The following is a 60,431-nucleotide window of genomic DNA, read 5'->3' on the forward strand; positions in this document are numbered from 1 at the left end:
TGGAGGGAGCCTAAAAGGCCATTAACTTGGTCTAAACAAGCTTCCAAAGAACATGGCATCCATGACAGAGAAAAATAAAAGAACGAAAGGACAGTTGAAGTACCGAGGAAGAAATCCTAAGAAACTGTTAAAAAATAATATGAAGTGACATGAAAAAATAGCAAATAAAGTTTCAAAACATATAATAGAGAACTGAAATGCATAAATATGTCACAATATGTATTTATATACTGCATAAGAGGTCCCTAGGACCATAAGAAATGCAAAAAAAAATTCAGTTACCAACCCCTCGAATTGCCCCCCTTAAAAATCAAATCGCCCCCCTGTGGGGCATGTGCCCCGTGTTGGGAACCACTGGCCTAGGCCAGTGTAGCCTGGAGCTGGGATTGTCACCAAGAGGAGAAAGTGGTGCAGAGCAGGGAGGAGGTGGGCCTGTGACTCTAAAGGCAGAGCTGACCACTTCCACCTGGACATGGAGTTTCGGCCTCTCGGGCTGGGAAAACCCTGACCGGCCGTCTGTTTATCCCGGAAGCTGAGTCAGGCTGACCCTATCTCCTAAAAAACTCTGCTGTTTTTAGAAGTCCATTAGTCAAGCCAGCCCACCCGCCTTCCTTTCCTCTGGGAATTTCTTTGGGGGAGGAGACAGAGGGGTGAGACTGGCCCTTTCCTGGAGGGCCAAACCTGAAATCAGAGTTTTCACCCATTTATGGACTTGAAGCCCCTCCCCCACCCGAAGATTACTCATTTCTCCAGTGTGACCTAAGAGCCCCGCGGAGGGGACTGGGCGGAATTGAGAAGGTGGGATTAGCTCTGGAGAGTTTGGAGACTGGACAGAGAAGGGAAGAGATGACTGATAAGCCTGGGGAATTCCTTTGCGAAACAGCAGGGGAGGGGGGGGGAGGATTTTAGAGCCAAAGAAGGTAGAATGTGTGTGTGTGTGTGTGTGTGTGTGTGTGTGTGTGTGTGTAAGAGAGAAAGAGAGAGAGAGAGAGAGAGAGAGAGGAAGAGAGGGAGGGTCGATGGGAGGAAGGAAGGAGGGAAGGAGGGAAGGAAAGAAGGAGAAAGAAAGGAAGAAAGAAAGTGATCTGTATCCCAGATAGAAGCTGCCTGCAGGCAGAATGAAATTCCTCTAAATTTCTTTCTTTTTGTCAAAGGCCATTTGGATATTTATAACATCATTTAAAGGCCATACAAAATTATCAACTTAAAAATTAGCCTGCTACATTTGGTCAAACTCACTCCTAAAGCCGTGGCAGGGCCAGACCAAAGGATTTCGAGGGCCTCATATGGCCCACAGGCTGTTCCCCACTCCTGCAAAGGCAGCAGCTCCAGGGAGGCAGATAAGGACCCTCAGCTGGAGTAAGTCCTTAAAATTATATTTATTTATTTATTTATTTATTTATTTATTTATTTCAGAGAGTAAGAGAAAGGGAGAGGGAGATAGAAACAATGACGAGAGAGGAATCATTGATTGGCTGCCTCCTGCTGGGGATCGAGCCCACAACCCTTGACAGGAATCAAACCCAGGACCCTTCCGTCTGCAGACTGACACTCTATCCACTGAGCCAAACCGGCTAGGGCTGGAGTAAGTTCTCAGACTTCAGTGTGATCAGAGCCACTTGCCAAGCTTGTTGAAATGCTGATTCCCGGGCCGCAGTGGGCTGTGCTCAAGCTCCCCAGGGATCTCAGGGAGGAAGTTCTGAGAGGCAGGGAGAAGCCGGGAGTTGGAGGGCTGGCTCATCCTCTGGGGGCTGGGTGACATTTCTAATGTTCTTATAAAACCCGCGAAAGCCCTTCAGGATGTGCAGCTGTGGAGCTGCAGAGCCAGAGGGTCTTGAAAAGCCTTTTAGTGCAGCCCCAGCCCCTCATGGTGTAGATGGGCAAACCGTGTCTCGGGAAGGTTCGACTACGCGAAGGACCATTTTTCTCCAACCTTCTCTTTCCTAAGAGAGAGCCCCTTGGTCTTCCTCAGAAGAAAGCCAACCCCAACCAGGCAAAGTGCCTCCCCAGCTCAGCAACACCCACCTCCCCTACTAGCAAACTTCCATTAGCGACTTATCAGCTACGGAAGTAACTGCTTTCCTATTCAATAAAGTCCTAGACTCTACAGCTGAGAAACTTCTGCGATCATGTAGTTCCATAGTTCCACATTCCAGCCCGAGCAGGGATTCCTTCTCACAATTCCTGAATCTCTATCTCCAATTCCCATCTCCTCCTCCAATTGCAGACGCCCTAGACATCTTATCACCACTGGAGGACTAAGTGCTCCCAGCCCCACCCCCACCCCCACCCCCATTCTACCTGCAACCCTTCCTGGTCTCAGCTAATGGCCACTTCATCCTTCAAGTCCTTCAGGCCAAGGATCACGAAGTTGACCTCCCACCCCCTAGCTCTTCTCGAAATCGAAAGTCAGCTCGTGCCACGCCCCTTGTTCAAAACTGGCTCCCCATTTCGTTCAGAATCAAAGCCAGAGCCTGTATATGGTCCAATGGGAGCCACTCCCCACCCCTCATCTCTCTTGACCCTCTCCCTCTCCGTGCACTCTGCTCAGGCCTCACTGGCTGTTCTAGAACTTGCCAGACCTGCTCCCACCCAAAAGCCTATGCTTGGCTGTTCCCACGTTGGAACACTGTTCCTCCAAATTTCTGCATGGTTAGCTTCCTCCCTGCACAGGGCTTTGCACAATGAGCCTTCCTCTGATCATTCCTATTTGAAATTGTTTTCCCTGTCCCCTCCATTCCAGTGCCCCATCCCCATTCTCCTAACACTTATTGCCTGTTGATATAGTATATACTTTTTAAAGAAGATATTAAATTGCTTCTTGACTACTCATGATAATAAATGCTACACAAGCTTCTTTCCCATCAATAACTGTGTCTGGTACCACAATTCAACTTAGATAGGATGTGCCAACAATCATTAATGACCAAATAAACTTTAATGGCGAACGCCAGGTCACACAACACAGTATCTGTCCATGCGACCACACCAAGGTATCTGAAGGCAACGGCTGTCTTGCCCAAGCATGTTGTAAATACATTTCAAATGGAAGCTAGCATCACCCTGAAGGAATTCTAACTTCACGCTGATGACTTCAGAGTAGACAAACTTTACACAGCACATTTATAAAAAGACACATTTATCAGCATCATGATCAGGCTATTACATTTAGCAATCAACAGCGCAGGTACCAAAAACAAAACAAAACAAAACATCTACACGAAAACCCTTAGCTGGAATGCTTTCCGCTTTCCTCAGAACAGAAATGAAAATAACCTGTTACACAATTAGTCACAAATACAGTCCTGGTGGTTTTTGCCCTTTCACATGAGTGTTGCCTAAACCATGTTTTCTTGGTAGCGGCGAGGCCCTGCTGCCACTGAGCTGGGCTGAGCTCACAAATCGCTGTGACCTGTGGCTGCCCTGGCCCTTCTCCGGCTCTCCTCTCCTCTAAGCGTTGTTTCCTGGCAGTAATTCAAACCTTCTGCCACTGCCACAGCTCCCGCTCCTGCTGGAACCGCCCAGCCACCTTGGTTTCGTGGTTTGGCAAAGTACGGCCTCCACCACCATAGGGGTCAGAGCTTCTGACTCCAAGGTTTCCTCCTTTCATGGGTCCAACATTTGAAGATGGGAGCTGTAATTGCCCAAATCATTGTAGCCTCTGCCACCTCCAAAACCACTTCCATCGCTACCAAATCCATTACAGCCATCCCCACTGCCACACCCCCATATCCACCACCACCCGGCTGCCACCTCTGAAGTTTCCTCCACGGCCAAGGTTGTCATTCCCACCAAAACCACCTCCGCGGGAGGGGAGACGTCCACCGGCAGAAGGTGATATACTATGTGGTTTACTTTTTTATGGCTTTACCTTCCTCCACTAGAATGGAAGCCCGTGAGGGTGGAGATTATTGTCCGTTTGTTCACAAGTGAATCCTCAGAGACTAGAACGGTGTACATGGTAGGCGCTCGGTAAAGAATTGCTTACGGAAGGAAGGAATGAATGAATGAACACATCATGTAGGTGACTGCCCTACAAGCAGAATCCTGGCTCTCAGGAGCCCCTACCCAGGTCTTGGTCCTGCTCTCTGAGCCTTGAGCCTACAAGTCTATTTCCTCTTTTCAGAAGATCACTCATAACATCTATTATGTGGTTTCCCCTCAGTCTCCTCTTTTGTTTAAAAATGCCAGGCTCTTCAGCTAATCCTCTGTCCTGGTTGCAACTGGGTCTTCAGTCCTCACCACATGCTCAGCGGCCGGTCAGGTGTCAGCTTCTGACTCAAGAGCTGACCCAGAAGCTCCAGCAGGATGTACGCACTGTGCCTGGAGGGAAAGGTGTTCCCCACACAGCAGAGTCAGGGTCCCCAGAGCCCCTTCACGTGGGCCCACCAGGAGGGCCCAAGGCCGCCCTCTGAAGGGGTGGTCCTGACCTGGGGACAGGCTAACATGCCAGGGGGTGTCCCTCCTTCCACACAGAGGAGACTCGGTTCTCCGAAGGGGCTTCCACTCAGGGACAGCCTGGATGGACTTGCCAGGCAAAGGCTGAGGACGGGAGAAGATTCTGACCAAGACATTTCTTGTCTTGGTTTCCGGGGGGCCCTTTCCTGTCTCCCCACACTGGCCCTTGTCTTTGTCTGGGTTATTCACATTCCGGAAGCGCTCATGTGGCACTAAATATTCCTAGGACTCCAGCTTTCTCCCCTGGGGCCCAGCGTCATCTCTCGGAGCCTGCTTCTGGAATGTTTTTGGTATGAAGCTTCGTGACAGGTGAGGAGAAGGGCCGTGCAGCGTGGGATCCACAGCCTGAGTCTAGGTCTCTTCAGGGCTGGGGTAATGGGTATTCTCTATCCACCCAGACTCTCCTTCCCTGGCAGGCTTCCCCCACATCACCCCCTCTGCCGGTGCGCCCTCCCAGCCCCTGGTTTAGAAGGGGTTAAGCAAACAGGTCACTAGGAGGACAGCTATCTCAGGATCTTTAAGTTCCTTCTCCCCTGAAATGCCAGCTTCCCCCCTGCTGAGACAGTGCTAATGGGATGAGGCAGCAGGGACTATGGCCTCCTTCTCCCCCATTTCCTTTATGTGGCTGCCCTTCCTGCCAGTCCCTCCCCTCACTTTAGCTTCTCCTTGTTCCCACTCACCCTCTTCTTTCCCAGCTTCCTTTGGGGCTTGTAGAGATAAGGGGAAGACATTTTTGTAGGAGGAACTACTATATACCTCCTGCCTGGGAAAGAGCCTGGCGTGTAATAAATGCTCAATAAATATTTGTAGTTCAATTCACTTATATTCTTGCTCTCAACTCTCCAACCCAATCCAGATAAAATGTACCCCCACCCCATCCCACTAAGATTTGGCATCCCAACGACCTGGATTTGAGGTCTGGTTTTCCCACTTGCTAAGTAGGCAAGTTATTTAATGTTTTTGAGTCTTAATTTCCTCTTCTGTCACATGAGAATGATGAAAATTGTATGCCGGGAGCCGGTCCATCCTTGCTGTTTCAAGGGACCTGGCATATATGGCATACTGTTCTTAATAAGGTGTTTGCTCACCTTCTTGGCACTATGTGTTTTAACCAAGGTCACCTCTCTGAGAAAGGTTGTTTCCCCAGGTAGGGATTTTCCCCCTGAAGTTAGGGAGGGAATAAAACCCCTTAACTAAGTGCCAGGAGGGTAATTAATCACTTTAACTATGAACAATCATGCTTAAGCTACATAATCTTTACTCCCTGGAATGGAGATAAGAAACGCCCTAACCTTTGGAATAGAGATTGATAGGATTGGAATCAACTGGTTATAATTATAGATGTAACAAGACAACTGGACACAGAACCTAGACTCAGAACCTAGAGACAGAACCTAGCGAGAGAACATGGCAAAAAATCCTGGTCAGAAACTGGCCACAGAACCTAGAGACAGAACCTAGCGAGAGAACCTGGCTGAAGAACCTAGAGACAGAACCTGGCTACAGAACCTGGATAGAACATGGCAAGAGAACCTGACTGGAACCTGGTGACTGAACCTGGCTGGAGAACCTGGAGAACCTGGCTGGAGAACCTAGCAAGAGAACATGGACACAGAACCTGGCTGGAGATCCTGACCAGAACTTCGCTGGAGATCCTAACCAGAACTTGGCTAGAGATCCTGGCTAGGCTACTGATCAACTGAACGCTGTCTCCGTGTCATTCCTTCTTCGCCGACTCCGTCCACACCTTTGGGGACCCCTGGACCTGCTGGGGTTGGACCCCAGCAATTGTATAAAATGAAATAACACAACCCAGGGCTTGATGCATAAGCACTGGTAGCCCCTATTATTTTTTTGAAATATATTTTTGTTGATTTCAGAGAGGAAGAGAGTGGGAGAGAGATAGAAACATCAATGGTGAGAGAGAATCATTGATCGGCTGCCTCCTGCATGCCCCTCAAAGGGGGATAAAGCCTGCAATCCGGGTATGTGCCCTGACCTGGAATCGAACCGTGTCCTCTTGGTTCATAGGTCAATGCTCAACCACTGAGCCATGCCAGCTGGGCTATAACCCCTATTATTATCTCCTAAGTTTCAGTTCTTTTTCCCATCATTCAAAGTCCCCTTCCACATTCTCTGAACTCACAATTTCTCTGTTGAATTTTACTTATTTTTAAAAATCATTCTTATTTTTCAATTACAGGTGACATATCTATATATATAAAAGGCTAATATGCAAAGTGTCCCCTTGGGAATTCAATCAGGAGACTGGGAGTTCGATCACTCACTATGATGTGTGCTGACCACCAGGGAATGGTGTGGAATGAAGGAAGGCCTCAGCTGGCAGCAGAAGGTCCTGATCAGCCCTGATCACCGGCCTGGCCTAGGGACCCTACCCATGCATGAATTTTGTGCACTGGGCCTCTATTAATATTATATTAGATTCAGGTGTGCACTACAGTGATTAGACATTATACAACTTACTAAGTGATTATGCTGATAAATTTCATACTCATCTGACACTATACATAGTTATTAGAATATTATTTTTTAAAATACATTTTTATTGATTTCAGAGAGGAAGGGAGAGGAAGAGAGAGAGATAGAAACATCAATGATGAGAGAGAATCATTGATCAGCTGCCTGCTGCACTCCCCACACTGGGGATTGAGCCCACAACCAAGGGAATGTTGAGAAATCAACTGACAGTCTAATGGGAGCTCCCCTGTAGGTAATTAACTGGTTTTGCTGCTTTCAAGATTCGCTCTTTGTCTTTAAACTTTTGCATTTTAATTACGATGTATCTTGGTGTGGGCCTCTTTGGGTACATCTTGGACTCTCTGTGCTTCCTGGACTTGTATGTCTATTTCCTTCACCAGGTTAGGGGAGTTTTCTGTCATTATTTTTTCAAACAGGTTTTTAGTTTCTTGCTCCCTCTCTCTTCTTCCAGCACCCCCATGATGCAAATGCTGGTATACTTGAAGTTGTCCCAGAGGCTCCTTACACTGTCCTCATTATTTTTTGGTGGTGGGGGGGGGTTCTTTTTTCTTTTTGGGTAGTTTTTGCTTCCTTACATTCCAAATTGCTGATTTCATTCTTGGCTTCATCTACTCTAATGTTGATTCCCTGTAAATTATTCTCTATTTCAGTTCATGTATCCTTCATTTCTGACTGGTTCTTGTTTATGGTTTCCATGTCCTTTTCTATGCTGTTGAAGTACTCACTAAGTTCATTGAGCATCCTTATAATCAGTGTTTTGAACTCTGCATCTAGTAGCTTGCTATCTTCATTTTGTTTAGCTCTTTTTCTGGAGTTTTGTTCTGTTCTTTCATCTGGGACATGTTTCTTTTCTCCTCATTTTAGCTGCCTCCCTGTTTTTGTTTCTAGGTATTAGGTAGAGCTGCAATGTCTCCCAGACTTAGTAAAGTGGTTTAATGTAATAGGTGTCTTGTAGGGTCCAGTGTGCAGCCTCCCTGGGCACTCCAGGTATATCCCTCCCCCCCACCCCATGTGAGCTGTGTAAACCCTCCTATTGTAGTTGAGTTTTGATTAATGTTGGCACATTAGGGGGAGGGATTTACCCCCAGGCCAATCAGCTGCAAAGACTGGCTGTGACTACTGACCACCAACCTCTAAAAAGAATCAACTGTGCAGGGGCCACTCCACAGAGCACAGAGCTGGATTTACTTGAGCAGTGCTCTGGTGCCTGCTGAGTCTGACTCTTAAGTGTGTCACTTGTGGAGATGATTGGGTGATGCTCCGAAGCTGCCCACCAGGGGCACTAGCTTTTGGGCCTCCTGGAATGTGCAAGCCAAGGTTAGCTGCTGCCTGTGTTCTGACTGAGGCCCCCTTAGAGGTGCCCAGGTGAGGCTCAAGGCTGTGAACCAAGTCCGGCTGCTGCTAGTGTCAGGCCTGGGGCCACTTAGTGAGAGGTATAGGGAACACTGAGGCCAGATGCTGCTTGTTTGAGAGATTTTAGGAAAGTCTGAAGCATGAGCCAAGACAGGCCATTTGTATTGAAAAGCCACTGGTGGGCACCCAAGTTGGGTGGGGCAGGTTCTTTCGGATTCTCTGGGAATCACCAGGGCAGAGTGAACAGTGTGATCCAGGTTGATGGAGACTCAAATATGGTGCCCACCTGCTGGCTCTAAGGGGGTACTGGAGGAGGGGGGGAGTCTCTAGAAAGGAACAATGGCTTCTGCCAGCACTTTTGTCGGCAGAAAGATGCTCCCCTCCAGCTCCCCCCTGATGCCAGACAATTGAGTTCCCTCCTATATGTTACTGGTGCCTTTTGAGTTGCTGCCCTGGTGCTGGAGCTCAGAGGGAGTGAGTCTGAATAAGTCTGTGTGTAGGCCCTTTAAGAGAAACTGCCTGGGACTCCAGATGTCCTCTGTCTCACTCAGTTACAATCCCTGCTGGGTTTTATATTCAGAAGTGATGGGGACTTCTCTTCCTGGTACTGGAACCTGGGCTGGGGGGGCCTGATGTGGGGCTGGAACCCCTCACTCCTTAATTTTTATCCATCACACATGGGTGTGGGACCAGCCTGTTCTGTTCTCCACCCTCCTACCCAGTCTCAGTGTGGTTTCTTCTTTAATTCCCTGGTTGTCAGATTTGGAATCAGCCAGATTTTAGGCAGTTCTGAAAGATGGTTGTTCTGTAGTTTAGTTGTAATTTTGATGTGGTTGTGGGAGGAGGCAAATGTCATATTTACCTACACCATCTTGACCAGAAGTCCGAATTTTACTTATTTTTACACGTGCCACCTTGCTGTCCAATCTGCAGCCTCCTTGAGGCTAAGATCTTACGCATTGCACCAGAGATACAGCCATAACCTTTGTCTCCACAGAGCTTAGTAGAGAATAGGGCTGATTCCTAAGCTGAATGGATAAAGGAGACAGCCAACTCTGCAGCTGAACTCTATGCTTCTTGAGTGAAAAAACCCTCCCTTATATTTTCCCGGTGTTCACCGGAGTTTATAGCCCAGAGCTCCAGTCCTCAGTAGGACTTTGAAGATATCGACTGAAATACTCCAGTTGTAGTTTGAGCAATTTCTTGTTTGCTCTAGCATCTTGCCCCATACTTGCCTGGACACCTCATTTATTCCCCAGACCCAGCAACTTCGCAGAGAAGGGGAGGGAAGATCCCGAGGCCCCACCCCAGAAGAGCAGGTGTGCTGTGGAAAGGGAGCTGCAGCTGGCTGGGACTGGGATGCGTTGGGGGTAGGGAGTAGGGCGTAGGGAGGGAGCCTGCTTGAAGCAAGAGCCTTCCGGCTGCTTGCCTGCACTTTGTCCTTATTCTCCCTTTCATCCCGGTCCTCATGGAACCCTGGAGTTTCTCAAAGGAGCAGAGCGGGCTGGGAATGCTCTGCTGGGGGTTGAAGGACAGCCTTCAAGGGGGGGGCATTCCAAGCATTCTTTATTTCACTAGGGGTCAGGCGGTGGGGGCAGAGTGGAGAGCCCGCCCAACACTGAGCCAAGGGGATTTCTTTGGAGAGAGAATAAAGGCAGTGGGGGTGTCTTCAAGCAGCAGGGGACAGAACTGGGTGGGGGAGGGGTGGAAGAAGAGGCAGAGAAGGCTGGGGGCAGGGCTGGACAATCAGCCGAGCCCAGTTCTCCCTTTAGCACCAAGGACAGGAAGAGCAAATTGGGACCCTCAGCCCAGGGCCCCGCACCCGCGTGTTGAACAGGGCAGAACACGAATGCAGGTGTATCGAGGAGCTTTTGGGAGCTACAGCTGGGTGTTTGTTGTTGGCTTGTTTTTATTAAGCAGCTTCTCTATGTCTTAGCAGGAGTGTGTTAAGGCTCAAAGATCTGCGCCCCACCTCCTCAAACAGAACAACAGAGGCTGTTCCAGTCGCCGTTCTGGTTTTTAATGGAGTGGTTCTTTTCCTGGCCACAGAGAAGGGAAGAGGGACCACCAGGTAGACGGAATCAGGGCGTGGATGAGGGAGCCGGAGGAGGCCTCCTCTGGACAGTGCAACGGACCACGCGGATTTCTTAAAGGGCCCCCTCCCCCATGATCAGTAGGGAATCACTGCAAAAACACTTCTCTGTACACAAAAGTTACATGTACAGTGGACTTTCCAGAACACAGTATTCACAGTATAGAAAAACAGCAAAATGCACTTTTTTAAGAACATAAAACACAGAGCTTGAAAGCATAAATAGAGCAGCTTAGAGGCCGGAGAAGGTCACAGAGCCTTTGAGGTTCACGGTGGGGTCCTGAGGCATCTGGGCCCCTTGAGATGAAGTCCAGTAGGAGCCTGAGCCTTTTCAAGTCTTTCGGATTCATAGCAGCAACTCCAGGAGGCCTGGGCAAAGGCTTGGAGGACAGGAAAGGGGAGGGAGCCTTTGAGGAAACAGGTTGTGTGCTCTCTTACTGCTGGAGAAGTAAGGACGGGCACCCTGCAGGAGACTGTCCCGGGACGTCCCAGGCACATGAGCAGTTTCCATATTCCAGTTTCAGTGCCGGGTGGGGATGGAGGTGGGGACGGGGATGTGAGGAGTTTCCATCCCTACCGTGGCGAAGGCACCACGCACAGCAATTAAGGGCATGGGTACTGAAAAGAGTGCTCTCTCCATGGGGCTGCAGACACCGGACAGAGAACCTGGACTTGGCCACTGGCCTTCCCTCTACTTCTCTACCCGTTTCCCCTCCACTAGCTTCTTGGTTCCACAGGGCTGAGGACATGGAGCCCTCAATGCCTTTCACGTGCCCATTTCCCTCATATCCGGTCCTCCCGGGACTAAACTGCCAACCATCTCAGCCTTCTGGGCTGGAATGCTGGGCCTAGGAGGCCGGGGAGAAGGCGTCTCCCCTCAGGGTGTTGCCAGGTGCATCTTAGAGCCTGTCCGCTGGGGCAATGCCCCCCCTCCCTCAGCTGAGCTTTGAGCAGATGCCCAGGGCCTGTCGGTAGACCTCCGTCACCTCCTGGCAGTCCCTCAGGGAAAAGCAGCTTTCCCCCAGGGAGTCTTGCCTCCAGCGCCTCAGGCCCCTGCTTCCTGGGCCCTCCGAGAGGGGCTCCTCCAGCCCCGTGAGGTTGTCCACAGACACACAGCCCCGCATCAGGGGCTCGGGGAGCCGCTCGGGCAGGTCCAGCTGGTCAAAGGACTCGGAGGACAGGATGCTGTCCTCACTCACAGCTCCCGAGGGGCGGCTGGCCCTGGACGGAGGGCGAGGTGAGGCCAGTTCATTCAGGGAGCCGAAGGTGGCGGGGGTGGCGGTGCGGGAGAACTTGCCGTTGTGTTTGAGGATGCCCTTGCGATGATGGAGCATCCCGGGGGCCTGGGGCGGCTTCTGCTCCACGGAGTCCCTGCTCGTGAACACGTCCCCCGCATCCAAGAGCTCCCCGGAATCGCTGGGCTCAGGGGAGGAGTAGTACCCGGATTCCCGCTGCCGGGACTTCTTGAGGATGCCCTTCTTGGGGAGCAGGGGGGCAGCCTGCTCTGGGCCCGTGGGGGACGGGCTGAGCTCAGGGTCCTCCCCCCGACACTCCGAGGAGGCAGCGACCTTCTTCTTGAGAATGCCCTTCGGGAGTTTGAGGTTGCCCTTGCTGGGGCGAGGGGCGGTGTCGTCAGCCGGGTCCCCCTGGAGAGACTGGGCCATGTCGTTCTCTTTGCGGGACTTCTTGAGCGAATGCTGGCGCTCCAGGCTGGGGGCCACGCTGCCCCCTCCCGGCGCGTGCTGCTTGAAGAAGCTGCACACCTTGGCCCGGTTCTCCAGGAGGGGGCGGGAGGACCGCCGGAGCCAGTCGGCCACGGACGCCCGGCCAGAGTCACTGCCAGGGTGCCCTCTCTCGTGCAGAGCCTCCTGCTGCCCCACACGGGTGGCATAGCCCCAGTTGACCCACCAGTGGTTGGTTACATCCTCCAGGCTGGCCCGGAGGGCGGGGTTCACCATTAACAGCCACCGGATCAGGCCACAGGCGTCTGGAGGGCAAAGACAAGGGGCTTCAGATTGGCAGCCATGAGAACGGGCCCCACCGTCCCCTCTCACTGGCTTACCCCCATCTGTGCTAAGACACCACTCACTCCTCGGTAAGTTACGTTTACTGCCACCGAGGGCTCCACACACACGCCCCAGCCCGGCCACCTCCCAGCCTCTGGCTCCCCTGGATGGACTCTGCCAAGTTCCTTCTCATGCCACGCCCCTCAGGGCTCGGGCCCCTTCAGTAGCCTTGTTGTATGTGAGTGTGCATCCTCGTTCTCCCCAGAGATGCTACCCTCCGAGGAGGTGGACTGTGCTGAAGGGTAAACCAAGGTTCTTACAATGTAGGTAGAAAGGACAAAAAGATTTCAAAGGAAGCGAGACAACTATAGCAAAAGGGATCTAGGTTAGACCTTAGGAAGCCTCCCCAAATACAACAAAGCATGTCCATAAGGGCAGGAAGGTCACAGACACTGGAGGCAGAGAGGTAACAGCAGGAGGTGGTGGAGGGTCCTCTCATCTGCATTGGGGTGTCCTCCTCACTCTGCTGCCACTGTTTAAATCCCGCCTCAGGAATTAGCTCAGGACACCAGGGCCTGGATGCGAACACCCATACCTCCCACTCACCTGAGGGTTTAGGTGGCTCCCAGTAGGCCCCGTTGCTGATCTGTTTCACCAGTGTCTTATGGTCCTGCCCGTCAAAGGGCATGGTGCCATGCACCAGGATGTACAGGAGAACACCCAGGGACCAGCTGTCCACCTGAGAGAAGGGGGAGAGGGGAGATCAGCAAGGATGCTGGAGGGCCTCCAGCCCCCCCTGCACATCAGAGAGAGGCCAGTGCATCTGAGGGCCACCTCCCTCTAGTATCCGGGGTCAAAGGAGTGACGCTGCAGGAGGCACTGAGGCTCAGGGGAGAGGTGCTGTCAATCACCTCTCCTTGGCAGGGGCAGCCACAAACACAAGAGCAGTGGCGAGGCCATCCTTCCGGGACAGGAAGGGGTGGGTGGCTGGGTGCTGGGAAAGGTGATGGAAACCAGGAAGGTGAGCAGCACAGAACTAGACTGAGGGTCGAGATTTAAGTTCTCGTTCCAGTTTGGCCACTGCTGGCTAGAGACCTAGCAAGTCACTACTTTGGGGGAGGGGGAGTGTGTGAACAGACAATGTTGAATTTTATGTTCTGAGGAGCTAAAGTCACAGGAAATGGCGGAGGGCAGACACCCACCTCTGGGCCCGTGTAGGGCTTCCCGTTGACGATCTCGGGCGAGGCGTAGAGGGGGCTCCCGCAGAATGTCTGCAGGAACTTGCCTTGGTGGTAGAGGTTGGAGAGGCCAAAGTCAGCAATCTGCAGGGTGGGACAAACACACAGGGTCACGCCAAGGCCTGGGCTGGTCTGCCGCTTTCATGCCCCTCCCAGACCCTGGGGAAACCCAGGCCCCAGCAGAAGGAAAGGCTGCCCATGACTCCCACCCCACACTGGGCACTGTCAACCCAGCTCAGGCCCTGGAAGAAAGAGCCCTCGGAAGCTGTGTCAGTGAGCACTTCGGTAGAGGTGTGGGAGGGTTTCAGGACCCTCCCTGTTCCCAGGCTCCTCTGCTCATGCTGTATTCCACCCCCCAGGCATATGCATCCTCCGGATCCAGCAAGACCACCTCCCCTGGGAAGCCCTCCATTGCCCTGAGATCTTCTCCCACGAAGCCCTACAGTTTCCAACGGCCTGCTGTAGCCGCTGCCTAGCGGTTCTGTCTCCTCATGTTGCCACATCAATGCTCCCCGTGCTGACCTCCTCTGTCTCCATCCCTCCTGCAGCTCCTAGCACAGCTCCATGAATGGGTCTCAGTGGGAAGGTTGACCAGATGGAGGGGGAGACTCAACAGCTCATGCCAGTGTCCAGCCCTCAGCAGCATGCCACCTCAGCTCTGAGTACGCAAGGCTGGGCGGCCCTTCCTAGCAAAGGGCTTGTTTATGTCCACACCTGGGCAGGATCATGGGGTCAGCCCAGTATGGCTGAGAAGCACCGGTGAGGGCAGAACAAAGATCACGGTCGGAGTGATAGCCCAGGAGAGGGAACCTTCTCACAGGACTCCCTGAGCCATCGGGTACCGAGGCTTTGAGAGACCCCAAGTCCCCCTCTCGTTTCCCAGAAAGACCTTTCCCCACCCATCCTCTCAGACAGAGGCTGAGGTCAGAGCCCTTCTGCTCCCGACCCCTTAACCCCCAGCAGAGGGCCATGTGTGTCTAGGGTGGAGAGGGCCTGTTTATGAAACTCTGGCTCCTTCATTTATGGTTTTATTGGCCTCTTATCGAGCAGTTTCCAGTGAAGCCCATATAAGGCAGGTGACTGGTGCAGATGGAGAGTTCGTGCCAGTCCAGGGTTTATTGGCTCTGCTCCCCTTCCCCATCCCACACATCAAAGCAAGCTCCACCTGCTCCGGGAATTGGCTGGGAAGGGGAATGAAGTCAGCGCCAGGGCACCTCAAAGCACAGGTCATGAGCTACTGGAGAAGGGACTATGTCCTGAGTTCAAGAAGATTCTGAGGAAGTCTGAGTGCAGAGTCAGTGCCCTCCCAGGTACATGCAGGGGCCGGCCTGACATCTGCCCCTTCCAGCGCTGTGATCTGAGTTTTATCTCATCAGTGTGCCCTTCTCATTCCTAAATTAAACTGCTTAGACTCAGGGAACCAGACGCTGCAGGAAGCTGGCGCCGGAAGGCCTGGCCTTTGGGGAAAAGTGCCATAGGGCTACCTAACTGCAGCAGATTAAAGTGGGCATGTGTGCGCGCATGTGCGTGCATGCATGACAGCAGGGAGAACTAAGACCGTGGTCTGCTCCCTGCCCAGCCCAAGTGACCAAAAACCGCCCCTAGACCTAGACTCCTGTCAGTCTTGTGATGTCAAGAGCACTGGTTGGGGAGTCAGAAGGCCTTGGTTCTAGCCCAGGCTCAGCCTCTCGTTAGCCATAGAACCTTGTGCAAGTCACCCCTTATTTTGAGGCCTCGGTTTTCCATCCATAAAACGAACATGTAAGTCGGACCTTGTTCGACTCCTCCTGGAAGCCCCTAAGGGCACAGGGATACTTGGTGAGGACCGTGCAGAAAGGCTGGGGAGGAGTGGGAGCTGCCGGAAACAAGAAGTGGGCTCACCTTGATGTTGCCATTGGCATCGAGGAGGATGTTCTCCAGCTTGAGATCCCGGTGGACAACCCCATTCTGAAAGAGAGAGGAGGGGGTTCAGGGGGAGGTCAGCAGGGAGGGCAGTGCATGAGGGCCTGGTCTGGAAAGTGAGGCAAACACAAGGCAGTGTGTGTGTGGGGGGGGGGGGGGGACGGCAGGGGGCCACAAGTAGGCTGGGAATACCCATGGTTATCACAGGCCCTTCCACCTCTGGCCAAGGGACTCAAAGCCTCGCGTCCCTTAGGCCGAGAGCCCAGAATCGAGTCTTGCCTCTGCTTCGTCTCCCTGGGTGATCCTGGGTCAATCTGGGATCTCTCTGGCCCAAAGCAGCCCCGGAGCCCAGGGACCATCCCTCGGAGCAGGGCTGGGGGGGTAAGGGCCCACCTGGTGGCAATAGTGCACAGCGGAGACGATCTGCCGGAAGAAGTGACGGGCCTCGCGCTCGCTGAGCCGCTGCCGCTCACTGATGTAGTCATACAGGTCGCCCCGGCTGGCGTACTCCATGACGATCACTATCTTGCTGCTGTTCTCAAACACTGGGCAGAACAGGATGGGGCATCAGGACCCTCCCGAGCACACTGCTCCCCCTGGGGGCCACCGGCCTCTTCCTGGCCCTGGACCAGACACCTCCCTCCAGGACCTTCAACAGGGATGTCTGATGGGGCAGGAGGGTGGCAGGAAGAGCAGGAGAAGGGCCTCTGAAGCTCTCCACATCTTCCAGCAGCAGCTCGTTAGGGCCAAGGAAACTGGCTCACCCGCCCTCTCCTTGGAAGTTCTGGCTTTTGTGGGTTCTTGAAACCACCTTGCAAGTTTCCAAAGGGCAGAGCCATCGCTGGATGAGAATGGAAAGGCTGTCGAATTCAGAATTCGGTGCTTTTTGCTTTGGGACGTGGGGCAAAGCTCTTCTAGACCCATCAGTAAGAATGTCGGTTTGGGGTCTGAATCCTGGCCCCATCACTTACTAGCTGGGTGACCTTGGCAAGCTATTCAACCGGTGTGCCTCAGTTTCCTCATTTGAAGAGGGGGATGATAATGGCAACCTCTGAGGGCTGCGGTGAGAGCTAGATAAAAGCCGGTGACGGCCTGGGGCTGGCTGAGCAAGCTGGCGGAGGGGCTGACATAAACAAGCTCTCAATATGTGCCACCTACTGTTAGATGTACTAGCCGTGTCCTCCTAGATGTAATATGTATAATAATGCCCACACAATGCCTGCCTTGAGGATCAGAAAAGGGACAGAAGTATATGGAAGTGCTTTGTACATACAATGGAGAGCTGAGTATTCATCTCCCCCAACACCTTTGACTTCCCACCCAGAGTACTTCCAGGGCCTTTGTTGACTGGCTGGGCTCCTGGCAGTCAGCCTGCCCCATCTGGCTCATCAACACGTGTAGGAGGGGCCCTCTTGCCCCCTGAGGACTTGTTCTGGCTCGAGCCCCCTGGAAAGGTAGGGAACGAGCAGGTCACCAAACTGGCCCTTCAGCTGGATTATGTCAGAACACGCATGGCCCTGACATTGCATCTTTGTGTCAAACAGGTCCTAGGAGTTGGGCTTGCTGGGCCAGCCCCGGGCTGCTGCTGTCTAGCAGGTGAGAAGGAGCTGAGGGAGGTGGCTTCTCCCAGGAGGAGTCCCAGCTCCCAGGCACTTGGATACATGGCCGGGAGGACTAAGCTTTTTCCCAGGGGAACATGAGTGAGTGGCCCTGATGGGTGGTGGCCCAGCCTCCTGGGATGTGTCTAGCTGAGCCTCTCCCCCTGTGGTTCTCCATCTCTCTGCAGCCTTTGTGCCATGAAATTGGAGGTCAAGATCCAGCACATTCTGGACAGCAGCTAGGTCAGTCCACCCCACCACCCAGTTCATACCTCCTGCAGGCTGTGGCAGGATGGGGATGGATGGGGAGAGCCCTGCCACACACACAGTAACTATGATGGCCCTACATCTGCAGAACTGGAAGGTGAAGGGGAAGCCACATCCTGAGCTTCAAAGCTCAGTGCCCAGACCTGGCTGGCGATATGGGTGTGGGATATGCACCCATATGTGTACACACACACACACACACACACACAGCGATCACCAAGCTCAGCCGGGCTTAACCAATACTCCGCCATGCCCACTCTTCCCTGGGGGAATACACAGAGACACAATTGGCTTTCTCAGCTACTTGCCTGGGCTCCTGTGGGACAGGCTCAGGCCACAGGGCCATGTGAGTGGCTCTGTCCTTAGCTTTCCTATGATATAACCCAAGAGGGAAGACTTCTCTCCTATTTCCCACCAGGAATATTCAGATAGAGGGCAAAGCCATCGTCTCCCTCCCTCGGCTGCTATCCCTTGGTCCCATCTAAGTGATATTATGTAAAGTCTGGAAGCAGACAGATGTGTGTGGGAAGGTGTTCCCCCTCTTTCCCTCGCCCCCCCCCCACCTTGCTTACTTTGTTGTCTGGGTCACAGGGAACAGGGCAGCTGGAGTGGAAAGCCACCACTGTTGTCAGAGCGAGAGGAGGCTGGGAAAGATGATAAGGAGAGGTGGGAGCCAGCCCCGTGGCGGGAATGACTCCGAGCACAGGGCAAGCCCGAGGAGGCTGGCTCTTAGCACCCATGCACCCGAGACAGGTGCAGGCCTCTATGTTTCAGCCTCCCCGGTATCGCGGAGGCTCTCATTGGGTTGGGGAGGTAGCGTTCAAGTACAGAAACCCTAACAATAACCACAAAAAGCCTACAGTACACAGAGTTCCTCCCATGAGCTGAGCACACGGTGACATTTTATTTGGCCTTTGCAACTAACCCGTGACGTAGGTGGGATTATCCCGTTTTACAAATGAGGAACTGAGGCCCACCCTGAAACTAAATTGAATAGTTGCCCAAGCCACACCGCTGCATTTCAAATCCAGCTTTTGCCCAACTCCAAAGCCTGTCTCTTTTCTTTCTTTGTATCATCTGTTCTGACTGCTCCTACACACACACACACACACATACACACACACACACACTCCCAGGTTCAAACGCCCTGCCTCTGTACCTTCGTGGATGGCAATGATGTGGGGGTGGTTGAGTGACGACATGATCTCAATCTCTCGCCGAATGTGCTTCAGATCTTGCTCATCTTTGATTTTGTCTTTCCGGATCAACTTGATGGCCACCTGGGAACAGAGAATGTTGGAGAATGAAGAGAAAGGTCTGGCAGCTAACAGTGTCCCGGAGGACACTCTCCAAGTCCTGACTGTGGTTTACCTGCTGCTGCTGCTGCTGCTATGGCCAAGGCCACAGGATGCACCCAGGGATGCCACTCCGACCTCCACCGGGGAAGATGGCAGAGAGGCTGAGAGCACCTTCTCTAGGTGTGGTCCATGCAGCAGGAAGGAGTAAGGACCAGTGATGAGCAAGGAAGGTAACAACCATTCGGACTGCTGATGCTTTGTGATTTACGTGCATAGCAAATTTACCCTACTACACCATGAGGACAAGGATTTGCTCACCACTGGATCCCGGATGCCAAGCATAGTGCCGGGCACACAGCAGGCACTGCGCAACCATTTGTTGTGCTAGTAAATTAACCGGCCCTCCCCACAGCCCTGGGAGGTAGGCACAGAAAGTATCTTCATCCCCATTTATAGGCAAGGAGACTGGTACCCAGAGGGGTCAAGTGACCTGCTCCAAGTCATACTGTCACTAACTGGCACCGACTGGGATGAACCTGGACAGCATTATATTAAGTGAAGTGAGTCAGACACACAAGGCCAAATGCTGTACGAGCCTATCTGTATGAGGTGACCAGATGCAGAAAGTGCATAGGACAGGAAGTAGAACAGAGGTGACCAGGGGAAGGGACTGGTGGTGGGATGAGCAGTGAGGGTTTAGTGGGTACAGAGGCTTTCTGTCCGGAGTGATGAAACAATGTGAGGAATGCATGGTGGTGATGGTTGCACAACATTGTAAGTGTACTGCATGCCACTGAATTGGACACTGAAATGCTTAAAATGGTAAATTTTATGTTATCTATATTTTACCACAAAAAATTTATGAAAACAAGAAACGCCACACAGGTCTCTTCGGTCCAGGGAAGGAATGTCCCTCTCCCAGCAACCGCGTCCTCCGGGCTTTGCTATCTCGTCTGTAAAGGTGAACATACCATAAAAGGACGAATGCTCCAGATGGTTTTCGTGGCAGGTCAGCAAGGGTGGAGGGAGACGAGGGAGAATGAAGGAAGAGCTGCCAGATGCCCTTTCGGCAGAGCTCTGGAGACTAAGGGTCTCTGTCTCCATCCCACGCAGGGCCAAGGTGACAGAAAGGGGAGAAACACAGCTGTGTGTGTGTGTGTGTGTGTGCAGAAGACACGGCCTGGGGAGCCAGGAGACCGGGGTCGTCCTCCAGGCTCTGTCCCTGTCCCCATGGGCAGTCCCACCCCTTCTCCGAGCCTCCGTTTTCTTTTCAGTGAAACAAACAGGCTGAACGGACTTGTGCGGTGCTTTCCCGCTTTGACTGTGAGATGAGCCACGCAAATGTCACCAAATGCCACGGCCTGAGAGGCTTTCCTCCCTGGCATCGGGTGCTGGGCAGGGGCGGGGTATCACAGGGCTGGCCACTTCCTGTCAAGGCTGGTGCAGGGACATACAAATGGTAAACACAAGACTTCCCCTTCACGGGACACAGCAAGTTATGAGAAACTCGAAGGCACAGACTGAGGTAAACAGCTCCTCATTCAGTTTCCCAGGAGGGTTGGCCTCCCCTCGAGGTTCAAAAGGAGACAGAAAAGGAAACCACTGCTGGAAGGGAGGGGCCTCTAATCCCCCCTTTCACAGGCTCGGGAGGCAGACAATGGCTTCCTGCTCACAGGGACAGCGACAGGAATGCGGAACAGCCCAGCGTAATCCCGTAAGAGGAGCTGCGGACAGTGCCCAGGGCCGTCACCCCGGCAACGGGCCATCGGCGCGCCCTCCTCCCCGGGAGCTGCCTCCCTGAAAGAGCGAGGCCCAGCTCTCTGCGTCCCTGAGCAGGACAAGGAGGACAATGGCAGCGGGAGGGACTGTCACCATGGAGCCTCCCGCCAAGATGCTCTGGTGCTCGCCGGCCGCCCCCAACCCTTCTGCTCCAAACCACCCCCGCGAGCTGTGCTGCAAAATCCCTGGTTTAGAATTGGACAGGGGGTGGGGATGGGGACAAAGGGGCTGGAATCCTCCATCAGCTCTGGGGTTTCAGCCTGGAGCGCGGCTCCTGCACACCTCTCTCCCCAGACCCCTCTCCTCTCCCGGAAGACACGATTTTATGGACGAATTCTTTTCTCTCTAAATGTCTGCATTTTAATAATCAGACAATGGATAAAGTATTATGTACTCTTCAGAAAAAGGGCCATAAAAACCTATTAAGAGATAGTAAAACATCATACATGAATCACATACCTTGATAATGAGACAGAACTATTTGAGAGCTTAAGATGCACACATATGCAAAGGCTACGCACATCTTGGATGTACAGTTGTGTACACACAAACAAATACAACAATGAGAGAAACGACCCTAGGCTGAGGAGGCAGAGGTCTCAAAAAGACAAGACCTAAAAGAAAGGAGGTGTCCTCACCGCCCCCCGCCTTGAATAAAGGGGTCTGAGCCGTGCTAGAAACAGCACTCTGGTGGATAGATAGAGGGTACAAGTCAAACCTTGAGATCCATTTCTCTCAAATTTGGAAGCCTATGGTTCTACATCAGAATTGTTAACCTCCATGGACAGTCCCATCCTCCTGTAAGCTTATGCTCTGGCCTCAAGGGGGAGGCCAAGGACCCCCATCATCTACATTAGGTCTTAGGAGAGCACAGTGTGGCTGGCACTTCCCAGGAAAGAAACAAGTAATGTCAGCAGGCCTCCACCAGTCCCTAAGCAGGTGACAGACCAGAAGAGCAAGGTGTCAGTGCCCTGGTGGGGCTGGCCGCTGTTCCTCAACCTATCCCATGAGAAGGGCCCTTAGCTACCTGCTGGCTAGCCTCGCAAAGTAAATTAGATGTAGCCAAAGCTCAGGCCTAGACACAGCTCAGCAATCAAAAGTACTCAACAATTGTTTACTGGTGAACACGAATCGCAACCTAGATATATTGGGGACGTCATCGGGCTGGTCCCTGACTGATGGGGCCAGTGCCAGATAAGATTTTCTGCCTTTCTTCCTGGGCATGGGTGGAGAGGCAACCTCTGATACAAGCGCTAATTCGGAGGGACCTTTGTTCTCCATCTGCAAGGTAGTTGAACAACCATTCTCTAGAACAGTGGTTCTCAACCTTCCTAATGCCGCAACCCTTTAATACAGTTCCTCATGTTGTGGTGGCCCCCAATTTCATTGTTACAAATTGAACATAATTAAAGCATAGTGATTAATCACAAAAACAACATGTAATTATACATGTGTTTTCCGATGGTCTTAGGCGACCCCTGTGAAAGGGTCGTTCGACCCCCTAAGGGGTCGCGACCCAGAGGTTGAGAACTGCTGACTAGAATAAAAACATACTGACCGGAGCTGAATGGATCACCCAGAGGTAGAGAGATCACATGCCTGGAGACAATCCTGGTTCATCCCAGTAATATTACTGATAGGGACCCCTTCTTCTCCAAAGTACCCAGGTTTAGATAATACAGTATGCGGCCACTCTACTCAGAGGGAACAGGGAACCCAGACACAACAATTATATTAATGGACATGAGAACACTAGGTCTGTGGAGTGGGTGTCAAGAGTGGCAATCTTTCGTTGCCACTGCTGAACTCTGCAACTCAAGACGAGTCACTTAAATAATCTGGTCAACTGGTCTGGCTGGTTTGATTGTCCTCATCTGGAAAATGAAAGGTAATTTATTCTCCAAACACTTGCTGAACACCTACTATGTGCCTGGTGCTATGTTAGGAGTTGGGGATTTAGGCAAAAACTGGACAATCCCTCTACCAAGATCTTCAGTCCAGTGGTAGGACTGGCAATGCAAATCAACTCCAGTTGAGTGTGATGGGTGTGAAAACGGAGGCCCCTGCCTGCCAGGGGCTCCAGGAGCGCTGGAGAGAGCTTCCTCTGCCCGGAGGAGCAGGGAGAAAAGGGTTTCAGATCTTGATAGATGAGTGGGGTTTGCCCAGCCAAGGAGGGTAGGCTGGGGAGGGGCAGCAGGGGCATCCCAGGCAGAGAGAAATGTCTGAGCAAAGGCCAGAAAGAAAGGGGCCATTCACAAATTTGCACACCAGGATCTCTAAGCTCCCCTCCAAACGCCAGCTTTGTCTGCTGAGTGTCTTCAGAAATGGGTCACCCGCTACTATGCCAGGAAGGTGCTGGCCCAGGATTGTTATAAAGAGCTTGTTCCGAGGCCCTATGCTATGTCTCTGTTAACCTGCCGGAGCCCAGCTCCTACTGGTACGAGCCCAGGATTTTCTCGTTCCAGTGGCCCTACCCCATGTTGCAAATGGCAAACACTGCAGAAGAGGTGCACCGACTCTTCGAAGGTTCCCTGATCTACATCAAGGCAGAGTCAGGATCCAAGAGGGAGAGGTGTTCCCTGGAGAAGCTGCCATCTCAAAAGACAAAAGATCCTTGCAGATGCCCTGCCCTGCCTCCAGCTCCCTACCTCCCGCCCCTGGAGCAGGGAATGCCCCACACCCTGCCCTGGGCCAAGCTGTACACTACCACCAGCCACCCCCATCCCACTTATACAAACACTGGGGAGATGGGTGCTGGGGCTCAATTGGTTAAACACTGCCCCTACCCACCCCCCAACTCAGATCAGGAATGATCTGGACTCAGGAGAGGATGGCAGAAAGGTCTTAGAAAAACAAGACCTAAAGGTGCTGGTCCCAGGTCCCAGGAAAGAGGGTGCAAACTGGGCATCTCAAGGTCCTTGGCTCCTCTCTGACCTTCCGTGAAGCAGCTGCCATCTGGGAGGTGGGGCAAGGAGATGGAGGATGACCCACTTAGATAATGGAGGAGAGGCTGAGCTGGGCTGGCCTGGGCTGGGCAGAGTGGGGATGAGCCTAGAGTGTGGGTGCTCACCACCCCACCAAGCCTGCCAGAGAACCAGCCAGGGAGAGGAATGGGCTCCAGGAATGAGGGGAGTCTGAGCTGCTTCCCCTAAACCACATGCTGTGCCCACCCCTCCTTGCCACCCTCCTGCCCACTCTGCCAGGTTGCTGGGCAAGGCACTTCCCTGCCCAGCTCTCTTGTGTGGTTTGGCCAGAGCCCAAGGACAAGAGTCGCCCGCAGCCGGAGCCTCCTCCCTGCTGCTGAGCAGGCAGGTGCAGGAGGCACTGGGAGGGCAGCTGGCCAGGTGGGAGCCCTTCTCTGGAGTAGGGGCTGAAGGAGAGACTAGGACTTTGAACAAAGCAGAGAGCAAAGTGGGTAGGCTTAAAGAAGCTGAGCACGGCCCAGTCTCTTGCCCAGGGCAGACAGACCCAGGATGGATGCCTCCCGGAGAGGGGAGGGTCTAGTCAAAGCAGCCTCGCTGGGATGACACTGTATCAGCTACTGTGCTCAGCACTTATTTAAGCCTGTGAGAAGACCATGCAGTAGGAGTTACTATCACCCCACTTTACAGATGAGGAAACTGAGGTACAGAGAGGTCACAGAACTGGTGAGCAATAGAGGCAGGATTTTGAGCCTTTGCAGTCTGACTCTGAGTTAAGCAGCCTTCCTGACAAGGTAAAAACCAGGAATGTAGTGTAGTTCACCCACAACCAGGATCCCTCCTAGGCAGAGTGTGTGTGTGTGGGAGTCGGTTCTCAGTGATCCTCCAACTGCCTGAAGCTCTGCGAAGGTGACTGGAGACGACTGTTGGAATGACAAAACACACTGAGACAGGCCGGGCCCAACTGAAGGCCGACTCTCAGACCAAGACTCAGTAGTGGTGACCCAGGGCTTGGGGTGGTCAGATCAGGGGCCTATGTCGCAGGCACGCCACTAACCAGCCACTGAACAAGTCTCCTCTCCTCTCTGGGCCTCAGTTTCCCCATCTGCCAGTGAGGGAATAGGGCCATCTCAGTCATATTCAAATCCCAACAAGCCATTTAATATGTCAGACGGAAGCACCTCTGCCCCAGATCATTAGCCATTTGGACCCCCCTCATGTTCCTCATGGAAGCCCTTGGAGGTTAAGACTTCCGTGCAGATCATCCCAAAGGCTCTGGTCAACCCTACCAGCGGGTGTTTTTCTCTTTGGGGGGAGGGGGAGTGAGGGGGCTGGGAGGGTCACAGGAGGAAATGTCATCGGGACACCAGGAATGTACTTGGAGACTAGAAGATCCAGAGCAAATATTTGTTTTTCCTTTGATGCCCTCCTGGAGTAGCCATTAGTCCTGCCCACCTGCCCCTCCCTCCGGACAGTCCCATCCAGCCCCTGACAAGCTCATCTAGGCAGGCCGGGGATGGGAAAAGGTCTGGAAAAGTGGAGAGAAAAGTGGGATACGAGTCACCCAGCAGGTCTTCCTCCGAATTTAGCCTCTACCAATAATCTCAGTTCATTTTGAGGGGGTATCTTGGGCGGCTCCCACGTCTCTCTCTCCCATTGAAGATCCTGAGGTTGGTCTCTCTTCAGGGGGGACAGTGAAGAGGCAGGAATGACGGGGGAGGGAGGACTCCTCTCCAGAACTGAGGAACCATTAGCGCAGCAGGCAGCTGCTCCACAAGGAGAAGAGACCCTGAGCAAGTGCCCAGCAGAAGCACAGGACAGTCTGTGGACCGGGGAGGTTCAGAACAGGTTCCTACAGATCTCAGCTCCCTGCATGGGGCGGGGAGTACCTTCTGGAGTCAGTGCTCTGATATAACAAGAGCTGGACTCCCTGCCCACAGACACTGCGATTTGAAAACTGAAAGCGGGTTTATCTCATTCCAGAATCAATAAGATCTCTCTATTGCTCCACACCCTACCTCCCGCCTTCCTCCCTCTCTCTCCTACTAGTATATGCGGTGACCTAGGTCAAAAGCCTGATGGGATCTATAAACTGAAATTTCAGTTTCCCAGTTTTGGGGCCCTCCAGACCTCCCAACCCAACCTGCCCCCCACAACCAGCTATTTCCCAGCTAAGCCCCTGACAAAGCCTGGGCCCAGGAGCCTGAAGCCTGGAGCCTCACCAGGCCCTCACACTTTATAGAAAGAGAAAGAAAAGGAAAGTCAGGAAGTACATGATTGCCCAATAGCTATAACCTGGCAGCAGGCAACAGGGGACCATGCCAGGCATTAGCAGAAAAAACACCCGGTCCTATTGACGGGGCCACAGATCCATCCCCTTTTGCCAGCATCCACTCTCCTTCACCAATGAAACGACTTCTTGAATTTCAAACCAGCTACTGGCTGCTAAAGCAAACAATCTGGGGAGGCGACTGCAGCCATAGCCGATAGGGCAAACCATGGCTACACACACACACACACACACACACACACACACACACACACACCCCTGTGCTTCCACACCTCTCATAACCAGCACCCAACTGGATTTGGCAAAACAATCCCTAGAGCACCTGACCTAAAAGGCTTGCTAAAATACAGATTATTTGGTCCCATCCCAGACCTTCAGGATAAAACCCTGTGGGTGTGGAACCAGAGAATAAGGATTTCAAACAAGCATCCCCATTGACTCCTATGCATATTAAACTCCAGTTTGAAAACCACTGTTCACTAACGTTCGGCAAGCCTGCCACTCTTTCAGATATAAGCATCAGTTCTCACTGTGGTTTCTTCATGTCAGAACAATTTACACTCGCACTTGCTTCTCATTTAATCCTCAGAGCAGCTTGTGAGGGAGGCTGAGGTTTCTCCGTATTTGCAGAAGGGGAAACTGAGAGTACAGAGATAAATTAATTGCTCAAGGTCCCACAGATTACTACTATTACTACAACATGTACACACACACACACACACACACACACACACACACACCCCAAATTAACAGGACACCTTCCTGAAAAGGCCTTGGACCCAAAGGTATCTTGGGGGCACCCTGGACCTTGCACCAGAGCCTGGTTTCACATTTCTCAGAATAAAAAACTCATCATATTGCTGGTGTTGCTTAGTGGTTGAGTGATGACCTATGAACCAGGAGGTCAGAGTTGGATCCCAGTCAGGGCACATGCCAGGGTTTTGGTTTCGATCCCTAGCAGGGGGTGTACAGGAGGTAGCCTATCAATGATTCTCTTTCATCCTTGATGTTTCTATCTCTCTCTCCCTCTCATTTCTCTAAAATCAATAAAAATATATTTTTAAAAAAAACCTCATCATACGGAAACTTCGGCTCACTCTTAGATTTAGAAAGGACTTTGGTGTCGAACCTACCCCCACCCCACCCCTGTGCAGACCTCCGTAGTGTGCTGGGCTCAGACTCACAGAACTGAGTTGAGAACTGGAGGCCTCACTCATTCATTCACACACACACATTTACCGGTACTAACCCCCTGCTAGGATCAGGTGCCTTCCACTTCCTCTTCCCATTCCACTCTATTGGGAGCCTGTGCCAAGCAAAATCCAACTCAAGTTCCATCTTCTATAGGGAGACCTCTCATCTCTAAGGACGCTATTAGACTTCTAGGCACCCTGCACCAGCTGTCCGCCTCCTCACTGGCCATCATCACACGCTGCCCGGTGTTGTTGGGGTTCTCAGGTCCACGACCATTGTCCGTGCAACCATGGACAGACACATCTGCAATACACACCCCCACCGCCCCCAGCCCCGCGATCTCAGCTTGGTGAGGACGGCGTGGAGGGGGCCACTCCCCGGAGCACGGCGCGAGCCCCCGGCCCAGCCCGAGCCGCCCGCCGGCCGGCGCCGCGAGAGGGAGCCGCACTCACCAGGCGCCCCGAGCCCTCCCGCGCCTTCTTCACTTTGCCGTAGGTGCCCTTGCCCAGCGTCTCCAGGAACTCGTAGCGGTGCCGCAGGTTGTGCTTGTGGTGGTGCCGCTTCACCGCCTGCTTCTTCATCACCGGCTTGGGCGACTGGAGCCCGTCGGCCAGGGCGGCGGCCGCCGGAGGAGCCGGGCCGGGCCGCCGAGGGAGAGCCAGCGACTCCATGACGAGCAGGAGCTGGGAGAGGGCGGAGTGGGGGCCGGCTGCGGGGGTAGATCTAGGGCACACGTCCCGCACCCCGCACGGGAGCCCACAGCCGCCTCGGAGCGCGCGTCCAGGCACCGCATTCCAAGTAGTTATAAATGCCCGGAGCCCGACGCCCTGGCCACACCCCCCGCGTCCATTGGCTCGCTCGCCGGCTTTGTGTGACCGGGGCCGTGCTCATTGGTCGCCCAGGCCCCCGGCCCCGCCTCCTCTCCTCCGCGCTGCACGGAAAAGTGTCAATGGGGCCCCGCCCACCCCCGCCAACCTTTCGGACCTCACTGACCACCAGTGGCCGCGGACCACCGGCTGGCGACCGCTGGACTAGAGGACACCGGTGGAGGCTGCGGGGGGGGGGGTTGCCTGGAAACTTTGAGGGGCCCTGGAACTGCTCTTGCTTCTGAGTGGCGCTGTTGTCCTTCTATTGTGCTGTGTTCTCAGTGAGCAAGGGGCAATCTGACAGGACTAGAAGTCACCCAAGTATTTCTCCATCCTGGTAATTTGCATCTCTCAAGTCAAAATCTATAAAGTCACTTACCACTTCTTTAATACTATAGGGAAAAGGAGGGTGGGATGGGATAGAGGTAGGCTCCAGCTACGTGGGAGGGCTAGCTGTTCCAGGCTTCTGAGTTCATCTGTCTTCAGTTAGATCAACCTTGATTGGATCTCAGACATGCGGTTCTAGCAAGTTCTTACCTCTCCATCAAAGAAGGCTTCCAGCATTGAATGGGCCTTCAAGATGTGGTGGGATTTATAAAGTGTTGGAAGAAGGTGGAAAGCAGCAAAGGGAAACATTCATTCATTAAAAAAAAAAAAATTACACTCCCATTACTTAACTTGTATCTCTAAATTCATAAATAGTTGTCCCTCCAAGGTTTTCCTCTCTGATTTTGGAGTCAGGAGGACTGGTGGTAGGTCATGAGCACCAGGTCCATGCGGAGTGTCATTTAGAGTGAAATCAGAATAGCCACAGGTTCTCCTCCTGCCCTAACATTTCCCCTTGTCTCCATGACAACCCAATCCCGTGAAGTGAGTATCATTCTGCCCAAGGCCTCACAACGGATAAGAAACTGGGGGCAGATCCCCAGGAGGGTGGTGCCTTCAGCTGTGTCTTCAGGGCATGCTGAGGATCAAGAGGGACTAGATGCCCAGTGACTGAGTTTTGTATTTAATGTCTGCCTACTTTCTTACTTCCACTGATCTGATCCGCTCTAGTGGGAGTTAAGGATGGAGAATGGGGCCCTTTGTCCCCTTGTGGCTGGAGAAGATCCACTTATGCAGTAAGTCAGCCCCCTTCCCCAAATCTGAAGGGCCGTAGGAGGGGGGAGCCAGTTTGGGGCTCTTCCCTCTACTGGCCCCCTCTTGCTCTGGGTTGTCTTCGAAAATAGATTGCGGCCCAGGTGACAGTTCCCCTGACCTTCTGTTTCCTTTCTCCCTTGAGATCTGCATCCATCCCTAGGGGCTCAGCTAGCTGGGATCATCCAGATGGATAAGGGCTCTCAGGTGGAAGTATGGGTAATATAAGAGCAAGCACAGGGCACAGTGTTGGGAGACCTCAGTTCTAGTCCTGACATCCCAACCGGTTCTGTGGCCTTTTATCAATCACTTATTCATTCTACAGATACTGGGTGCTGGGCCTATGGATAGGATGGTGACAAGATAGACATGGTCTCTGTCCTCAGAAAATTCTCAGTCTAGTGAGAAATAAACAAGCCGATCTTAGAGGAAGATGTGCCCAGAATGGGGGAAACAGAATCTCCTTGGGGTGTGTGACAGGATGGAGCCCTTAGACCAGGCAGGAGGAGTGCGGGAAGTCATCCACTGTCTTCACTAGCAGAGAGGTGTGGACAAGGATCCCGGAAGGCTGGCGGCCCTTGAGCTCTGGCAATAGTCAGGGCTGTGCACCCACTGTTAGTCCAGACAATGGTAGCTGAAGCAACTTCCCCATTTACTATTGTCAATCCTTGCTGATGGGCTACTCTGCCTGTTACTGGAAATTGCCTGCCTAAGGGCCATGGGTGTATCTCAAACCAATAAAAGGTTGGCGAGGAATGAGCACCAGTGGAAGTCCTTCCCCTTGAGTTGGATTTGCCCGCCTGGCCCCCCAGTATTTCCAAATTATTATTCCTTGTCTTGTCTCTTTCATTTGCGTGCGGACCTCTTCCAGATCCTGAACCCTGAGCCACGCGGGACGTGGGGGGAACGAACAAACAAAAATAAACAACTTTACACAGAGGAGGTTGGTCGGGGCAGCTCCTGCATGCACGGTCTTTCAAGCTGAGACCAGAAGGGTGTGAGACGCGAACCAACATTTCCTCATAAGAAAGATGAAAGGATTTTACAGCCTGGCCAGTGTGGCTCAGCGGAGAGAGAGCGTCGGCCTGCGGGCTGAAGGGTTGCAGGTTCGGATCTGGTCAAGGGCTTGTACCTTGGTTGTGGGCACATCCCCAGTGGGGAGTGTGCAGGAGGCAGCTGATCGATGTTTCTCTCTCATCGATGCTTCTAACTCTCTATCCTTTCCCTTCCTCTCTGTAAAAAATTCAATAAAATATATATTTTTAAAAAAGAATTATACACATGAGCCTCAGATTCTCTTTCATGCTCAGACTCCCATGAATGCTTCCAGGTGTCCCCAACACCAAAGGACACTCAATAGACGCTATGAACCACAGGAATGCAATGGAATTGACAGGCTAAAGTGAAAGCAACTACAGAGGAGCGATTTCCTTCCCTCCATTATCCGGGAAACTGTGATGGCAGTTGGGGGGTAGATCTCCCATCCCTGCGGCCTCTTCCCCACCCCCACTTCAGCTTCCTTTGACCAGAATGTGAATCTCCATTTAGGGGCAAACTGTGGATGACCAGACACCTCAGAGAAAAGCGATCTCCCCTGTCCCAGCCGAGGGGCAGCCTGACGGCTCCTGTGGGGGCTACAGGACGGGGCTTTAGTGGCCCGTGTATCTGGCTGGTGTCTGTCCGCAGCAAACAGGCAAGGGAGGCAGACAAACAGACAGGCGACTCGGAAATGATCTTCCCTGCTGAAACTCAACTCTCAAATTCCTTAGAGGGAGACCTGAATGCCTGATAGGGAAGCTGATTACGTCAGGTGACTCAGCTGCCAGCAGATCCTGGGGAATTTCTGGGCCATGTGCTCCGAAATGCCGGGAATCTGGGCTGAGCTGTTTTGATCCTGCCTGTCCCGCTGTCCAGTCCTCGGAGGAGGAAGCCTACCCCCACCCCCCACGCTGACATTTAATCACTGATCCAAGTCAGAAGGGCTCAGTCTAGTGAGAAATAAACAAGCAGATCGTATCTGGGGGTAACCATTCATTGGGCCTACTAGGTGCCCCACGGGGAAAACTATTAGGAACAAGTGTCTGTCCCAGTCCTTACCCGTGGGGCCATTTGTGTGTGTGTGGATCTGGACTCGTGAGGGGAGTGTTAACATTCGGTTCAGAGTAAGGACTGCGGTGATATGTGGAGTGCAGGGTGCTTGCAGGAGGGGGTGAGGTGGGAGTGGGGAGTCAGACAGGTCGCATGAAAAAGAAATTCTCTGGAGTCTTGAGGGGTGCCTAAGAACAAGCTCCCCACTCTCGGGAAGTTTACCGTTTAGTGAGGGGAATAAGATGAACACACAATTTACTGTATAACTCAAGGCAGAAAGTGGGAAGACTCTCAAGATCGGTACAGAGTGCCATATGGGGCTTAAAGGATGGGTCTTCAAGGGCTTTGAGGGAGGCCTCACAGGAGGCCGATTGGGCCTTGGAGGGGTGCCCTCTTGGAGGGAGGGTGGGATTTGGTAAACTGAGGAAAAAGCCTTCAGGGCTGGGGTGGAGTGGGGGGTGAGGAGTGGGAGCGTGGGGAGGAGATGCTGAGAGTGGTGGGAATAGAAGAGAGAGTAGAGAAGGGTCAGCTGACTGCTCTCTGTATCTGATGAGCTAACGCCTCCCTTGGAATTTGCCTTCTTATAGATGTCCGAGCCCCTCTTCCCTTTTCTCTGGAAAAAGGGCTGCTGCAGGCTGGAGGCTCAGCTTACCATCAACTTTCAATTTGAGACCTCAACCATTAAATTCCTTTTCCCCAGAACTCTGAGGGTGACAGTCACCCCGGGTGGTGAACTGTACAGCCTTTAAGGTGCTGACCTTCCCCTCCCAGGGCCTGGTGGAACTGCCTAGATAGGAACCTGCACGCTAGAAGAGGTGGGAGTCAAAAGAGAGGGTTGTAGATCCTGGAACAAATTGGGAAAATTGGGATTGCTGACTCAATGCTGCCCTCTTCTGACCAAAATAAGTCTAGCAAGTTTTATGGGATGCCCAAAGCTGTAGCACAATTTGGGGTCCCTTAGGCCATTTGTTCCTTCAAGGATTCAATCATTGGTTCATTCACTCATTCATTCATTCATTCATCACTCATTCATTCACTCATTCATTCATTCATTCAGAAAATATGTACTGAGCAACTACAATAACAGGCATAATGATAAATCTAACATTTACTGAGCCAGCCAGGTTCTGAGTGAGCATTTTGGATCCAGTGTCATGCCCCACACCACCCGCCCCCAGCTGGGAGTAACGGAGCGGGAGGCAAACCCTGCCAGTCCAATGTCACAGCTTGTTCCTAAGGGTTGCATTGTCTTGCGATGCCAACTGGGCCCGAGAAATAGAAGATGGAACTAGTGAGCTGCTCACAATCTAGATCCTGGTAAGGCTCACCAGGAATTTAGGGGGATTTTGTGCTGCAAATACCAAAAACCGTCCCCAAGCTCTTGACTGCAAAGGGAACTTCATGTTATTCACTGTCCAGGCCCAGGAGGGATGTGACCCATGAAGAAGCTAGCTCTTCTCCCCAAGCCAGAGAGTTCCCTGTCTCCCTGACTGAAGCAGCAGGGAGAGCACACACAGATGGACAGAAGTCAGGAGTCTTGGGTTCCAGTCCCCCCCCCCCTTTTTTTTTTAAACCATCAACCCACACTAGAGTCATGACCAAGGACTTTCACTCTTGGGGGCAGTTTCCTCATCTATAAAAAGGTATTTGGCCCTGGCCTGTTTGGCTCAATGGATAGAGTGTCGGCCTGTGAACTGAAGGGTTCCAGGTTTGATTCCGGTCAAGGGCACATGCCCAGGTTGCGGGCTCGATCCCCAGTAGGGGGCATGCAGGAGGCAGCCAATCAATGATTCTCTCTCATCATTGATGTTTCTATCTCTCTTTCCCTCTCCCTTCCCACCCCCCCTGAAATCAATATATATTTAAAAATCATTTGGATAAATCAACTCCGCATTCCATTTCCACTCTGCTGTAACTTCTCTGCAATATCTAAGTAGGAACAGATTAGAAATCTCAGTCACTCGGCTCTTTTGTTCACCTGGTAACTGATCCCTTCACTAGTAGACTCAGGAGCCCATTCCTTCTCCCACCCCCAGACTTGCATGTTGGGGGTGCTCTGCTCTGCCGCTAATTGGCTATGACTTTCTTCCCTCGTCAACTCTGTAGATGAGAATGGTTCTCGCATACAGCGAACACACGGTGTGCTAGCCACTGTGAATGAGTGCAATCCTCACTGCAACTCTAAGAAGCCAGTGATTGTCTTCATCGCACAGATGAGAGCATGGAGACCCTGAGCAACTGAATAACTGCCTCTGGGGGCTCACGAAGCTGGCAAGTGGGGGAGCCAGATCGAAGCCCTGGCCACCTGGCCCCAGAAACAGTGCTCTCAGCCATCATGCTGTGGCTTAGAGTGGCTTCCTGGTTTGCCCAAGGCTCACGTAGACCATGCTTCTTTTTTGCACATTTTTATTGATTTCAGAGAGGAAGGGAGAGGGAGAGAGAGAGAGATAGAAACATCAATGATGAGAGAGGATCATGGATCGGCTGCCTCCTGTAGCCCCCTACTGGGGATCAAGCCCGCAACCCAGGCATGTGCCCTTGACTGGAATCGAACCGGGGACCCTTCAGTCCACAGGCCAGTGCTCTATCCACTGAGCAAAACTGGCTGGGGATAGACCACGCTTTTTGATGTCCCAGTTTACTCACCCCGCAATGTGGCTCATGACTGCCTCCTGGGCTTGCTGTGGGATGAAAGGAGATGTGAAGCCTGCCTCCATCACGTCAGATTGATGGTTTCCCATAGTCTGCTTGGGGTCTCTTCAGGGCTCTTGTCCCCTCAAATCTCCTCCCCCAATCCTGGCAGAGACCCAGTGTGTGTGTGTGTTGGCGGGGATCAGGGGGGTGTCTATGACAACAAGGGGCTTATCAGGCTCCCTAAGCTACAGCTGCTATGCCTGGGGACAGAGGACAGTTAAGATAAGCTCAGAGCTAGGAAATGACCATGAAAACTGGCCACGGCTGGAGTGCTGTGTGTGGGAGGAGGGAGCAGCCTGACTTGGCAGAGAGGAGAAAGGGCCTTTAAACTGCTATCAGAGATGTTTTTTAAACGCCAGACAAGGGGATTCTGAGAGATGGGAGGCGGGGTGGGTGGATATTTGTGCAGATTTAGTCTAGGGCTTCGGGTCAGTGGTTTTGAAAGGATCTCCTCATTTCATTGTTAACGGCAAAACCAAAAGGTCTTTGTCTTTTTCTGGCCCGCACTCCCGTGTCCAGTCCTGGCCTCTGAGGTGTGGACCTCGTGCTGTGGGGAGGGAAGTGGAGGGACCTTGCTCACGACTGGGGTAAAGGTTTCATGGCTCATCCACTGGGCACCAGGAGTCACCATGTACTTTCCACTGACTAACCCTGCTCTACGCTTGTTGGAAGTCATCTGGGATCCTTGATGGACTGAGATGGGGTATAAATAAATATAAATAAAGACAACCCTTCATCTTTATGGGGGGTCAACACTTTCACATCCACTATTTTATTGATCCTCCACTAACCCTATGAAGTGGGGCCTTGGGTCAGATCCTGCGATACAGGATCTGTTGATATGGATGAGGCAGGGGGTACATGAGTCTCAGAGTAGAAGTCAGAGGGCGGGGTTCTACATCTAGTCTGCCCCTTGCTGGCCACATGATGGGGGCAGATGTCTCTGTCTCCCTGGTCCTTAGGTCCTCAGTGATCAAAGGGGACCCTGCACGGGGGGCTCTCTGTAAACTGTTAAAGGCTCCCTCCCAGCAGCCCGGGGGTTATGGTGGTGGGTACTGGGCTCAGGGCTCAGGACTCCATACTCCCTTGAAGGGGCTGAGTGTCTTCTTCCTCTGGGCTCTGCCTCCACAGCAGCCAGCGAGGACAGGGCAGGGCAGGGCATGGGCTGTGTGCCCAGGAGGGAGCGAGGGAGGTCTGTCCAGTGCCGCCTCCCTGCCCCGTGCCTGGCTCCCACTGGCAATCTGAGCCCTTGGCCTCCCACGCTGGTCCTGGCCTGGAAATCCCAAGCAAAGCACATTCCTCAGCTAGGTCCCCAGCTCCTGGCCGTGTTAAGGGAAGAAGGCGGGAGGCAGCATTTCTCTTGGCCCTGAGTGACAGCACAGATGGGTGCTGGGGGCTGTAGCCTGGATGAATAGGCTGGCTGTCTCCCCCCACCCACACCACAGTGTATAAAAAGCCCAATCTTGACCTATGACACTCCTGCCAGAGACCCAGAGCCGGCAGCAAAGAGAGAGGGCAGCCCATCCCTAGGCAGGTTTGAAATACCGCTGATTCCTGGGCCCGATCCTGTGCCAGCCACGGGCTGTAGATGAGCCTGGAGGTTCATCTCCCAATGCCCCATGTGGATGAAGTCTAGACTCCTTAAGGCCCATGTTGATGTGCCCGCCTGCACTGCCAACCCCGTCTCCTTAGACTCTCCAAGTGGTGCTGTCCCCCCAGTAAATCAAACCCTTTTCCCCAGTGGGTTTGTGAACCCCTTTACCTCTCCTTCAACAACAAAAATAACAGTGGAGCTACCCACCCAATGTAAGTAAATTATTTTATGTGAAGTAGGGGGCTCGTAACCTCATAGCGAGGCCTTCTTTTGCCCAGTTGACAAATAAGGAAACTGGGACTCAGGGAGGTTAACAACATCCCAAGATCAATTAGCACAAGACAGGCATGATTCAACCCATCCCTCTTGCTTCAAAGCCTGGGACCCTCCTCCTCTGCCTGGCTGGCCTCCCTCTTCTTTCCGAGTGCGCTTTGAGATCTGTTTTCTGGAACCCTGCCCTGACATCCACAGTTTGGCTGGGCTCTCTGTAGCCACCACGGGTGAGTCGCTTCTGGGCTGTGCTAGCAAAGGCTGACAGCGATCTCATCTCATTAAACAGTGACTGCAGATTTAGTCCCATCTGCCTCTCCAGGCTGCAACTGCTGGGCGGCAGGAACCTGGAACCGGATACTGAGCCAGGCACAGGATAGGCGTCCAGGGTTAAACAAAGCAGTGGACTAGCCAATGGAATGGAACAGCTAGAAGGGAACTTTCCTTGGACATTAGCGCAGGACTGTTCTATGCTCAGTTCATGTTACCCCTTCCCAGTCTTTCCTTGTCAATCCTCATCTGAATTCCTTGGGATAGAAAGTCTTTGTCCTTCGAGGTTTGACATTTGGGACCTGAAGCTACGATAGCGCAGTTGATTTTCTCGATTTTCCTGGGTGCTATTTCATTGGAGGCAATGCAGTGTGGTCATAAGTTTTAGAATCAGACCTTGTTCAGTCACTTGCCAGCTTGTGACCTTGGACAAGGTACATAACCTCTCTGAGCCTTAGTTTTCTGATCCACAAGATGGGATGATCCTACCTGCCTCATAGAGTGGATCTGAGGAGGAAGCAGGGCTCTGCCACCTTGTGCGATGGCATCACAGTGGCTCTCGTTTTGTAGATTGGGACATGAAGATAAGAAAGGAGTGGGAACTTCCCAGAGTAGATGGTGACAGGAAAGCCTGTTGAGGTGGGGAGAGGAGTCAGGCCTGGAGCCATACCATCCAACCCTAGATCCTGAGCTGCCTCCATGGCACCAAGAGGTATGGCCATGAGGTTTGCCACTGCACGTTTCCTACTTCCCTGGCTCCCCCAAAATCTTCCCAGAATGGACCTCCACGAGGTGAGTCCTCAGAAGATACCAGCGTTGGCCCTGGGTGGCCCTCACAGTGGCTAATCCCCCATTCTCATAATGGGAAGAACCTTTTAGGGTTGGCTGTATCCCTAAGGTTTCGACCGTCTTAACACACCTCAGTCCCATCCACAGATCTGGCACCATTTTGTGCACATGGAAAGCCCCATACACCCCACCTACAGACATGCTAGGCTTGGCTTCCTCTAGGAAAGAGTGTGGGGAACCCCTTTTTGGGGGGGAAGGTGGCGAGGACAGTGCAGAAATGGAAGTGGCCTGGGGAGACCAAACCAGGGCTTCCCTTAATGTGCTCTTCCACCCTCAGGACCTGCGGCTCCTCAGCCCCGTTTTCTAACAGTTATTTCAGGGGGCTGAGCTGAAATAGGGGTGTCCAGAATCAATAGAAAAGGCCTCTCTGCAGTCAGCTCACCAGGGGGCACCCGTGGCTACAGGATGCCTCTAGCTGGGCGGGAAGGCAAGGCAGGGCCAGCAGGTGGCAGTACCCTTCTAGGGACCATGTAAGGACAAAGGCCAGGTGCCAGAGGAGAAAAGGCCCAGCTCTGAAAGTCCCCGGTACCACTTGTGCAGCTCAGCAGAGCCCCCGCCGCTGGGAGGTGACGCCCAGAGTCCCTGCCCCAGATCCAGGCAGACAGGCAGGCGTTGGCCCTCTGTTCCTGCCTCATGAGAAACAGGCGAACATCGGAACATCGCGTGGTGTTCTCTGGCTCCCCCGCAGCCACACAGGAGCAGGTCTTTTTTCATGTCTGTATCCCTGGTGCTAGCACAGCTTTTAAAAATCCCTGGGAATCAGAGAGAGGTGCTCTACCAGCTAAAAGGAGGCATGTTCTTCAAGTTCTGGGGCCAGACAGAAATGAGCTGAAGCTAAAAGCCTGGGAGCTGGATGTGAGGAGCAGCCTGAAGCCGTCAGTCACTGAACGCAACCTTTCCTCAACCCATCCGCGGAGTCTCCATTCTTTTGAAAAGGAAGCTAGGCTGTTTTCTAGAGGTGAGGTGCCCGGGTGGGGGAGTGCTGGCTTGACAGCAGAACCTCCTCAGAGGGCACGGCCAGGAATAGGTGGCCCCTTGGGACCCTCTTTAGCCTGAGAAGGTCAGAGGGACTGTTTCATGGGGCCCCCCTCTAACCATCAAGACACCAGTCCACCCCACCCCGGTACCAAGATGCCAGGGAAGGTAGGAATATAGATTTTAATCATTGTGCTGCTGCAGATAACCGGAGTGCAATGAATCCATCCCTTGTGGATTTTGGTGCCACAGTGTAAATGAGGTTTCACACGGAAACACTCTGGGGCTATTGGTGACAGAAGGGCCAGGCCTCTGGTGGGGAGGGGTGGCAGAAGGAGAAGCAGTGAGGAGAGGAGCGGGGAGCAGAGGCTGGGTGGAGTCGGCTCCTTCCCCAGCATCACATTCCCATCGAGGGCCCTGGAGAGGCCCGGGTCCTTCCTGGCCAAGGCTGCCGACAGGGATCCGTCCATGACTTCCCTTCCAACTCAGCTGCCTCTGAGGCCAATTCTTGCTGCAGAGATGAGGTCCAGGGCAGGCTCACCGTTGACCGCCAAATGGGGAAGGGATGTAGGCCAAGGGAGAGAAGAGGCATTTGGGTGTCCCCAACCCTTCTCCATTTTCCATCCTAAGAGCCCCTCAAACTCACTGAGAGCTGGGGAAGGACAGCAGCAGCAGCTCATCCTCTGGAGATGGGGAGAGGTGGGACTCAGAGAGGGGCAGGTAGCGGATACTGCTGTACATTTCTCTGCCTGAGCAGTAAGTGAGGACTCTCCCCCGAGGTCCGCTGAGCTCCAACCAGGGGCTGGAGGTCATTGGGACTTCCTAGAGTTTCCTAGGATGTGGTAGGATTAGGAGGTGGAGGGAGGTCGTTTAAGCCCCAGAGCCTGGCCCCACTGGCAACAGGGAAGTAGCCCAAACTGCTTTGACAAGACCACTCCTCTTGTCAAGAGTCAGGCGATCCGGTCCAGGGCAAAGGCGCCGGGCCCAGGACAGCTAGGAGTCAGAGACACACAGGGCTTCTACCGCGTCACTCAGACCCTGGTTGACGCCCCCCACAGCCAGGAGGCAGTTCTTGACAACGATGCTGGAGCAGGCACAGCGGGGCGTGGGCATGGCTGGGAGCACCTCCCACTTGTTCTTCCCTGGGTGGAACGCCTCTGCCGTCTCCAGGACAGTGGGTTGGTTCCCTGAAAGGGAACCCGAACTTACAAGGGAGTCCAGCCACCCATCCATGCCTTACAGTAACCCCACCTCCCTTGCTCCCTACCCCCGCCAGTAGCTTTGGTCAAACAGCCACTCTGCCCTCCCTACTTTCCATCTTTTCATGTCTTCATGAGTAAGCTTTCTCTCCCCGATCTCCCACTTTTACCAGAAGTTTCTAGACACTGTTACCTCCCTGCCTTGTACGCAAAGCAGCCCACGTGGTCTAGCTCTCACTGTGCTCCTTTTATGAGGCAGTGAGCTGGAGTCTGTCCACGCTGAGTGAACGCTGGCTGCCTGCTGAGTGAAGCCCGCTGCCCATATATATCTCTCTCCCCTGTTGCTGCTGGGGTTCTGCCTCTGGGAGGGAGGGTAATACAGCACGTCCTGAATTCATCGCACTAACATGTGTGATCAAATTGCTTCCTATTCCATGACGGAGCTGGGAATCCAGGGAGACGATGTGGTCAGAGAGGACCAAGGCCAATCCCCGCCACTCTCCTGCCTCTGTCATTCCTGGCCAGGGCCCCCAGGGGTCTGTGCTGAGCACCCGTGTTACATGGTCATCAGTATGTTGCTGATGCTCTCTGGGCCTCCGTGGCCCTTGTGTAAGGGGACAGAAAGACTACATCGGGGCCCACATGCGGACACGTGCAGTCCAGGCTAGGAGAAAGGAGTGTTGTGAATTCTTAGGAATAAAGCAGAGGAGGGCGGAGTGCAAGGAACCAGCTCCTCCTGCTCCCGCAGAGTGCCAACGATCCACCAGGCACCAGAACCACAGTACCAGCCCGAGGCCCCATCCTTACCAAGTCCTCCAGCCACTATGACCCGCCCACTCAGAGAGCCAGCCACAAAGTCTGCTCTGCGCTTCTTGAGGGAGAAGGAGCGTTCCATCTTCAGCCATCCCCCTGCAGGCCATGGGAGAATACAGAGAGAATTAGATGCGACCCCAGCACCCCGAATACACACTGAGTCCCAAACAGCTCTCACCCTAGGCAGTGTCTCCACTCCACCTACACAACGCCTCCAGCTGTTTGAATGACGCTCTCCGTGGCTAACACCCTCTCCCAAGTCTGCTGCGGTGCTAGGAACTACGATCCCCTACAACAAACTACCTGCTCTACCTCTGATCTCAACAGGCTCTAAGCTGGGAAAAAAGCTAAGGAGAGGCAGTGAGCATAGGGGTCAGGATCCTTCTGATTCTCTATGATGATTCCCGTGGCCCTGCCTGGATGTTGTAAGAAGAGACAATGGGTGGAAAAGGCTTTGATAGAAACAAAGCCAACCCACCAAAGGGAGCTCAGTACAGATGAAAGACTTTGGTCTAAGAGAATCCCTGAATGGAAAGGGATGTTAAGACGTCTGAAAGGCTCACCCAGCTGGGTAAGTGGCCCTGGGAGTGCGGGTGGGAGAGAGGTATGGTGGGGGGTGGAGGGGTCAGCCAGAGGCAGATGGCACCCAGCTCACCCTGTTCCATGTCAAACATGTCCATTGTCCGGAGGAACTTGGGCTGCCGGTAGAGCCGGCCCTGCCGCAGGCCTCCCAGGCTGTACAAGCGGTCGTCCAGGGTCACGAAGCTGGAGAAGGCCCGTTTACAGGGAATGTTGGGGAACTTGGTCCAGGAGCGAGTCTCAATGTCAAAGACCTCGAAGGCGTTGACTGCATACTTGGACTGTCGTCCTCCTGGAGACCAGAGCGGGGGGGGGGGGGGGGGGGCAGAGGAGTAAGTCCCTGAGGACTGGCCTGGGCTTTCCTTTCTGCCTGTTACCTAGTCATAGAGGAGCTCCCTGAGGGACAGGGCCGCATGCTTGCCCCCTAGGGACAAGGAGATGCTCAACACACAGCACTGCTTCCGGTGGGAACTGACCGGAGGGAGGGAAGGAAGGACTGATGTGGGACAGACAGCCCGTCCTTACCCAGCACATAGATCTTGGAGCCTCTAAGGAAGGAGGTGGCCGCGTATCGCGGGGTGGGCATGGGTGCTAGCGACACCCACATGTCCTTGAGCATGTCATAGTGTTGAAGGTGGTTGTGCGGACGAAGGTCCAGGCCCATCCCGCCTGCCGCGTACACTCGGTAATCTAAGGAGAAAGGCCACATGCAACCCCTGGCTCAGCTCACAGGCACCATGAGCTGTGCTCATCGCCTATCACAGCCAGGCTCTGGTAACTCCCTGAACACCAGCAATGAAGCCAGGCCCCGGTTCCCACCCACTGCTCTGGCAGAATGACACACACACACACACACACACACACACACACACACACACACAGTAGGTTGAGGCAACACTGAAAAGGTCGTGCTGTAGTTGAGCCTGGGTCTTCTTGAAGCCATGTCAGGCCTGCATGCCTTAGCTACCTTGTGTCCAGCCATTAGCTAAGCCTGGAACACCAGGCCTCACGTAGGAGCAGCCTGCGGTGGAGTCTAGACCTGGACAATCCTCTACAGGACTGGTCCCCTCCATTCTCCTTCCCGGGCAGCCAGAGGGGCTGGGAAGAGGAGGGACGTGGCCCTGATACCCCCCAGAAGTGGCCTGGCCCAGGCGCTCTGAGACTGGAACTCTCTGCACCTAGCAGGAGCCTTTGGAAACGAGGTCAGCCCTGCTGCCACTGGCCTTGTGGGACAGTGGACTGCCCATGGGGTCTGCAGAGCCATTGTACTACCCCCTCCCCTCCCCACTATCCTCCTGGGAACTGGGAAGCTAGGGGGCTCCAGGAGGCACTGTACGGAATGGGCTGGGGCTAGGGGTGTATGAGGGCGAGGCTCAGAGGAGAGAAACCTAGCCCCTTCAAGAAGCTGCCGGGCAGTGAGCTGAACGCTCTCCCTCATGCTGTACGGCTCTGGGCTGCAGGTGCCTTTTCCAGGCGCTTCTCTGCCGGAGAGGATGTGCAAGGCACCCATGGGTCCCTGGGCCTCGCCCCAGTCCCTCCTGCAGCCTGTCAGGGGCACAGTCCCCCCACAGGGCTATTTCCCTGGAGCCCACTCCCACCTCTCAGTAGTCAGTCCTCACCACCTCTGGCTCTCAGAGGCCTTTGTTCTTCAAGAGTACTTCAGGGGTGAGTACTATTTCCTTCTACTTTCTAATCTTACTGGGGGGGGGGGGGGGGAACCAACCAAACCAAACAAAAACCCCAACCCTAGCCTGAGGCTAGGACAGTGGTTCTCAACCTTCCTAATGCCGCGACCCTTTAATACAGTTCCTCGTGTTGTGGTGACCCCCAGCCATAAAATTATTTTCGTTGCTACTTCATAACTGTAATGTTGCTACTGTTATGAATCGTCATGTAAATATCTGATATGCAGGATGTATTTTCATTGTGACAAATTGAACATAATTAAAGCATAGTGATTGATCACAAAAACAATATGTAATTATATATGTGTTTTCCGATGGTCTCAGGCGACCCCTGTGAAAGGGTCGTTCGACCCCCAAAGGGGTCGCGACCCACAGGTTGAGAACCGCTGGGCTAGGAGCTGGAGCCTGCTAATGAATTTACCTTATATAAGCTCCACCTCCCCCAGCCCTGTGCCGCCCGAAACACACCTGCAGTTGAGAATCCTCCAGTCCCCTCCACTCATTCCTTCACACTCACCTGGGGTCCCTGAACACCCAGGATGGTCTGAGAGCACCTGCTCAGTGCTTGCACGACACCTGCATCGCTCTAGGCACCGCACGTTACTGAAATAATCTTTGTCTATTTCTTCCAATAGATTGTAGGTCCTTGAGAATTCGTTAATCTGTGACCCCAGCATCAGGTACAATGCCTGGCATGCAGGCATATAAATGCTTACTAAATTAACTGATGAACCCATTCAGTGCCACAGTTAAGAGCATAGACTCCATCATCACTTACTGTGCAAGCTTGACAAGTTTTGTTAACCTCTCTGGGCCTCCCATTGCTTCTCTCTAAAATGAGGATAATAATCGCACTGGCCTCATCAGACTGATCAGAGGATCAAAGATGTTAATATATATAAAACACCTATGGTAAGGATTCGATAAATGTTCGTTCTTAATCTTTTAGCACCATATATTGAGGCCTGGGGATAAGGATGGGCCTCTATGCCTTCCATCTTCTTACTGGGAGTTCGTGGAGGCTCCACTGTGCCCTGAAGGATTCTGGGCTAGAGTTTCTCTCTGGTCACCTTCATTGGTCAGACCTGGGTTCCTGAAGGCAGAGACCAGACCTACATCTTTCTCTCCCCGCTGGGACCTAGACCTGTGGCAGGGACAGAGCGGGTGCTCGGGCGATACTGGTGCCTACGCTACAGTAGACCCCGCAGGCAGCTGGATGATTTTGCCAGAGAGGGAGGGAAGCTTGCATCCCATTACGTCTGTCTGGATTTGGACTATCCTAATTCCTACTGGGCCATTTCCCATGAAACTCTTTATGTTTTAACAAGAGGAACTCTTGGAGCTCCCTCTGTGTTCTGGGCTGTTCCAAGCCAGAAGCGAAGGGAAGTAGGAGCTTGGAGAAAATGAAATGAGAATCATACAAGCACATGGTCAGCGCACCCATGCCCCGAGAACTCAAGGTGGGTAAGATGCTGCAGGAGCACGACCCTTACCCGTATATCAGAGATCAGGAGACGGAGGGAGAGCCTGAGGGTGGGGAGAGGGCCCTGCAATCAGGCCCCAAAGCCCCCCCCAGTGGAACCTGGTGTTGGGGCAATGATGGTGTGAACACCCCCAGGACCTCAAATATGTGTCTGGAGGTGGTGGCAGGTGCAAGGCAGTTTCAGGGGATGGTGTTGTGGATGGTCGGCTGGAGCGTGGGGCTGAGAGAAGGGATGTGCAGAGCTATTGCACTACCCCCCTCCCTCCCCTCCCCTCCCCTCCCCTCCCCTCTGGCCCAGCCTGCCAGTTCTTTGGGAGAAGCCAGGTGGAGTGGAGATGGGGCATCATGTGGGATAACTAGACCCTTCACTCACCGAGTCTCAGTTTTGACATCTGCATAATACAGCCACTGGGTGTCTAGTTTTAGTGCCTACTGTAAGGATCACACGGGATCAGGAATGTGACAGCGCTGCTCCCACCCCTTTCCCTCCCTGTGGTCTCCCCATCCCTTCTCTTCGCCCACCCTTGGCCCCTGCCCCACTTGCCTTTGGCCGTGACAGAAATGCCCATGGCGGCCTCGCGCAGCACGCTCCTCTTCTTCCACTTGCCCTCGTCGATGTGGTACATCTCCACCACCTTCAGGGGCAGCTGGTTGGTGCCCACCCCCCCAATCACCATGATCCTCTTCCCCAGGGCGATGACGGCCATCCCGGCCCGGGCTGTGGGCAGCGGGGGCAGGGCCGTCCACTGGTCGGCCTCGGGGGAGTAGACCTCAAAGCAGTCCCTGGGGACGCCATTGTCGTCACAGCCCCCGATGGCATAGACCTGCCCCCCAGTCTCCAGCAGGGAGCAGTAGACGCGGCGGCTGGGCAGTGGCGCCAGGCGCTTCCACTGGAAGTCCTTGACGTTGGGCACCTCCATGGCAGCCCCGCGGGCCGCTCCCGCCGCACCCCCAGCCGCGGAACGCCAGGGTCCGGACGAAGGTGCGAATCCGGGGTTAGGAGGGAAGGTGGGGGGTGGGGGGGGCGAAGGCGCCGGCTACTCCGCGTCCCTTCTCCCCGCCCCCATCCCACTCCCTTGCGCCGGTGTCCGCCCGACCCCCGCCAGGGTCCCGACGCCGGCGAGCGCTTCACCGTCCCTCAACACTCAGCATCCCGTGCGTCCACGCTGGGCCCTGGGGGAGGAACGCGGCGAGTCAAGGACGGTCGTGCCACGGGCCCTCGCCTCCGGTTGCCGGCGACGGCGGGGCCGCGGGGCGGGCTCCCAGCCATTCACCAACTTTAAAGGGAGGTCGCCGCGGCCCAGAGCGCCACCCCGTGGCGGCATCACGCCCTGTAACTCTTTGTCCTCCACCCCTCCGTGCCGGCTGATTGGAAACCTGCGGGGTCGCGAGGGCGCAGGGGCGCGGAGAGCGCGGGGGACGCGGGGCGTGCCGGGTGGAGTGGGGCGGGGCTTTCTCGGGTTCGGGGTGCCTGGCTGCCTCCCCGTAAGCAAAGGGTTAACACCTTTCGGTATTCATGCCCCCACCACTACCCCTCTCCCCCTCCCCGCCGTCTCCCGCCCCCGCGCCACTTACCCAGCCTGGCGGAGCCGCGCGGCGCGAGGCGCAAACAGCGCATCACCGAGAGCCGAGAGCCCCCGCCCGGCGGCGCTGGGAGCTGGGGACGGGCGCTCCGTCCTTCCCGAGTTCGCACCCCGCTGTCAGGCAGGCAGAGGAGGAGAATAAATGAACAGCAGGAAGGAGAAGGGCCGCCGCGGGGGAGGAGGCCGGCCGGCTCCCCGCACTCCCACCCGCAGCCGCCGCCACACCTGTGCGGGAACCCGCGTGCGCCCCGCGGCGGAGCAGCTGTGACCTCTTTACATAAGCCCTGGCAGCGCCGGCCGCGGGGGAGGAAAGGGGCCCAGCGGAGGCGCTGGTCTTGTCTACAGGATCGGGAATGGCGGGACGCTAGACCCAAGGGCCCAGATGACGGGGCCCAGACTCCCCCCAGTGCGGGGGTGGGCGGTTTGTATGTGTTTGTTTTGGATGAGGAGGCGGAGAGTCCAATTACCCAGTTTATCTACAGTACACAGACCCAATTCGCGACAGGCTGGCTCCAGAGCCAGCTTTGCTTTGGGGGAGCTATTATCAAATAGTTTAACCTAATGGAAACAAGTGATGTGGGTGTGACCTACGCAGAGCTGACACAGGTGCATCCAAGTAACGTATCCACCATGCAGAATTTACACATCACCCCCCTCCCCCGCAAATAGAGATACCCACGGAGGAACTGACAAATGCACGGATATGTGCACACATCTAGAGACACCGCCCTAGATACACTCATAGGCTCTCTCTCCCCACCCCCTTGGGAAGGGGAAACACGGTTATCCAATCTTGGCCCTCAGCACCAACCCACAGGGCTTGCCAAATATTCCTTTGAAACCACTCTCTAATAGCTTTTTCAGGACAGTTGTCCCCAGGAACAAAGCTGCCCATGACAACAGTGGCCACCTGGTCTGATGGACTGCAGGGCCCATGGGGTGCTCATCCGACTTGAATGCAGCCAAGTCTTCAAACACTGAGGCTTGGGAGTCTGACAGACCCGTGTTTGAATTCTGGCTCTGAAATTATTTAATGACTCTGAGCCTCAGTGTCCTTCTATTATTTTAATTCGCCTTTTTATTTTGAGATAAATTATAGATTCACATTCAGGTGTAAGAAATAACACCCCTTTACTCAGTTTCCCTCCATGGTAACATCTTGCAAAACTTATTGTGCAACATCACAGCCAGGGTATGGAAATGGATCCGTGAAGACACAGGACATTTCCATCACCACAGGGATTCTGCATGTTGCCTTCTTATGGCCACACCTACCTCTCTCCCATCCCCTGGCCACCACTAATCTGTTTCCCATAATTTTGTCATTTCAATAATGTTATATAAATAGAATTGTACAGCATGTAACCTTTCTGGATTTGCTTTTCCTCCCCCAGCAGAATTCTATGGAGATTCATTCAAGCTGTTGCCTGTTCCAATAGTTCATTCCTTTTTATTTCTGAGTAGCATCCCATGGTATGGATACATCCTTGTAAGGTTTTGTGAAGATGAAATGAGATAATATTGGTAAAGTGTTCAGTTCATTCAGCTTCCGAGACAAAGCAAGGGCCTGGTACATTGTATTAAAATCATTATTACTACAACTGCACTCAACAGAACCAATAAAAGGAAACCTGAGGACAAGCCCAAACATCCCCGCCCCTTACTTAGAAATGACTTCCTGGAGAAACAGGTCACACTCCCAACAGGCCCACCTTAACATCTTGAGTCCTTGGCTTAGAAATTCCACTGTGTTTTAGTTTGCATTCTCTGTACTTACAGCGTAAGCATCTCTAGAACCTCCATGTAGGAAAGTTGTATTCTGTTTTCTCTATTCATTAAGAAATCATAAATTAGCCCTAGCTAGTTTGGCTCAGTGGATAGAGCATCAGCCTACGGACTGTAGGGTCCCAGGTTCGATTCTGCTCAAGGACACATGCCGGGGTTGTGGGCTCGATCCCCAGTAGGGGGCGTGCAGGAGGCAGCCAATCAATGATTCTCTCTCATCATTGATGTTTCTATCTCTCTCTCCCTCTACCTTTGTCTCTGAAATCAATAAAACTATTTTTTTAAAACTCATAAATTACAAAAGAATGTGAATTAATAAAGTTTCACAGGAAACACCTAACATTTCTCTTTTTCCTAGGGATCACCATCTGCCCAGAGGAACAGAGAACAAAGCCTCAGCCCTCAGCTTGAACTGTGTTCACAAAATCAGGAAGATTGAAAGTCATAGGCCTTCCTCAGAGACCTGGTTTCGATCCTTCTTTGGCCTCTTTTGCCCACAGAGCCCCCTCTCAGAGCAGCGAGGCAAGGCTTCATGTCCCTCCCCGGCGGGGCAGCTTCCTGAGCAACTACATGGGGTGCCATACTACTTTATTTTGCATAGCTCATTGCGTTAAACTAAGCCCTTGCACATCCATTTTCTCATCATCATAAAACAACCCTGGGAAAGGTTGCCAGAGCAGGTATCCGTATCCACTTTTTACAGACCAGGAACCTGAGACTTAGTGAAATGACATAACTGACTTATGACCATGTGAGCTGTTCAGGGTGCATCTAGTTTGTGACTTCCATATCCAATGGTCTTCCACTTTATCACAATTAAATCCCAAATGAAAGCATTGCACACGATTAAGGGCATCACGCTTTCTCCCTCTCACCTGGCTTTTTGTCCAATGACAGTGAAGGAAGGAGCCCAACGTGTTCCCATCGACGTACTGTTACTGCTGGGCAGCCCAGCCGGGAAAGGACTGGATTAGGCCCCAGAATAGGCCCCTTTCAAATCCAATGCTTATGTCCCACAGCACCACCCTCTATGACAGTGGTTCTCAACCTTCTGGCCCTTTAAATACAGTTCCTCATGTTGCGACCCCACCATAAAATTATTTTCGTGGCTACTTCATCACTGTAATGTGTTAGGTCGGAGAGAGCCCAGGATCAGATACATGCAGACATGTGATGAGACAATGGACTTTCCCTGGGGTTTCTCACAGATCAATGTGCCAGACACAGATACCGGCTTCTTCTCCCTGAATCCACATACCCCCACACAGATATGGACTTCTTCTGAATACCCCCGCCCATCCCCTGCGGCAAAGAATTCCTCAGCTCATGTCCCCGCCCCTCACCCAACTGCAGTATAAAAAAAGCACCCCCCTCCCTGTTGGTGTGAATCCACGTGCCCTGTCCTGGGGGTACGTGGGTCTCCCGGGGACGCAGAATAAACCTTTTCCTTTCCTTTCTTTTCTGATTCACTGGACTCTATTTCTTGCGCCGCCTCCTGAGCCACCTAACCTAACATAATGTTGCTACTGTTTTGAATCATCATGTAAATATCTGATATGCAGGATGGTCTTAGGCATCCTGTGAAAGGGTTGTTCGACCACCAAAGGGGTCGCGGCCCACAGGTTGAGAACCGCTGCTCTATGACGACCATGGATTTAGGGACTCAGATCCTTGGGAAATATTAAGAACAGGATGCCTTCTAGGCTGTGTTAACTGCTTGTTCTGGAAGTCTGGCTTCTCTCCATCTTCCCCACACCTTCCCCCATGGCTCTTCCTCCCGCCAGGTGCCAGGTGACGTCCTTTAGTCTTTACATTGAGTGCACTTTGAGGAAGCCTGTAACCTAGCAACCATCACTTAAGATTCCCTGCATCACCTGGTCTCCATGCCTCGACTGCTTGCAGCAAACTGGGGCTTTAAGTAGTGCCAAGCAGAGGCGGGGATCCAGTGACCCACCACCCCATTCTAGGGTGTAACCGCTTTTCCTGTGAGGAGTTTCTTCCTCGTGTTAAACCCACATCCTTTCTGCTCTGAGACCTTGCGTTGCATTGGGCCTGGGTTTCTCTCTCCTCTTAAAGAGTGTTTGACTTTTTGCCTTGGTTACACTGGGAGGGGAGGGAAGTGGGGAAGGAGTGTTTGTGAGTCTCTAGAGATAAAGCCTTTGGTACCTTGGAGTCTTTATTGTTGTGATGCTAATGAATCAAACTTGCTGAGTGTGGCCTGGAAGGGTGCATGTTTGAGCCCATCAGGGCCCAATCGGGAATTAACCAATGAATGCATAAATGAGTGGAACAACAAATTTATTTTTCTCTCTCCATTCCTCTCTCACTAAAAAATCAATTTGAAAAAATCTTGTTGAGGGGTGCTCAGCCTCAGAAAAAGTCACATCTGGGTTGTTTTTGTTTGTTTTTTAAAATATATTTTTATTGATTTCAGAGAGGAAGGGGAGGGAATGATAGAAACATCAATGCTGAGTGAGAATCATTGATCGGCTGCCTCCTGCATTCCCCCTACTGGGGATGGAGCCCCCAACCTGAGCATGTGCCCTGACCTGAATTGAACTGTGATCTCTTGGTTCATAGGTCGATGCCCAACCATCCAGCCACACCGGCTGGCCACATCTGGGGTTTAATCAGGTTTAACATGCAATAAAATGCATACTTTGGCTCATTGAGTATTATATTCAGCAGGGGCCTGACTTCCCTGACCTCTGGTAGGTTTGGGGGAAGCTGAGGGTGGAGGGAAGAGAGAGGGCAGTTTCTTCACCGAAAACCAGGCAGATTCCCATGGCAAACCATGGCTGGAGTCACTCTCTATGTGCAGGGCTTGAAGGGACTGGTGAAGTCCCCAGTGTAGGCACAGTGGGGATGGGGTGGGGAAAGGAGTTATTTGGCTCCTGCACAGCTCCTTCTGCCTCCTCAGAAACACTGACCTACCATCCTGTCAGTGGGCACCACCAGAATACCCCTGTGGGGTACCACGCTGCCTGGCAGAACCCACCTGGAGCTCCCAACGCTGGGGTCCCCTCCTCTCTGTCATTCCCTCTCTGCAGTGCCCCACAGATCCCAGGGGAGTGGGGAAGTTGTGTGGACTCCGGAATCAGGGAGACTGGGCTTGACTCCTGGCCTGGCCACCCCCTAACTGTGTGACCGTGAATAAGTCACTATCCCCTGCATCTCAGCTCCTCGTCTGTGGACAAGGAAGAAGGAAACCTACTTTCTGGAGTTGTGGGAGGAATGAGACTCTGAGCACAGTTCCTGGGCAGACACCAGGTACTCTGCCCAGGTCTTCTTTCCTTCGAACTGCTGACTGTCTGTATTCAGGCCCGTGTGCCCGAACAGCAGGTGCCAATGTCACAAGGCAGGCACCTCACCAGGGCCCACCCCCTCCCCGTGGCAGGCATTTCTGGAGCCTCTGAGTTGGACAGAATATTTTTTCCTCCTAGAGAAAAATCTTTTCCTCTGCAGCTTGACGACATTCTAATCTGGAGGGCGGCTGGTGCCCTTCCTTAGATAATCGCCTCCTACTCCCCGCCAGAAGCTCGGCTGGGTTCCGGGGGTGGGAAGTGAGATGACTCACCCAGTGGGACTCAGGATCAAAGGGAGGGGAAATTCCCCCCAACCTGGGAGAGTCCCTTCAAGCCTCCCCCGGCCCCATCCCAACCTCAGCCCAGAAGAAGGATTTAGGGATCCAGGAGACTTGATTGGAGATGGCGTGGCGCAGGTGCCAGCAGCCAGAACCATAATCTGCAATTGTTCACATGACACTGGGGTGAGCTATTCACGTGGGGTCCTTTGAAATGGCCTCAGACATTGGGGGTCCCCCTGCGGACCACATAGCCTGGAGGAGAGTTGAGTTGGCCACGTGTCTTCAACTACCTGCCTGCTCCCTCCTCCTCCTCCTAGTTTTATGCCGGGAGAGACTTAATGGGTATCAGAAGAGGAATGCATCTGTCCGCTTGCGAGCAACTTCCTGCCTACTTTGGTAGAATTGGGACACTGGAAAGTGGATCTCGGGGTATGGGATGGTGGGGTGGGGGGCAAAGCCATCTTGGTTGTCAGATTCAGGAGTTGCATGATTTAGGGAAGCAAGAGTTCAGAGGGTCGGTTAGTGTTTCTGAGGAGGGGGAAGGAGCTGCCACGGGATGTAAACAACCCCTCTGCTCTTGAGTGTAGGAGATGGTCATGCCAGCAGGAAGGGGCGCGCCCTCTAAATGGCCTTGGCTAGGACTTCCCTGTGTTTATTGAGGAAGCTGTAAAAGGAAATGGGACTTAGAATAAAGCCTGAGGATCTGGGTTATAAACAAGGAAGAATTTCCTGCCCAGGAGCGCCAGGAAATTCAAACACCAGCAGGAGGTGAGGTGAGAGGCCATGGGGCCATCTCCCCTGGGAGATCCTGGGAATCGGGAAGGCGCAGGACCGAGTCAGGAGACCTCTGTTCCAGCCCACGCTTCGTCCTCCCTGGCCTCTGCACCTCTGGGCGAGTCGCATCCATTCTTATGTCTGCAACATTAGAAGACAAAGAAGACAGCCAGCTGAGGTCTCTCCCAGCTGGCGTATTCTTCCTCCCAGGGGCATACAGGGCAGGACGCCCTAAAGAAAGAATCCTTTAGCCATAGTAACAAAGCAGCAGATTCCAGAATGGGCGTCCTCACATTTTTCCGGGTGGTACAAACGCACAGAGGTCTGACCCCACCTGCTGGCGTAGGCACTGCCCAAGGTCCAGTGACCGGAAGGCACTTCCCTGGGGGCCTTCGCCTGCCCCAGTGGCTGCCACCACCTGCATTTCCCCCCAGTCAGCCAGGGCAGGGGCCCTGTGACAGCTGCAGGTGGTGCCTCTGGCTGGCACCATGCAGACCTTGGGCGCCCACCTGGAAACCTAATCACACTTTCTACTGGGTCCCCGCATCTCTGGGTGCGTGTTGCCTTCCCACAGAACAGGAGGCAGAGGACCCCAGGGCTCAAGTTGTCCCCATTCTGGCCCTTCCTCCAAAAGCAAAAATGTGTCCATGTGTCCCAGGTCACCAGGCTGGGGCGATCCTCCACCCCTTCTAATGGAAGGGATAGCAAAGCCTGGGGTGGGGGCGGCGGGGGGGCAGCTCTGCAGAGAAGCAGAGGCCAGAGGCCAGGGAAGGCAGCAGCTGACCAGGCAAACATGGCTTTTTAAGTGCCCATTAGTAAGTTAATATCGCCGCTTCCCGAGTCAGCAGCATCCTCCATTCTTCTTAATTAAAAAGAGCTCACGTCCTGGCAGAGCTGAGAGAGGCCCCGAATGATTTACACACTGGCCGGCTGCTGCAGCTGGGAGATCGGCACCGAAGATTGATTGGCAGATGGGCCAGCCTGCCCGTCATGGATGGCGTGTGCCTGAGCTGGGGGTGGGGGAGGTAAAGGGGGGCCAGCTCTCCCGACGGCAGACTCAGAATGGGGGCAGCCCTGGAGGGAGGCACTGGGCCCACAGAGCTCTTCAGGCCCAGTGCTAAGGCCTCTCTCCCACCAAAGCCTGAACAAGAGGCTCCCTGCTTACCTCCTGCTGGGCTCCCTCATCCCAGCAACACTGGCTCATGGGGGGGGGGGGCCGGAAGCTCCGGCTGTGAGGCTGTCTCATCTCGCCCTGGAGGGAAAGGGGCCCCTCCCCACAGGCTCCCCTCATTTCCCGGGATGTTGGGATGTTGCTCGCCTGATAAATAACACTCACTGGGCTTCTGTTTGATCCCTCGCTTACTGTAGGGGGGGGGGGGGTTTCTCATGGCCAACTCTCCTTCTGGGCCCCCTGCTGGTGCACAGTCTTGTCTGAACCAGATGTCGGTGGGATCCAAGGCTCTGGCCTTTTTACAGGATGGGAAAGGGGGTTGGGGCCCACAAGTTTGACTGGTGTGAGATGATCCTCAGCCCAGGCCTGTATGGAACAGGAAGTGAGGGCAGACGCCCTTAGAGGTCCCAGCCCTCCTCCGCCTCTCCCTTCTCCCCAGGCCGGGGCAGTGTCTCAGGAAGCAGCCTTGTTCTTCACCCTCAGAGCCCAGTGTCCTCCTCGGGTGCCAGAGAGGCAGGTCCCGCTGACCCTCCAGCCTGAAAGAGGTGCCTGTCCACCGTGGGCAGGACCTCGACAGCCATAGGGAGTGGCTTTCACTGGCACTGTCTCCCCTCATCCCCTTCTCCTCTGGTGCTTCGCATCACTCACACGTGCATGAGCACACACAGACACACACGCACACAAGGGACCAGACAGGGGCACATTGAAGGGAGGGGTGGGGACTGCAGAGCAGCAGCACCCAGTGCCCTGCTTGCACCCTCCCCTCCCCCAGGAGGCCGTGATCTGCCTCAGCAGCAAAGGTGCTGTCTGGTGTGGTGACCTGTGTTCTCTGTGCTAGAGACAGAGGAGGGGGAGATATGATGGGCTGGCTGCAAGAGGCTGCGTGTCTGTTAAGAATAGATGTAAGAGAGCCCAGGGAAGGGGAGAACAGGCCACGCCTTCGGTGAAACCGAGGGCCTGTGTCTTCATGAGCAGGCTCCCAGAGTGGCAGGTGCACAACGGGAGGGGACCTGCACCTCAGGCGGGTGTGCACCGGGAGGGACCTGCACGTCAGGCGGGTGTAGAACGGGAAAGAACCTGCACCTCAGGCAGGTGTGCACCGGGAGGGGATCTGCACGTCAGGCGGGTGCGCACCCGGAGGGGACCTGCACCTCAGGCGGGTGTGCACCGGGAGGGACCTGCACCTCAGGCGGGTGTGCACCAGGAGGTGATCTATACCTCAGACGGGTGTGCACCCGGAGGCGATCTATACCTCAGGCAGGTGCACACCAGGAGGGGACCAGCACCTCAGGTGGGTGCACACCCGGAGGGGACCTGCATCTCAGGCGGGTGTGCACCCAGAGGCAACCTGCTCCCCAGGCGGGTATGCACCCGGAGGCGATCTATACCTCAGGCGGGTGTGCCCTGGGAGGGGACCTGCACCTCAGGCGGGTGTGCACCCCGAGGGGACCTGCACCTCAGGCGGGTGTGCACCGGGAGGGACCTGCACCTCAGGCGAGTGTGCACAGGGGATGGGGGGGGTGGGGGTGGGGACCTGCACCTCAGGCAGGTGCACACCCGGAGGGGACCTGCACCTCAGGCGGGTGCACACCAGGAGGGACCTGCACCTCAGGTGGGTATGCATCCGGAAGTGATCTATACCTCAGGCGGGTGTGCACCCAGAGGCAACTTGCTCCCCAGGCGGGTATGCACCCGGAGGCGATCTATACCTCAGGCGGGTGTGCCCTGGGAGGGGACCTGCACCTCAGGCGGGTGTGCACCCCGAGGGGACCTGCACGTCAGGCGGGTGCGCACCGGAGGGGACCTGCACCTCAGGTGGGTGCGCACCAGGAGGGACCTGCACCTCAGGCGGGTGTGCACCGGGAGGGACCTGCACCTCAGGCGGGTGTGCACAGGGGGTGGGGGGGGTGGGGGTGGGGACCTGCACCTCAGGCGGGTGTGCACCGGGAGGGACCTGCACCTCAGGCGGGTGTGCACCGGGAGGGACCTGCACCTCAGGCGGGTGCGCACCCGGAGGGGACCTGCACCTCAGGCGGGTGTGCACCGGGAGGGACCTGCACCTCAGGCGGGTGTGCACCCGGAGGGACCTGCACCTCAGGCGGGTATGCACCGGGAGGGACCTGCACCTCAGGCAGTTGCACACGGGGGGTGGGGGGGTGGGGTGGTGACCTGCACCTCAGGCGGGTGCGCACCCGGAGGGGACCTGCACCTCAGGCGGGTGTGCACCCGGAGGGGACCTGCACCTCAGGCGGGTGTGCACCCGGAGGGGACCTGCACCTCAGGCAGTTGCACACGGGGGGTGGGGGGGGTGGGGTGGTGACCTGCACCTCAGGCGGGTGCGCACCCGGAGGGGACCTGCACCTCAGGCAGTTGCACACGGGGGGTGGGGGGGGTGGGGTGGTGACCTGCACCTCAGGCGGGTGCGCACCCGGAGGGGACCTGCACCTCAGGCGGGTGTGCACCCGGAGGGGACCTGCACCTCAGGCGGGTGCGCACCCGGAGGGGACCTGCACCTCAGGCGGGTGCGCACCCGGAGGGGACCTGCACCTCAGGCAGTTGCACACGGGGGGTGGGGGGGGTGGGGTGGTGACCTGCACCTCAGGCGGGTGCGCACCCGGAGGGGACCTGCACCTCAGGCGGGTGTGCACCCGGAGGGGACCTGCACCTCAGGCGGGTGTGCACCCGGAGGCGATCTATACCTCAGGCAGGTGCACACTGGGAGGGGACCAGCACCTCAGGTGGGTGTGCACCGGGAGGGACCTGCACTCTCTTCCCAATTTAGAGAGCAGCAGGGTACGCTCCTCTAGCCTGTCGCCAGGAGAATGTGGCTGCCTGCTTAGTGCCCAGCAGCTATCAGTCCTTCCCAGGACATCACCAGGCAGGAAGTAGAATGAGACATCTAGTCACGCCCTGACCTAGTGGCTGGCACCCCTGCAGGGACCTCCACCAGGGATCCTGTGTGTCCTTTTGTCCTCGGCAGTCCTGGCCCCAAAAGTGCCGTTTGCTTCCTTGGATGACACCCCTCCCTGAGGTCCCAGGAGTTATGTTCTGAGAGGTTCCTTGGTACAGACACCCCCAAATCACAGGTGAAAGCCTCTGGTAACAGCCTGGGTCAGGGGTTTGCAAAGGGTGACATGAGGCCAATGCCAGCCTGTGATGCTTTTGGACAGCCTGTGATCTAAGAACAGTTTTTACATTTTTAAATGGTTGGGGGCAGGGAGAATCCAAAGGAAAATATTTTATGACGTGTGAAAATGATGTAAATTTCACATTTCAGTGTCTATAAATATTGAAACACGGCCATGCTCATGCATTCACGTCTGTGGCTGCTTTCCCGTTACAGTGGCGGAGTGGAGTAGTTGCAACAGAGTGTATGGCCCTCAAAGTGTAAAATATTCACTATCTGGCCCTTTGCAGAAAATGTTCACCCTCCCCCATCTTAGGCTTTTTTTTTTTAAGGGAAAGGACCACCTTTTAAAAAAAAATTTTTTTCTTTTTATTGATTTTTTTACAGAGAAGAAGGGAGAGGGATAGAGAGTTAGAAACATCAATGAGAGAGAAACATCAGCTGCCTCCTGCACACCCCCTAATGGGGATGTGCTCACAACCAAGGTACATGCCCTTGACCGGAATTGAACCTGACCCTTCAGTCATCAGGCCCACACTCTTTTTCTCAACAACCTGCTTCTCACTTACAGCAACAGCTTGGGACAATGGAAGGAGAATAACACTTGTTGGGCACCTATTGTTTTCTGTTTATCACATAATCTTTACAGCAATCTTGACAGGAACAAGCATTCACAGCTGTTTACCCTATGAAGACAGAGACTCAGAGAAATTAGAAAACTCACCAAACTCTCACAGCTCCTCAAGAGGATCCTGAACTCAAACCCAGGTCTGATGCCAAAGCCCACATCCTCTCCAGGCCACCATGCTTCTAAGATGAGCTCCGGCAGCCCAGCCACGACCCGTCCAAATGGCCATGGGTTTGGGCGTCCCCGTGAACGACAGGGGAACTGGGCTCCCTCAGCCTCAGAGCCTAGTCTGTGGGTGAGGGGAGTGTGGGCCACAGGCAGGAGTCACCCACATGACAACAGTGACAGCTCTGACAGCATCACATCACCACCACTCCCCCCACTCCTGCCTGCTTCCTCGTGGCTTGCTATCTCTTTTCATCACTTATTAGCTTTCCTTCGGGAAGATTCAATTTGCATTTAAATGGGATATCCCTGCAACGGCTCTGATATAACGTTAAGGCACTAATTACAAATTCATTCCTCTTTAAATATTAAGGCACTGCAGTTCATCTCAGGGGTGATGGGAAGCAGCAGGAATGCTTGGTATTTATGAGTAATGAATATTGAGCTGTTTACCGCAAGGCTTTTATAACTCCCCACCAGCAGAGGGCAGAGAGGAGTGTTTGCAAGACCCAGGGGCAGGGTGGTGGGAGGGGTGCAGGGTGGGGGGAGGAGGTCTTGGGAGCCTAAAATCAACTAAAAATAAACGTGCAACAATAATAATCTTTGAAAGAAGTTGGAAGACAGCCAGCAGGATAGAAGCACAGGTCCGTTTTCGGGTGGCTAGTTCATCACTCTCATCACCAAGCCTAATGCCCGGCATGCAGTGGGGGCTCCAGAAATATTTGCCGAATGATGGATGAGTCAGCCAATTAATCAATTATGGGAGAGATCATTCATTCAAAAACTACTATGAGTCAGGTGTTGTACTAGATTTTCTTGTCTCCTTGTCAAATGATTTATTTCTCCACATTTCCCCCAGAGCCGTGCAGATGATAGACTAATTCTTCTTTATCTCAAAGAATAGCACTTTGCATTTTACATACTGATTTATAATTTTTTAAAAAAGATTTTTAGGGAGAGAGGAAGGGAGAGGGAGAGAAACATCCATTGGCTGCCTCCTGCATGCCCCCTACTGGGGATCGAGCCCACAACCTGCAACCGGGGAAGTGCCCTGACTGGAATCAAATGCCCAACCAACAGAGCCACACAGGCCAGGGCTGATTTATAATTTCACCTCCCTGTGCCATGGTAAATAATGATAGTAAAAGTGTGAGGTAAACCAGATTTTATTATTCCCACTTTACAGGTGAGAAAAAAAAAACCAGCGCAGGTGAAGAGAATAGCCCAAAATCACCCGGTTCAATGGGAAGCTCAGGCAGGACCTGGACCCTGGTCTCAGGGTTCCCAGCCTGAGTCTTATTCAAGTGTCACCCTCCCCCACATCCCCAGTGTCGGGCTGGGTACTCCAGTATTCACGGTGTCACACCCCAAACTGGGAGCCCAGAAGAGCAGAAGACCAAAGTTCAGCCCAACCCCTCGGTGGGTGCCCAGGAGGCCCCCACACCTCGGCCTGTGCCCTCTGGGGCAAGCACTCCTCCCAGCCGGCTGAGATCATTCACTCTTCAGCGTCAGCCTCAGGGTCCGCCAGGAGCCGCCCACTCTCCCTGCAGTGACAGTGATCTCTCCCTGTTTCTAAAAAACTTAATCTGTACCCGTGTTAGCACTTAGCACTGCCTTGCAGGATGATAATCACCACAGATATTTAGAGCACTAGGCCAAATTCTTTACATGTTTTACATAATTTCAACTTCATATGAACTTAATAATAATAAAGAAGTATATGTTGATTATTGAACTGGTCTGAGTGTGTGTGTGTGTGTGTGTGTGTGTGTGTATAATTTCACCTATAATGTAGGCACTATTATTATCCCCATTTTGCAGTTGAGGAAACTGAGGCTTAGAGAGGTTAAGTGATCTGCCCTGGGGTCGCATAGCCAGAATATGCAGTGAAGTCCAGCTTGCCTGACCCTAGGGTCTGCATACCCATCTGTGCAGATGTTCTATCTTCCTTACGCATTTTGAAGGCAGGAACTGTCTTGTGTGTCATTCTTGCAACCCCCTCAGAACCAAGCACAGCTACTTGTACATAGTTGATATTCAACAAGTTCAGACCAGAAACCAAAAGTTCTGTGTGTTGGTCAGTCTGTGCCTCAGCCAGTGACCTTTGAAGTTAATGATCTGGGTTCAAACCAGCTGGAAAGGAACCTTTGCCTGCGAAACCAAAGAGGCCCAGCTGAGGAAGAAGGGAACTTGGAGACCCGCATGCCTTCGACCCCAGGCCAGCCTGTCTGGGCTGAGCAGTCCTGCTCTCATAACCCAGCAGGCACTAGGAATGCCAAGGTGACACTCTGCACCGAGGACTGAAAAAACTTACCCGACCAGGCAAAAGGGACGTCAGGTGCCAAAAACCAGGAAGGGGTGCTGGAGAGGGTCAGGCAGGGGTTGGCTGGAGGCTCCTCCTAGGAGCAGGCTCGGGTGGTGTTGGCACTGTCCCCGGGGTCGCAGGGATTCCTCCTGGATTGACGAGCTCACTGCTGCTGCCTCAGGCAGATGGGCCAGGACAGAGCCAGGCCCTGTGCAGAGGGCCCCGCCCAGAGCGCCTGGAAGCAGTAGGGCCCCTGAGCTCCAGGAGGCCTGACTCCCGCCAGGAGGCCCTCAGCCAGCTCGCCAGAGCCCCGGCATCTTTGATGCTTCAGCTGAGAGGGCCTGCTCAGTAAGGAGGGTGGGTGAGGAGGCGGGCTGCTCACACACAGACAATAACTACCAACAAAAAGGAGATTTAGGGAGCAGACTCTGCCAGATGGGCAGAATGAAGGGGGAGAAAAAGGGTTGTCCTTTGAGATGCTGCCAGTGCATTCATGCAAAGGGCAGAGGTTCAGTTCAGCCCTAAACCAATCACTGCAGGTTTCCCCCTTGTGGATGGTGAGTGGGGCTGTGGGTAAAAAGCAGGGGGGTGGGCTGAACTTTTTGTATTAGGGTCCCCAATAGCCACCCCATACCTTTGCCTTTTTGCTAGGACACAGTTAGGGCATCACTGTTCAGAGAGGGCAAGCAGGTCCCTCAAAGGCGCTCAGCACTGCTGGCAAAGCTAGACACGCTCTAGCACGGAACTTTCTAGGGCAATTTGGATCCCTGTGCTTGAGGAGATGGCTCAAAGGAGTGAAAAGCCCAGTGTTTCAAGGGGTCATAAAACAAGGCTGCTTTTTAACCAGTTAACTGCCACGTGCCCACGTCTATAGATGCTTATGTTGTACAAAGGGTTAAGCCCAACCTCTTCTGTCTGTGAGGCAGAGCAGCCTGTCCAGAGCTTGGGGGGAGGGGGTGGGGAGCAGGTGGGGCTCATAGAGATTAGGTGCCTTTTGGCTCCTTTCTGACTGTGAGTTCTGTTTGTGGGGGGGGTGGGGGGGTGCGGATTGTCTCTCCCAAGTAAAAGAGAAGCTAACTGGGGGGAACTTTTTTATTCTCTGAGAAGGTACTCTTGGGGTAAAAATGTAAACCGAGCACCAGAAATCCCATCCAACTGTTCAGCGGTGGGACCCAGGGCAAGTTTCTTCATCTGTAAAAGGAGACGATTTGGGTTGTGGAGAGGATTAAATGAGATAATATGTGTACAGTACTTAGAACAGCGCCCAGCCCTTAGTGTGTGCCGTTATTATTGCTATGATTATTCATCTGTCTGGTCCTTCTTTTCCTCAGCTATAAAATTGGGCCAATTTATCTCATAAGGATTCAGTGTGAGGATTAATTATGAGGCTACATTTGATGGGGTAATGGTTATAAGGGGGTATACATTTGTCAAAACCCATCAGATTTTGGGTTTTATTGTATATAAGTTATACCCTGATTTTTGGATACATTTATATAATTAGTCATATCACTCATGGGTGTATGGGACATAGAAACTCTTCATGCCCTTCTTATCCCCTGGCCCTCTCCCTGGGAAGAGAGGAAAGAGAGAGTGAGCACTAGAGGTGAAAGAGGCGGATGGCATGGGGAGGAGGTGTCTGCACCCAGACCATATGGGTTTCGTAGGTGACGGGCCACCTATAGAGACTCAGATATTCTAATGTCTCCTGAGGCTTGAACATCAACCTGTCAGCTGCAGAGACAACGCCTGGGTAACTGAGCTGCCTTATTGACCCAGCTCCTGATTTCATAACCTGGTAGAAGGGAATGGCACTCCACTTCACCCTGCATGTGTTCCGAGAGCCATTCCGTTAGTACTGCCTCTCTGCCGTAACTGTTTGTCTCCCAGACACCCCCTCCCCAGCTCCG

General features: G+C 53.6%; 2 protein-coding genes across 3 annotated transcripts; both read right to left on the reverse strand.

The window, feature by feature from the left end:
- Positions 1–10,308: 10,308 nt before the first annotated feature.
- On the reverse strand, positions 10,309–27,699 carry NUAK2 (NUAK family kinase 2). Of its 2 annotated transcripts, none has more exons than XM_059674906.1 (7): positions 27,348–27,699; positions 18,573–18,693; positions 15,942–16,093; positions 15,528–15,593; positions 13,611–13,730; positions 13,015–13,147; positions 10,309–12,389 (listed from the first exon to the last, which is right to left on the reverse strand). In XM_059674906.1, the coding sequence occupies exons 1-7, from the start codon at positions 27,564–27,566 to the stop codon at positions 11,338–11,340; spliced, it is 1,863 nt and encodes a 620-aa protein (XP_059530889.1). In that variant the 5' UTR covers positions 27,567–27,699; the 3' UTR covers positions 10,309–11,337. The 2 variants fall into 2 exon arrangements, with proteins under 2 accessions (XP_059530889.1, XP_059530890.1); XM_059674907.1 differs by lacking the exon at positions 27,348–27,699 and adding an exon at positions 20,009–20,588.
- A 10,103-nt stretch (positions 27,700–37,802) lies between these two features.
- KLHDC8A (kelch domain containing 8A) lies at positions 37,803–45,402 on the reverse strand. Its single transcript, XM_059673455.1, has 7 exons — positions 45,206–45,402; positions 44,973–45,094; positions 43,942–44,570; positions 40,755–40,919; positions 40,306–40,521; positions 39,645–39,746; positions 37,803–38,825 (listed from the first exon to the last, which is right to left on the reverse strand). Exons 3-7 carry the CDS (start codon positions 44,315–44,317, stop codon positions 38,632–38,634), a joined length of 1,053 nt encoding a protein of 350 aa, XP_059529438.1. The 5' UTR covers positions 44,318–44,570; positions 44,973–45,094; positions 45,206–45,402; the 3' UTR covers positions 37,803–38,631.
- Between the last annotated feature and the right edge of the window lie 15,029 nt (positions 45,403–60,431).

Source organism: Myotis daubentonii, chromosome 18 (assembly GCF_963259705.1).
Source record: "Myotis daubentonii chromosome 18, mMyoDau2.1, whole genome shotgun sequence".
NCBI lineage: Eukaryota > Metazoa > Chordata > Mammalia > Chiroptera > Vespertilionidae > Myotis > Myotis daubentonii.

What these genes read in the sequence shown, in the direction of transcription:
- NUAK2 (XM_059674906.1), bottom strand. Translation starts at nt 27,566, where the DNA reads ATGGAGTCGCTGGCTCTCCCTCGGCGGCCCGGCCCGGCTCCTCCGGCG. An exon ending in CATCATTGCCATCCACGAAG is followed by an intron (nt 16,094 to 18,572) that starts GTACAGAGGCAG and finishes TGTTCTGCCCAG; the next exon opens with TGTTTGAGAACAGCAGCAAG. An exon ending in AGCCCTACACGGGCCCAGAG is followed by an intron (nt 13,148 to 13,610) that starts GTGGGTGTCTGC and finishes CCCTTCTCTCAG; the next exon opens with GTGGACAGCTGGTCCCTGGG.
- KLHDC8A (XM_059673455.1), bottom strand. Translation starts at nt 44,317, where the DNA reads ATGGAGGTGCCCAACGTCAAGGACTTCCAGTGGAAGCGCCTGGCGCCA. An exon ending in CATTTCTGTCACGGCCAAAG is followed by an intron (nt 40,920 to 43,941) that starts GCAAGTGGGGCA and finishes CTTTCTCCTTAG; the next exon opens with ATTACCGAGTGTACGCGGCA. An exon ending in CATGTTTGACATGGAACAGG is followed by an intron (nt 39,747 to 40,305) that starts GTGAGCTGGGTG and finishes CATGGCCTGCAG; the next exon opens with GGGGATGGCTGAAGATGGAA.